This window comes from Lithobates pipiens, unplaced genomic scaffold (assembly GCF_037356315.1).
Source record: "Lithobates pipiens isolate NorthernLeopardFrog02 unplaced genomic scaffold, aLitPip1_a1.2 Scaffold_16, whole genome shotgun sequence".
Lineage (NCBI taxonomy): Eukaryota > Metazoa > Chordata > Amphibia > Anura > Ranidae > Lithobates > Lithobates pipiens.
The window spans coordinates 201,056,243-201,128,331 of NW_027507748.1; positions in this window are offsets into that span (position 1 = coordinate 201,056,243).

Below are 72,089 nucleotides of genomic sequence, written 5' to 3' on the forward strand. Positions count from 1 at the left end.
TCCACGGAGGAGACACTGCGGGGATCCCGGTGGCCTGACGTTTGTTATATGACGCAAGGGGAAACCCGGGGTTCCCCGTGACGTATGGGTGACCCCGCCCCCCTCTGATGTAACACAGGCAGGTTTCCGTTACATCAGAGGGGGGCGGGGTCACCCATACGTCACAGGGAAGCCCGGGTTTCCCCTTGCGTCAGAGGGGGGGCGGGGTCAGGTAACGGGTGGCCCCGCCCTCCGCATTTAACAAACGTCAGGCCACCGGGATCCCCGCAGTGTCTCCTCCGTGGAGACAGAAGATGGATGGATTCGCTGTGCTGGATCAGATTAACCATCGCTGGATAGCAAGAGTGGATAACCACCGCTGGAATATTTTTGTTAATTTTTTTTATTTTTAATAAAGGAATTTTTCAAAAGTGTGTTTGTCTTATTTAACTATTTTTTACACTTTCTTTGTGAAATGGTAGGGGTACTTTTGTACCCTCTTACCATTTCAAACAGGGGGGGGGACCGGGATCTGTTTTTTTTTTTATTTGACGCTGAAGGACCTGGTAATTGAATTTGGGGGACCCCCACGCTTTTTTATTTATTTATTTATTTTATCAATGACTTTCGATGAGTGTTCTCTGTATTACGGAGCCGACAATTCATAATAGCTGCGAGTGATTTTAAAGGACTTTTTTTCCTGCATAAATGACACTTTGTGCAGGGACAGTTCTAAGCACCAGAAACATGCGCCCCTTCACAGGCATACTATAGACAACCCCCCAGCTACGAAATTTAAAGGAATATTACACTTTTATTGTTTCACTTTAATCATTATTAAAATCACTGCTTCCGAAAAAACGTCCGTTTTTTAAACTTTGCATTGATACATGTACCCTGGGGCAGGACCCAGGTCCCCAAACACTTTTTAGAACAATACCTTGCAGAATCTTTTCTCTCTGTCAAATCTTTTTTCTCTGTCGAATATTTTCTCTATAACGTTATCGTTTGTCAAAACGAAAAAGAAAATACCTGAAATTCGGACGAAAAGGCATTCGGACAAAAACGAATGCACATGTCTACTTTCTGGTGCAGGTTCTATTTCATCTATACACATTGGTGATTCTTCACTATCTTCAACCTCCATCACCTTATCTCAAACAGACAAAGATTTTTTAGTTCACAAAATAGAGTAGAGTCCTCCAAACACATAGGCTCACCATGTACGTTCTATTCAGAATTTTCTTCCAATTCTAATACTCAAAACATTGTCAACCTTTCAACTTATTCACTTACTCAAGCTGAGAAGGACCTACTGCATAAAGGCCTCAGCTTTTGTCCAGATACTGGGTTAAATACCTTTGAAACAATAAAATAGCTACATCTTTTTGCTAGAAAACGTTATTACAAAAGCTTCCACTCAAAAGAAAAAGAAAAAAATACTTTTAAAAAGACTCAAAAGTCGGATGAAGCTTTAGATGATTTGTTAACACTGCTTGAGGAACAGGACCCAAGTGATCTCATTGATTCGGTGGACATTGAGGCCCTCTTGGAGGAAAATATTGCAAAAGAACCTCCACCTTTTGTAGCTTCAACTACAGCTGAGATTAATAAAATAAAGTCACAGGTACTTTGTAGCAATCTCACTAAAGACAAACAAATTGCTTTAGAATCCCTTAAAAAAGAGCATTCCTTAACAATCAAACCATCCGATAATTATGACGAATGAGCAATATACAGCAATGTGTGAAAAAGTTGTTAGAAATAAATCATAGTATACACCCATCTCAAAAGGCATCATTGATAAGTTCAATGGTGACTTTTATGATCTGGTTGATGAGGCGTTTTGTAATGGGGCCATTGACAAAGATGTCTGTGAGTACATTAGAACACCATATCCGTGTACTCCCACTTTATATTGTCTTCCAAAAATACACAAGAACCAAAAAATTCTCCCAGGCCGTCCCATTATTTCTGGGAACGGCTCTATAACTTAAAACTTGAGCAAGTTTGTTTACAGTCATCTCAGACCTTTTGTTGCTGGTTTATTTTCATATACCAAAGCTACTGTTCATTTATTACAAAATTTAGAAGAGCTACATATTCTGCTTCATTCTCTTTTAGTCGCCATTGACGTCGAAGCATTATACAGTTCCATTCCCCACAATTTAGGTCTTTTAGCAATAAAACATGTTATATCACAATCTCATAAAGATGATCGAAAATTAAATTCTTTTTTGATAGAGGCATTGGATTTTATTCTAAAGCACAACACTTTTTTCTTTTGATGGATCCCACTACCTCCAGGTACAGGGGATTGCGATCGGGACTTGTTGTGCCCCATCGTATGCCAACCTGTACCTGGGGGAGTGTGAGCAGTCTCTTTTATCTGATGATAGTTTATCATCTTATAACACCCATGTGGTGGCATGGTTCAGGTATATAGATGATATACTGATGGTATGGGACAGTACACCAGAAAATTTGCAAGCTTTCATACAGGCTATGAACAAAAATGTCATTAATCTTTATTTCACAATGATCTTTAATGATACCTCTATCACTTTCCTTGATTTGAACATTATGAAATCAGTAGCCGGTTCACTATCCAACGGTCTCTATCGCAAGGAGACCGTAGGAAACACAATTTTACATGCATCCAGTTCGCATTCTGAGTCCTTGGTTTTGTCCATTCCATATGGGCAATATCTGAGGCTCAGACGTAATTGCTCCATGAACATTGCATTTATTCGTGAAGCAAATCTATTAAGGAAAAGACTGACAGATCAAGGTTTTTCACCCACATGCCTGAAAAAGGCTTTTAAATGGGCATGTGGACAATTAAGACAAGATGTACTTTTCTCCAAAAAAATACTTGATAGTTCAAAACCAATTACCATATTAATAACCACCTATAGCAAAAACATAAAACCATCAAGAGAATTTAACAGAAGCATTGGCATCTGCTGCAAATTGATCCCAATTTAAAACCACATGTATCAACGACACCCTCCATCACCTTCAGACGAGCACGCTCACTAAGAGACCATTTGCTCAAAAGTGAGTATACTGGTACTTTCCGTTCCTACGTTTGTAAAAGACTTGGGACTTTTACTTGTGGTGGGTGTGCATGTTGTCAATACATAAACACACAATCAAAATTTGTATTACCAAATGGCAAAATGTACAGACCCAGGCATTTTGCCAACTGCAAGATGCCTGGTGTCATTTACCTTTTGACATGTCAATATAAATGTTTTTACATTAGTAAAACTAAATTAGAATTCTATAAGAGCAGCATGACATATTACCAGCATGAAACATGTGAACCCAGACCTTCCTTTGGAGAAACATGTGCGAGATTATCATGTGAGAAAAATTCCCCGCGTTCACTCTACCATTCTGGATCGGGTTCACCCGGACAACAGAGGTGGTGACTGGAGCAAGAGCTTGCTCCAGAAGGAGATCCGTTGGATTGCTGAACTCAATGCAACCCTATTCCCAGGGCTTAAAACACAATTTATTTTTATTTTGGTTCATTCCCGCCCAGCGCACAGGTGCCTTTTCTCCCCCCAATTAATTCTCCCTTCAAAGTATTTGGCGGTGGGGAGGAGGGGTGAGGGTGGACTTCCATTTATGTTGCGTGTCTGATCGGCCCCTGGTTCGCCTCGGTTCTTTTATGCAATTGCGACTATATTGCGCCAGTGGATTTTTTCTGCATGACGCTTTTCCACTGGTCTTGGCAGTGCGGTGGCGCTGTGCAGAATCAGCCCTGAAGGTTCCTCATGTGGGCTCCCACATAAACATTGCCATATATTTAGAATTTAGCTTTCTCCTTCCTTTTATTCAAGTGGCATTGGTATCATTATCCTTATTTTCTTCCCTGTATTCAGTGGTTGCCATGGAGATGACTTGGGTTGTGTTTTCCGTTTGTTGTACAATCCGTCGCCTCAATATGCATGCCCTGCTCTGCTGCTTTATTCTTAAATTGCGCTGTAATAACATCATCGTGTTATATGTGATGATGCCACCTTTAGTAATCAACATACAGTGGTGTGAAAAAGTGTTTGCCCCCTTCCTCATTTCCTGCTCCTTTGCATGTTTGTCACACTTAAGTGTTTCGGAACATCAAACCAATTTAAACAATAGTCAAGGACAACACAAGTAAACACAAAATGCAATTTGTAAATGAAGGTGTTTATTATTAAAGGTGAAAAAAAATCCAAACCATCATGGCCCTGTGTGAAAAAGTGATTGCCCCCTAAACCTAATAACTGGTTGGGCCACCCTTAGCAGCAACAACTGCAACCAAGCGTTTGCGATAACGTGCAATGAGGCTTTTACAGCGTCCTGGAGGAATTTTGGCCCACTCATCTTTGCAGAATTGTCCTAATTCAGTTACATTAGAGGGTTTTCGAGCATGAACGGCCTTTTTAAGGTCATACCACAACATCTCAATAGGATTCAGATCAGGACTTTGGCTAGGCCACTCCAAAGTCTTCATTTTGTTTTTCTTCAGCCATTCGGTGGTGGACTTGCTGGTGTGTTTAGGATCATTGTCCTGCTGCAGAACCCAAGTTCGTTTCAGCTTGAGTACACGAACAGATGGTCGGACATTCTCCTTCAGGATCTCTTGGTAGACAGCAGAATTCATAGTTCCTTTTATCACGGCAAGTCTTCCAGGTCCTGAAGCAGCAAAACAGCCCCAGACCATCACACTACCACCACCATATTTTACTGTTGGTATAATGTTCTTTTTATGAAATGCAGTGTTCCTTCTACGCCAGATATACTTGGACACACACCTTCCAAAGAGTTCCACTTTTGTCTCATCGGTCCACAGAATGTTGTCCCAAAAGTCTTGGGGATCATCAAGATGTGTTGTGGAGAAATTGAGACGAGCTTTGATGTTCTTTTTGCTCAGCAGTGGTTTTCTCCTTGGAACTCTGCCATGCAGGCCATTTTTGCCCAGTCTTTTCCTGATGGTGGAGGCATGAACGCTGACCTTAACTGAGGCAAGTGAGGCCTGCAGTTCCTTGGACGTTGTTGTGGGGTCTTTTGTGACCTCTTGGATGAGTCGTCGCTGCGCTCTTGGGGTAATTTTGGGCGGCCGGCCACTCCTGGGAAGGTTCACCACTGTTCCATGTCTTCGCCATTTGTGGATAATGGCTCTCACTGTGGTTCGCTGGATTCCCAAAGCTTTGGAAATGGCTTTATAACCCTTTCCAGACCGATAGATCTCAATTACTTTCTTTCTCAATTGTTCCTGAATTTCTTTGGGTCTCGGCATGATGTGTAGCTTTTAAGGATCTTCTGGTGGACCTTACTGTGTCAAGCAGCTCCTATTTAAGTGATGCCTTGATTGTGAACAGGTGTGGCAATAATCAGGCCTGGGTGTGGCTAGAGAAATTGAACTCAGGTGTGGACAACCACAGTTATAGTATGTTTTAACAAGGGGGGCAATCACTTTTTCACACAGGGCCATGATGGTTTGGATTTTTTTTCCCCTTTAATAATAAACACCTTCATTTACAAATTGCATTTTGTGTTTACTTGTGTTGTCCTTGACTATTGTTTAAATTGGTTTGATGTTCCGAAACACTTAAGTGTGACAAACATGCAAAGGAACAGGAAATGAGGAAGGGGGCAAACACTTTTTCACACCACTGTACCTTGCTGACACCAACAGAATGAGTGGCACTGCGCAGGCGCCGACGGCTTTTTAAGCTCACAGATGGCGTCCTGCGCAGTGCAACTTATGCCTCGTGGAAGGGATAAAGCTCCAGCCACTCGCTACCTTATTTCTAGTAAATTAAGTACGGAATTCAATGGATTTGGACTTTATATTCTATATATTCCCATGGCCACAGTTAAAATACATATAAATAGTAAGAAAGGAGCATTTAAAAATATAAAAATGAAGGCAAACTATCATCATTTATCCACCTCCTGCCTACCCTATAGACAAATGACGGCAGACGGGGTGCACTCTTGTTCTGGGACGACGTCATATGATGTCGCCTCAGTCTCACAGCACTTGCACACCTGTGGGGGCATGCAGCACAGCGATCTTGGGCACAGTGTGTTTCTGGGACATGGTGCAACCTCAATCTCGTTAAAGAGCCGATGACGAGACTCTTTACCCACGTGATCAGCTGTGTCCAATCAAAGCTGATTAGATGTAAACAAGGAAGTGCTGGTTATTGTCTCTCCTCGCCTCACACTGACAGAGTGTGAGGAGAGCCGATCAGTGGCATTTCCCCAGTGAGGAGACCTGTACATATAATCAGGGCACTGATCATCAGTGCCCTGATTATGAGTACAGCCCCAACAGTGCCCAGCAGTGATATCAATCTGTGCCTATCAGTGATGCAAGTCAAAATGTTGAATAGACTCCCTCAAGAACTGGTTCTGGCCAGCTCAGTAGATTGTTTTAAAAAAGGCCTGGATACATTCCTAAATGCACAAAATATAACTGGATTCTAATTTTAGGAGGTAATGGGGACTCAGGAAGGAACATTTTCCCCCCACTGTAATGAATTGTATCGTACTTTAATTTTATTTTTTGCCTTCCTCTGGATCAACTATAGGTATTCGGTGTATATCACTGAATAAAAAAAAAAATGTGAATAGTGTTTGACTCAAGTGCCAAATTCAAGGGTATATATTTAGGACAATATTCTCCTGACATGTCCAAAAAAAACTTCTGGCAGTGCTTTATTCATTTGCCCGCTGCTTCTTCCATTGCTTCTGTGTTAGAGAGGGACAGAAATTTCTTGAGATTTCTTTGGTTCACAGAGCAAAGAAATCAGAAAGCAACAGCCCTTCTCCTCAAATTGCTATCTATAGACTATGATGCACAGCGCAAGAGAGTGAGATGGAGTATAGCTCAGGTGCTAGACAATTCTACCTGACTTATTTGTAGATGACTGTTTACAATCCTTTCCTTCAAATGTGTCTGCAGTCAGCCTTCTCAATGAGTTCAAAGGAAATACTTTCCTGTTCAAATCACAAGCTCTCTCAAGACAACTTCCAATATAGAAGAAGTAATTGAGGCTTTCCCTTCCCAGGACTATATGATTTGCTAAAAGATTTAGCTTTCAGAACAGGCACTTACCTATGCAATACAATTTTGGTCTTCTCTGGGACTTAAAATCTGATTCCTTTACTTTCCATGTAAACAAAGGAGAGAAACCTTTAGCTTGCAGTGATGTCTTGTCTGCAATTGTTAAAGGGGTTGTAAAGCTTTGTTTTTTATTTTCTAAATAGGTTCCTTTAAGCTAGTGCATTGTTTGTTCACTCACCTTTTCTTTCGATTTCCCTTCGAAATTTTTTTTTTTCTTTGTCTGAATTTCTCACTTCCTGTTTCTCCTCAGTAAACTTCACACCATCATCCGAGCGGGGTTTAGTCAGCCAAAACAGCTTACTGAACAGCTTACCGAGGAGGAACAGAAAGTGAGAAATTCAGACAAAGAAAACAAAGAAAAAAACATTTAGAAGGGAAAAGGTAAGTAAACCAACAATGCACTAGCTTAAAGGAACCTATTTAGAAAATAAAAAACAAACCTTTACAAACCCTTTAACTTGTATGGACCTTTAGGTTTTGCATCTCCTGTCAGAATTCAAGTTAATGCTCTACTTAGCAACTTAATGCATAAAAAATCTAAATGTGATGCACCTCTACCCTCAGTGGGAAAAAAAATCTTGGGTAGAGTGAATAAATAATTATTAAGAGTTTTATCGCATATTCTCTGATGCTTTTGCCAAAGCATTTGCTACTGTTGCCTACTTGAAAACTGAATATCAAACTCACACCACATAGGATTTGTTATTGGCAAAACAAAAACTAGCTCCACAACCTAGGGAAACTGTACCCTACTTAAACACTTTGAATATCAAATCAATGCCACACAGGATTTGTTGTTGGCAAAACAAAAACTAGTTCCACAACCTTAGGACACTGCAATTATTTAAATTAAATAAAGTTTTATTGAAAAAACATACAAATAAACAATATGAACACAGCAGTTGCAGAACAGCCTCTCTAATACCTTAAACATCCTTGACCCCAGACTAGAACTTTTTCCGGCACCGTTAGCTGTTAGGCTAGCTTAATTTATTAGTTTACAAACAGACATTGAGTTTGCGGATGCTAAATTCTTCACTGACAGCAAAGTAAATTTAGGTTTAATTTAATAAGTGTAGAAATATTTATGTTAACAATGTAGTGCTAAGGATTAGTAGATCTACTTGACCAACACAATAGCATTACATTTCTGCCAATCACAATCCTGCACAGCATGCTACTTGAGTTGTTGCTTCAAGTCACCTTGAAACCACAACATGGTCTACAGGGCCTGCATTCTAGTACATGCCAGAAAAGACTGTCCCCGAGAGTGACACATTTGAGTTAGTAGATACAGACTCAAATGCTGAGATTCATCCTGAGATCTATACACTTCGGGTCCGTTCACACAGGGGCAACTCAGATCCGACTTCAAGTCGCCCCTAGTCGGACAACATTTAAAAATCAATGTAAGTGAATGAGAGCCGTCTTAATGCACACTACTGAAGTCACTTCGACTTCAGAAAAGGTTCCTGTACTACTTCAATCCAACTTGTAGGCGACCGGTACCCATTGATTTCAATGGAGGTCACCTCCAAGTCGGATCTCCGTCTATACGGAGGCGACTCTGACAGAATCATAAGCTCTCAAGAGGGAACTCCACGTTAAATTTATGAAAAAAAATTTGGCGTGGGTTCCCCCTCCGAGAGCATACCAGGCCCTTAGGTCTGGTATGGATATTAAATTTGGCGTGGGTCCCCCCCGATCCATACCAGACCCTTATCCGAGCACGCTACCCGGCCGGCCAGGAAAGGAGGTGGAGACGAGTGTGCAGCCCCCCTCCTGAGCCGTACCAGGCCACGTAACCTCAACATGGGGGTTGCCTTGGGGAAGGGGGGCCGCGCGCCCCCCCACCCCAAAGCACCTTGTCCCCATGTTTGATGAGGACAAGGGCCTCTTACCGACAACCCTAGCCATTGGTTGTCGGGGTCTGCGGGCAGGGGGCTTATCGGAATCTGGCAGCCCCCTTTAATAAGGGGGCCCCCGGATCCCGGCCACCCACCCTATGTGAATGAGTATGGGGTACAACGTACCCATTCACCTGTGAAAAAAATGTAAAAAAAACACAACACAGGGTTAAAATAGTTTATTGCACAGCTCCGGGGGTCTTCCGTCTTCGGGGGTCTTCTCACCGGACTCCTCCGCTATCTTCTGCTAGCTCTTTTGCTAGCGGAGGAGCCCGGCTTTCTTCTTCGTCGCCGCCCTCTTCTTCCGACTTCGGGGGTCTTGTCCCCCTCTTCGGTTCTTCTTGCCGGACCACCGCTTCTTCTTTCAGCTCTTTTACTAGCAGTGGCCCGGTCTTCTGTCGCCGCCGTCGCTGCCGCCGCCTTCCGTTCTTCTTCTTCTCCTGGAGATGTTGACTCGACGCTCTCTCCGGCCGCAATGCCAGGGACGCGGTGCGCGGGGACTTATATGGGGACAAGGGGCGGGGTCGCCGGTTGATGTCACATGGTGACCCCGCCCCCTTACGATGTCACAGTCCCAGCATCCTCCGGGACTGTGACATCGTGACACCATATGACATCAACCGGCGACCCCGCCCCTTGTCCCTATATAAGTCGCCGCGCACCGCGTCCTTGGCATTGCGGCCGGAGAGAGCGTCGAGTCAACATCTCCAGGAGAAGAAGAAGAATGGAAGGCGGCGACGGCGGCGACAGAAGACCGGGCCACCGCTAGTAAAAGAGCTGAAAGAAGAAGCGGTGGTCCAGCAAGAAGAACCGAAGATGGGGACAAGACCCCCGAAGTCGGAAGAAGAGGATGGCGATGAAGAAGAAAGCCGGGCTCCTCCGCTAGCAAAAGAGCTAGCAGAAGATAGCGGCAGAGTCCGGTGAGAAGACCCCCAGAGCTGTGCAATAAACTATTTTAACCCTGTGTTGTGTTTTTTTTTACATTTTTTTCACAGGTGAATGGGTAGGGGTAAGTTGTACCCCATACTCATTCACATAGGGTGGGGGGCTGGGATCTGGGGGCCCCCTTATTAAAGGGGGCTCCCGGATTCCGATAAGCCCCCTGCCCGCAGCCCCCGACAACCAACAGCTAGGGTTGTCGGGAAGAGGCCCTTGTCCTCATCAACATGGGGACAAGGTGCTTTGGGGTGGGGGTACCCCCCATGTTGAGGGCACGCGGTCTGGTACGGCTCAGGGGGGGGGGCTGCACGCTCGTCCCCACCCCCTTTCCTGGCCGGCCGGGTAGCATGCTCAGATAAGGGTCTGGTATGGATCTGGGGGGACCCCCACGCCGTTTTTTCGGCATAGGGGGTTCCCCTTAATATCCATACCAGACCTAAGGGCCTGGTATGCTCTCAGAGGGGGAACCCACGCCAATTTTTTTTCATAAATTTGGCGTGGAGTTCCCTCTTAAGAGCTCATTCTCTGATTGACCGTGGCAAAAGTCGCCTGGCCTGGGGCGACTTAAAGTCGTGTTGTAAGTCGCCCCAAGTCGCGTTCAGGTCGTGTCCAAGTTGCCTCCAAAAGTGGTGTTGAAAGTCGTGCCTCTGTGTGAACGGACCCTTCAGCTAGTGACCTCAACCTAAATTCCACAGATTCAAAAGGTTCTCAACCTGGAAGCCACTTGTTTAAGTTATTACCACACATAGTTCAGTTCTTTAGAGCCACCACATTTATAAGTGAGTGTAACTGTAAAGACTATCATGTTTGGGTGGAAGGCAGCACTGGACTAGTGGAGGCTGGCTAGCCACAGATTACTGTGGTGATAATATAAAGGGAATTCCTTCCAATAGGTTATATCTCAATTGTAGATTGTAAGTGACTCCGTTGGGGTCTAGGACATATACCTTTCTGATAACGACAATGGGGGTGTTATCCACAAGTCCTAAAAATCCCACTTGATGACTTTTATAGTTTAGAGAAAATAAAAGTATACAAGTAGAGCCAACGTGTTTCGGGGAATTGTATTCCCCTTATTCAGGGCTGTATTTTTTAGAGTATGGTTAGACTCTGATAGGGTTAAATATATTCGAACAGGGGCTCTGCAGTATGCAGGGGCTGTGAAGCAAAGACAGGAAGAGGGCAGTGTTGGCGCCTAGAATTTCAAAGCTAATCCCCAAACGTATCCTCAAGACCATGCCCCCTGTCAGAATCCCCAAGACCACACCCAGTGTCAGAATCCTCAAGACCATATCCCCTGTCAAAGTTTGGCGCCAACGTTTCCTTCTAGCTGTCTCTGCTTCACAAACCTGGCGTACTGCAGAGCTGCTGATCCAATATATTTAACCCTCTCAGAGTCTAACCATTTCCAAGAAATACAGCCCTGAAGAAGGGGGATGCAATTCCCTTGAAACATGTTGGCGCTACTTGTATACTTTTATCTTCCATAAACTGTAAAAATTATCAAGTGCAGCCTTTTTTTTACCTCTCCAATCACCCAAGTGTTAATTGTAATGGTTGGTATCATTGCTAAAAAGTAATTTTACTGATAGTTCTTTAAGAATATAAGAATGTGATCATCTGCACTGTGCAGCACAAAACCAATGGCAGGTAGATTGGTTGTATTGGAGACACAGTACATACCCCTGTAAACAGGGCACTGGGAATGCTCAGTCCAATCAAGGGGACCTACTGAGAGTCAGCAACCACTTTAAAGAAACCAAGCTGTTTTCCAAACCCATTTGTGAAGTGGTTTTATTGTCACCAGAGGACCCAAATAGTGGTATCAGTGGATACCAGGCCTGGGACCTTTTTTTAATAATGTTTTGTTGTTTTCCTGTTAACTTTATCTTAAATGCCACTCCACTATCTCAGATTAGTGCATGGACTGTTTTAGCAGTGTTTAATCCCTATAGGGTCTCCATACTTTCCATGAGTCCTCTCTACAGGAAGATTTCTGGGAAGCACAAACTCCAATTTGAGGAGTGAGTGTGAAGGATAAACATTTGCAGGAGCCATATGCCATCTTTGGAATAAGTTTAATGGAAAACTTTATCTTTGTTTCAAGTAGTAGCATTGCTGGTAAGGATTGGACTGTACTTGTTTCCCACCACTGTGTTCTTTACAATAAAACTTCAATATTTATATATGCAATCTGGTTTATTGGAAGATAGAAGGGATTACCTGCATGTCAAGCTGCATACACTCCAAAAGGAGACAAACAGTAATTAAAATGGACATGTGGACATTTACACTTTTTTAAGCAATGAAAGAACTTTGAAATGAGCCCTCATTGACCCCTGTAGCTGCAAGCATTGTGATAAAATTAATATTCAAATGTCACAACAGAGGCTCTGAAATCAGCCTTTCTCTGCTTACTTTCTGTGGCAGCCTTACAGCTTTTAATTGTAAACACACACCAGGTGCTGTGAGCTGTGATTCACTCCACCGTACCCGTAGCTACAGAGTTTTTTTAGGGCATATTTTACAGCTGAACTCCAAGAAGACAGCTAGATCCTTTGCTACTGCAACACAGGTGCTATCTGGAGGTGCACTTGAGTACCATTTAAAACAAATGGGGCTGCAATGCACCAATACACATAGCATGCGTTACTAGTAACATGCAGGGTAGCATGTGGTTTCATGACAGCCCTTTATCAGCTCTGCCACACACAGGGCCGGTCCTACCACTAGGCAAACTAGGCAGCCGCCTAGGGCGCACTGCTGCCTAGGGCGCCTGGCCACTGGTTTTCCTACTCTTGTCTCTCTGCAGCAAGTAACTAAGTCTCAGAATCAGCAGGCAGCCACTGCTCCATTCACACATAGTATCAGAGGCACAGTGGCGGCAGAGGACTGTGTGTTCCAACTCCTGAATGAATGGAAGCAAGCAAACGTTCATTGATGGGCACTGGGAGGTTGCATTGATGGGCGCTGGTGAGGTTGCATTTGATGGGCGCTGGTGAAGCTGCATTGATGGGTGCTGGTAGGCTACATTGATGGGTGTTGGTGAGGCTGCATTTGATGGGCGCTTCATTAAAAAGGTGGGGTATACATGGGCAGGACAAAGGGGATGGAGTCAGGGGTGGAGTTAAGGGCAGGGCGGAAAAATTAGGTTTTGCCTAGGGTGTCAAAAATCCTTGCACAAGCCCTGGCTACACAGCACAACTTATTGGCTGTAAATGGACTGTGAAAAATGAAGCAGATTTCTCTGTCACTCTGCTCTCTCCATCTATCATCTTGCTTCATAAATACTTCAATGTTTATAGTCTTAGTATAGGTGCATTTTAAAGGTCTATTGCAGCTTAAAAGCACCCCCTGGAGCCTACCTTCCCCGGCATTTAAAAAAATGGCTACATAATAACTTATTTTTTTTTTGCAGGGATCTTCAATCCAGTCAAATAACGTCATGGATCCTTTTATATTCTTCTTCCCCTGGTGGTGGGTAGTTCTGAATGCTGCAGAGAATAGCCCCACATAATTATGTGGTGCTGCTTCCTCCAGCATTTTCATGTGAGCCCAGAATGATTTGATAACATACTCCCAGGGGCGGGTGCTTGGGTTGAATGATGCTGGGCATGAGTCTGTGAGGGACACCATTGGGGAGAAGTTGAGTTTTGCATTGAGAGCTTTGTTTTTTATTTTCTGAATTGCAGGGCAATAGAAAAAAAAAAGATGGAATAGGGAATTAACCATACATACAAGTATATAGACTGCACTAAAGCAATTAACTGTGCTAAGTTGTAAAAAGTAATTCCATTTATTTTCCCACCAAATGATAAATAGCTAGACTAGGAAGTTAAGGAATGCTTGCAAGCAACTAGATTACACTTTTAGTGATCCTCTTTCTTTTCCAAGATGGAGGAATATTAAATTTTTTTCCATGAAGCAAATCTTACATCTCTTCTCTGTTAAAGAGAAAAAAGATCAAAGGTGTGAACATCTAGAATAATCACAGCGCACCAACCCCTTGGACTGAAACTGCCCCCATACACAGATGCACAGGTCATAAATCGGTGCCCTGAGGAACTAGATCTAAGTTCATGGTGTGGAGCAATGTAAAACAATGTGAAACAATATAACAGATCTAGCACCGGCTCCTGACGAGCATGTGCTATATGTTTTTGAAAATGAATATTCCTAAAACCACAGTTGAGTTTTAGGGCTAATTTTGCTAAATTATGGTTTCAGTACCAGTCTAGCTGGATTGCACTGGGTTCTTCTTGGCCGCAGGTGTCGCTGTCACCGCCAGCAAGTATGAGAACGCAGGTTGGCTGGGCGTGTTGAGTGCCATTCTTTTCTCTGAACCAGCCCAGTCTGAGTGTTTTCCTGCTGTGCATTTTGGGAGGTGGTATTTAAGGTACTGCGATCACATATTTCAGGGTTCCGGTCCAGAAGATTTTTCTGTCTGTTTGGTCCTGGCCCTCCTGACCAGCCCCCATGGCCCTCCTGGCCTGGGGTGCAGATCTATGTAGTTCCAAGCCTTGGGGCTGGATAGCCTGAGGCGAAGCAACTGCAGGGACAGGCCTGAATGATACGAGGCCTAACGATCCAAAGGTGGTCCGGTGCCGTCTCATCTAAGGAGAGGCTCAGCAACTGGAGAAGCATCCAGGGGAGAACTATTCGGGAGAGGGCCATGCACAAGGCTGGTTTCTCTGAAGGAGCCTGGAAGCTCAGTTGAAGGACACTTTATGGACTTACAATCTTTTGGTATCGCCAGACCGGCTGAGAGATACTGGTACTGTATGATAGTTCTCTAAATTTGTCTATGTCCCTCAGTTATGCCCAAGTCTGTGGCAGAGACTTTTCTCAAGTGTTCTATACCCAAGTCTGTGGCAGAGACTTTTCTCAAGTCTGTGGCAGAGACTTTACTTTACTTAGCACTCTGCTGGCTGCTATGCCTAGTGAGAGGAGGTCTATCCTGAGAATCCAGCTGTGAAACGTTTATTCTCTGGATTTCTTCTATAAGAGACTTTCTATTTTTGCAGTTCCAAAAAGTACCCGAACTTCCTCCTAATCCTCTACCCTCCATTAAGAGACTGTGTTATCTTCTAAATAAATAACCCAAAAGAAGATTCAGTGTCAGTTTCTGCATTTCTTTGGGCCATCTACCACGGGAACCCCTAGACGGAGGCGAGGTCAAGAAGGTAACGGTAAGCCCAATAAAACCAGCAGCTCCTTCGGGGGTCAGTGCTACACAGATGAAGCTTATGTAAGCTAGGTGCTGCAGGTAGCCCAGACTGCTATACAACACACTACTAATCTAACTCTGGAAGTGCTGCTTCGTTCCAGCATGGGTGTGCTGTGTGGTTGTAGGGGAAAAACAGAGGAGGGGGTGAGAGAAACGCAACAACCAGAGTGTAGCATGTAAAGTGTAACTTTGATAGAATATATAAAAAAGCACTCACAAAGATAAAATAGATCTCAGCATCACAGTCAGGTAGCCTTTGGGCCACAGATCAGACAGGCAACCATGATGCCTTGCCTTGGCCAACGATAAGGGAGTGGAGATGGAATGGAATCCATCCATGGCTTTTGTTCTCCAGTGACAGTGGTGCCCTGTTTCCATTCCATCTCCGCTACTTTTGTCAGTGGCCGAGGCCAGCCACCCTGGTCCCAGAGGCTACTCGACTGTCATGCTGAACTCTATTTTATCTTTGTGAGTGATTTTTTATGTTTTCTTTTAAAATTACACTTTATTGGGGTTTTATGTGATAGAGTAACACAAAGTGGCACATAATTGTGAAGTGGAAGGAAAATGATAAATGGTTTTCAAAATGTTTTAAAAATAAATATGTGAAAAGTGTGGCATGCATTTGTATTCAGACCCGGAGTCAATAATTTGTAGAACCACCAGTCCCTGCAATTACAGTTGGAAGTCTTTTTGGGAATGTCTCTACCAGTTTTGCAAATCTAGAGAGTGATATTTTTGCCCATTCTTCTTTGCAAAATAGCTCAAGCTCTGTCAGATTGGATGGAGAGCGCCTGTGAACAGCAATTAAGCCTTGCCACAGATTCTCAATGTATTTAGGTCTAGACTTTGACTGGGCCATTCTAACACACAAATATACTTTGTTCTAAACCATTCCATCGTAGCTCTGGTTGTATGTTTAGGGTCGTTGTCCTGCTGGAAGGCGACCCTCCACCCCTGTCTCAAGTCTTTTGTAGACTCTAACAGGTTTTCTTCTAACATTGCCCTGTATTTGGCTCCATCCATCTTCCCATCAACTCTGACCAGTTTCACTGTCCCAGCTGAAGAAAAGCATCCGCACAACATGATGCTGCCACCACCATGTTTCACAGTGGGGATGGAGTGTTCAGGGTGATGTGCAGTGTTAGTTTTCAGCCACACATGGCATTTTGTTTTAGGCCAAAAAGTTAAAATTTGGTCTCTTCTGAGCAGAGCACCTGCTTGCACATGTTTTCTGTGTCCCCCACATGGCTTTTCACAGACTGCAAACAAGACTTCTTACGGCTTTCTTTCCACAATGGCTTTCTTATTGCCACTCTTTCATAAAGGCCAGATTTGTGGAGTGCATGACTAATAGTTGTCCTGTGGACAGATTCTCCCACCTGAGCTGTGGATCTCTGCAGCTCCTCCAGAGTATCCATGGGCCTCTTGGCTGCTTCTCTGATTACGGCTATCCTTGCCCGACCTGTCAGTTTGACAGCCATGTCTTGGCAGGTTTGCAGTTGTGCCATATGCTTTCCATTTTCAGATGATGGATTGAACAGTGCTTCATGAGATGTTCAAAGCTTGTGATATTTATTTATAACCTAACCCTTCTCCACAGCTTTATCCCTGACCTGCCTGGTGTGTTAATTGCCCTTCATGATGTTGTTTGTTCACTAAGGTTCTCTAACAAACCTATAAGGGCTTCACAGAACAGCTGTATACTGAAATTAAATTACACATAGGTGGACTCAGATATTTATTTGTAAAAAAATAAATAAATAAAAATTTGCATTTTTCTTCTACTTCACAATTATGTGCCTGTAGTATGCAAGGCCAAGTCACAGCGAACAAAGCTAGCAAAATCATGTCATGTATTAAAAAGGTAATACATTCTAGAGATAAAGCAATAATTCTACCCCTTTACAAAAGATTGGTTTGGCCTTATCTTGAATATGCAGTTCAGTTTTGGTCACCAGTCCTCAGAAAAAATGTTGTTGAATTAGAAAGAGCTCAGCAAAAGGAAAAAAATTATCAAGGGGATGGAAGACCTAAGCTACACTATATTACCAAAAATATTGGAGAGCCTGCCTTTACATGCACATGAAATTTAATGGCATCACAGTCTTAGTCCGTAGGGTTCAATATTGAGTTGGCCCATCCTTAGCAGCTATAACAGCTTCAACTCTTCTGGGAAGGCTGTCCACAAGGTTTAAGAGTGTGGCTATAGGAATGTTTGACCATTCTTCGAGAAGCGCATTTGTGAGGTTAGGCACTGATGTGGACGAGAAGGCCTGGCTTGCAGTCTCTGCTCTAATTCATCCCAAAACTGAATTTTCCACCACTGATTCTCCCAGAAAAGCCCTCCTAATGTGTAATTTGTATGTGTATTCTTGGCACCCAAGCATATAACTTTACATTTCTCTATATTGAATCTCATCTGCAATGTAGCTGTCCAACCACCCATTATATCAAGGCTTTTCTGTAATGATTCTATATCCTGTGCCACATTTATTTCCCCATTTGTCTTAAAATATATTTTAGGAAATGTGTGTCATGCTGTCACACATAAACCACTAATAATTTCTCAATTAGAAAAATAAAGCAAAGACCTAGAGTTGTTGCCAACAGCAACAAATCATCAATACAGTGTATTTATTTTTTAACTTGTAGAATAGGATTGAATGCAAAAAGCAGGGGATATACACCACCAGACAGTTAGGAGGGGCCCTTTGGAGGGTGAAATCAGCTCTATCACCATACCATTTGTGTCCACTGATCAGATGGTATTATGCGAAAGAGATCTATTTGAGCTGGTGACCCCCTGCAATAGGTCAACCCATTTACATCTTTGATTGGCTGAATCAATTGGGGCTACAAAGATATTGAAGTATTTCTGCCCTTGATCTTTTGGCTTGCCTCTTCAATTGCCCCCCTGAGGATTGCCGTTATCTGCTAACTATCCTCAGCCATTTCCTACATCTTGAAGGCTATGTCTAGACTACTCCCCCTTACATCTAAGAATACAAGGTCCTGAGGAAGAAAACAAAGTGAAACGCGCCAACCTCTGATCTCTTGGATAACCTTTTAGGCTAATATAGTAATTGAGAATTATATATGTTTTTTTTTGTGGGATCCTGATTATGGAACCTTCTTTTAATATGTGATTTTAACTGTAATGTAAGTTTTTTTTTCACCAACTTGTTCATCCTATTTGTACCAGTAAAGTCAAATTATAATTTTTGGGTTTGTAGAAGAATCTGTGCAGACTTCAAATGAGGTGAATATAGGCATATAGGAACATGAAGTTATCCTAAAGAAATGTATAAGAATTTAGAGTAGAGTTTAAAACCTATGGCAAATCACTCTGTGGTTGAATGGGCATGAACGTTTGGTGATTGATCATCCACTAATTTAAAAAATGTCCCTATTGTTTCATTCTCCATGAGAAAAATCACGATTGGTCAATAACAGCAAAAAACATTTGTTTCCATTTCCACTTTTAACTTAATTTTAATTCACAATGAGCTGAGATTATATTTTCTTGAACACAATGTGATGAAAGCAGCCTAAAGCTTAGGAGAAACTATTACTATAACAGTTTACAGGAAACTTTCTACCAATAAACAGTGGTTTATTTAGTAAGAAAATTCCCTTATAAAAGATGTATTTGAAATATAACCTGAATACTTGGAGGCCCGCAACCTGTAAATTAACATTCTTGATCACGGTTCCCCATGTCGAGAGAATATTACCGTAATCTATGTTTCACTTTAAAGTTAGAAAATCGTTAAAGTGTTACTAAACTCACAACAATAAAATCAGTCTGTACAGTATATGCTGTCATGCTTGATTCACACTAATGCATTTTTTGATGCATTTTGCAGAAATGCAGGGAAATTTTTTAACATGGGTTCTTATGGAACATGTTCACATCAATGCATTTTAGTGCCTCTGCATTTTTGGAAAGGGTTGGGGACTTTTTTCCCACAAAATGCAGCATTTTGCATGTAATAGAATTCAATGAACCCACATCCAAAACCCAAGAAACGCGTTTTTACCACGATTTTGCCACAATTTGCTTTTTTTATTTCTTTTTTTTACACTGTATATAACTGCTTGCTAAGGAGAGGGAAGCTGGCTGCCGCGTCCTTAGCAACTGAGGAGTCATCAGCTGTCAGCTGACTTCCCGCTGAATGTAAAAAAAAAATGCTGGGTAAAAAGAAAAAAAAAATCGAGAAAAAAAATAGCCCCCCTCCTGAACCATACCAGGCCATACCGTGGCCCCTTGTGACATCACCGACCGGGGCATGATGGGTCCGTGACATCACAAGGGGGCGTGGCCTCAAGGTGACGTAATCCAATTGCCATGCCTCCTCGTTATTTAAGGAATGCATGACATTGGTGCCGATAGATCAGCAGGACACATCATCGGAGGAGGGTCACCGGCGGGAGCAGTGGCAGCGGCGGTGGCAGAGGAAGAAAAAATCCCGGACAAAGAAGACAGAAGAGCGGAAGAAGGAGAAGACCGGAGGATGAAGATGCGGGAGAAGATGGAGGAAGAAGCGGCGAAGAAGATTTTTAATAAAAGATTTGTCAAAAACTGTCTACTGTATTTTTTAACACTACACTACTTTTTTTCCAGGTGAATGGGTAGGGGTACCCTCGTACTCGTTCACATAGAGGGGAAGGCCGGGATGTGGGGGCTCCCTTGTTTTTGGTAAAAAAAAATCGCAATAATCGATTATTGATTGGTTTGTGCAAAATTTGTAGCGTTTACAAAATAGGGGATAGTTTATGGCATTTTTATTAATATTTTTTTTACTAGTAATGGTGGCGATCGTTTTTTTGTGACTGCGACATTATGGCAGACACATCAGACATTTTTGACACATTTTTGGGACCATTGTTATTTATACAGCAATCAGTGCTATACAAATGCACTGATTCCTGTGTAAACGACGCAGTGAAGGGGTTAACCAGGGGGTGGCAGTGTAGGGGTTAAGTGTGTTCTGGGGGCGTGTTACTAACTGTGAGGGGTTGGGCTGAGTGTTAGTGAACATTGATATCTGCTCCAATCACAGGGAGCAGACATCAGTGTCACTTGTTGCTAGGCAGAATGGGGAGATGCTGTTTACTTCAGCATCTCCCCGTTCAGCCTCCCCGTGAGACGATCGCTGATATCCCCACGGCGATAGAGTCCGCGGGACCCGCGACCGGACTCACGGGGGTCCCGACCGGCATGAGCGCGCACCTCCAGCGGCACACACGTGATGGCAGGGCACCAATTTCAACTGGACGTACCTGTACGCCAGTTTGCCTGCCCGTGCCATTCTGCCGACGTACATCGTCGTGCGCTGGATCTGGTTAATTACATCAGAGATATTTGTGGTGGGCGCATTTTTACAGGATTGGAGTACCAGTGACCTGGCTGCGAGAAGAATGTGGGTTATGACCGACCTCATTGGAACTCGTCTATCCCCACATGTAGTAATGCCAGTGCCGGGTTGGCTTGGGTATGTTTACCTATGATTAAGCGGAATACTTGGTTACAAAAGCTAGTTAGGTTTGGGCATTCCCAGAACATATGCATGAGGTGGCCCTTGTGTCCGCAGTTAGGCCAACAGAGGAGAGAGGTGTTTGGGAACATTTTTGCTAGTCTGCATGGTGTGTATTGCCATCTGTTCGATATTTTAATCATCATTTGCCAATGCCCTACACAGTGTGTTGATAGTTTGAAAAGCACATTTCCATTGGTCATCTGTAAATGTGGTGCCTAGGTCCCCTTCCCATTTCTTAAGTGCTTCTGTTTTCCTAAACCTTAGCTTGTCTTGGAGAATATTATAGTATAGTGAGATGCCTTTACAACTATTATTTTGAAGGGTGAGGTGGTTCCATACCTTGGACGGTATTTGAGTGTTGAGAATGGGATGTGAACCAAGGAAGTGAGTGATTCTCATGCATGTGAAACACGTATGGCTTGGTAGATCGTATTCTGTCATTATACTCTCTACTGATTTGGGCAAGTTGTGTCTTGTTAGATCTTGTACGGTTTAAATCCTGTTACTGAGAAGGTGTTTCAAGGATAGTACTGGGATTTGAGCTTCCAGTATGGTCAAAGGGAAAGGGTAGTTTGCTGCTCGACTGTCTCTGTGATGTTGGTTGAGAAGAAATCTCTAGGCTTGTAGCAAAGCTTGTATAGTTGGAGGAAATTTGCAATGAACCCAAGCATCTCTCATAAGGAGTGCCGTGAGATTGGGGATCGGGGCTAGTTGTTGTTCTATTTCTACCCAGCGTGGTGTATCCGATTTGGCGAACCAATGTTTGAGTTGGTCCAATTTAGTTGCCCACATATAGTCATAAATGTCCACTAGACCCGCCCCTCCTGCCTGCTTGTGTGGGATTAGCTTGTTCCACAAGCACCTGGCTTTCTTAGCCCCCCCAGAGATGTTTCCATAGGAGGTTGGATAGGGACTTGAGGTGGTGGTTTGGGATGTTTATTGGCAGTAATCTCAGAATATATAGGATTTGTGGTAGTATTGACCTTTTAAACGCCGCTAATCTCCCTAGCCAGGACAGTTCATGTTTCGCTATGTTCTGCGTCTGTGTCTCTAGTTTGGATATCAGGGGTTTAAAGTTAGATTCCACTATTTTCTTTGTGGAATTAGTTAGAGTAATGCCTAAATACGGTATACCCTTTGTACTCCAGCTGTATGGGAATGTGCGCTGCAATGTGTCTTTTTTAGGCATTCCAAGGTTTAAGATTAGTGATTTAGTGAAGTTTACCTTGTAGTACAAGATCTCTCAAAATTTTTGCAATAAATTATGTGCTGTAGGTAGTGTATGTGGTTGTGTTAAGAGTAAAATGACATTGTCAGCAAACAGATTTACTACATGGGAGTCTTTTCCAAATGTGAACCTAGATATTGAGGGGTGGGTCCTGATTAGTGATGGACGAACTTCCGACGGGACGTTTCGCGAACGCGAAACGCGAACGGGCACAAACGTTCGCGAAAACGACCGTTCGCCGCGGGCTCCATTGACTTCAATGGGAGGCGAATTTCGCAAACCTTTAGGTCGAATTTGCGGCCACGGGGTAATTATTAGGGGGTAGCACGTAGTCCCACCACCTGGACAATAGCATAATACATGTATGAGGTGAATTTGGGATCGATAACTACAAGCATTTTTTTTTTATTTGGGAAATTGTTCTGACAATTCAGGACTATGGAGCTAATGAAGGCAATGGAGGAGAGGGAAGGTCAGGGACCAGGGTAGGCAAACAAGAGGGTGCAGGAGATACAGAGCACTGACAGCAGCACCGTAATACAGAGCACTGACATCAGCACCGTGACATACAGCGCTGACAGCAGCTCCGTGACATACAGCGCTGACAGCAGCTCCGTGACATACAGCGCTGACAGCAGCTCCGTGACATACAGCGCTGACAGCAGCTCCGTGACATACAGCGCTGACAGCAGCTCCGTGACATACAGCGCTGACAGCAGCACCGTGACATACAGCGCTGACAGCAGCTCCGTGACATACAGCGCTGACAGCAGCTCCGTGACATACAGCGCTGACAGCAGCTCCGTGACATACAGCACTGACAGCAGCTCCGTGACATACAGCGCTGACAGCAGCTCCGTGACATACAGCGCTGACAGCAGCACCGTGACATACAGCGCTGACAGCAGCTCCGTGACATACAGCGCTGACAGCAGCTCCGTGACATACAGCGCTGACAGCAGCTCCGTGACATACAGCACTGACAGCAGCTCCGTGACATACAGCGCTGACAGCAGCTCCGTGACATACAGCGCTGACAGCAGCACCGTGACATACAGCGCTGACAGCAGCTCCGTGACATACAGCGCTGACAGCAGCACCGTGACATACAGCGCTGACAGCAGCTCCGTGACATACAGCGCTGACAGCAGCTCCGTGACATACAGCGCTGACAGCAGCACCGTGACATACAGCGCTGACAGCAGCTCCGTGACATACAGCGCTGACAGCAGCTCCGTGACATACAGCGCTGACAGCAGCTCCGTGACATACAGCGCTGACAGCAGCTCCGTGACATACAGCGCTGACAGCAGCTCCGTGACATACAGCGCTGACAGCAGCACCGTGACATACAGCGCTGACAGCAGCTCCGTGACATACAGCGCTGACAGCAGCTCCGTGACATACAGCGCTGACAGCAGCTCCGTGACATACAGCGCTGACAGCAGCTCCGTGACATACAGCGCTGACAGCAGCTCCGTGACATACAGCGCTGACAGCAGCTCCGTGACATACAGCGCTGACAGCAGCTCCGTGACATACAGCGCTGACAGCAGCACCGTAAGCAGCCCCAGGAGGAAGTCAGCACAGCACAGGGATGGTGTGATCCCCTCATAATAAGAACCCCCAGGAGGAAGTCAGCACAGCACAGGGATGGTGTGATCCCCTCATAATAAGAACCCCCAGGAGGAAGTCAGCACAGCACAGGGATGGTGTGATCCCCTCATAATAAGAACCCCCAGGAGGAAGTCAGCACAGCACAGGGATGGTGGGAGCCCCTCATAATAAGAACACCCAGGAGGAAGTCAGCACAGCACAGGGATGGTGGGAACCCCTCATAATAAGCAGCCCCAGTAGAAATATGACACCGCTCAACCTCTTCAAAGAGGAGGGTAGGGGCATATAGTACGGTGTGCTTTTTTGGGTCAGGGAAGTGAGCCAAATGAATTAAGAAGGTCTGTGTGCTTGATTCCAAAAATTGTTTATAGACATATACATGGTCTACTGATCACATGTGTTGAATTCCTCCGAGATCCATGCCTCATTCATTTTTAGAAATGTGAGGTAGTTAACACTGTGGTGAGCTAGGCGAGTACGCTTATCGGTCACAATCCCCCCTGCTGCGCTGAACGTCCTTTCGGACAGGACACTGGATGAGGGGCAAGCCAACAGTTCGATTGCAAATTGGGCAAGCTCTGGCCAGAGGTCAAGCCTGCCCACCCAGTAGTCTAGGGGTTCATCACTCCTCAGAGCGTCCACATCGGCCGTTAACCCAATGTAGTCGGACACCTGACGGTCTAGGCGTTCCCTGATGCTGGATCCGGATGACACCTGTCGATGGGTCGGCTGAAAGAATGACCTCATATCCGAAGTCACCAACACATCTTCAAACCGGCCTCTTCTTGCAGGCGCTGTTGGATTGGTACCCGCAAATCCTTCTCTGGGAGTGGGAATTGCTCCTCTGCCAGCGCACGCAAAAGCAGAATGCAGCATTTCTCGAAGCAAGGCCTGGAAGTGCTGCATTCTGACAGCCCTCTGCGACGGCGGTAACATTTCCGCCATTTTGTGTTTGTACCGGGGGTCTAAGTACGTTGCCACCCAGTACTGGTCCTTGACCCTCATGCTTTTTATACGGGGGTCCCTATTAAAACACTGGAGCATGAAGGCCCCCATTTGCACTAAAGTGGAAGCGGTGTGGTGGCCTGGCTCCTGCTCATCATCCAGGATAATGTCGTCCTCTTCATTCTCCTCTCCCCATCCTCGCACAACAGGGATCCCAGAAAGGTTTAAAGCATGCTCTTCTTGCTCCTGCTCATCCGCCCCGGCACCATCCTCCTCTGACTCCTCATCAGACTCCTGTTGTTGACTTGTCTCAGATAGAGTAGCCCCCCCTGGGAATTCATCCAGCATTGCGACTTCCTCATCTTCCCGCTCCTGCTCCTCCACAGCCTGATCAATGACACGACGCAATGCACGCTCCAGAAAGAAGGCATAAGGTACCATGTCACTGATGGCGCCATGGCTGCGACTGACCAGTTTGGTGATCTCCTCAAATGGCCGCAGAAGTCTGCATGTGTCGCGCATGAGCAGCCACTGGCGCGGTGAAAAAAAACCCAGCTCCCCAGAACCGTTTCTTTCGCAGAGTTCATACAGGTAGACGTTAACTGCACGTTTCTGCTGGAGCAGCCTATCAAGCATATAGAAGGTTGAGTTCCATCGCGTCGGGCAATCGCAAATAAGACGTCTGACCGGCAGATGGTGTCGCCGCTGAATGTCAGCAAGGCGAGCCATGGCCGTGTAAGATCTTCTGAAATGGGCCGAGATTTTCCTTGCCTGCCGCAAGATGTCCTGGACCCCAGGGTATTTGACAAGGAATCGCTGCACGACCAAGTTTAAGACGTGTGCCATGCACGGCACGTGCGTGATTTTGCCCTGTTTCAATGCGCTAAGCAGATTGGCACCGTTGTCACACACCACTTTACCAACTGTCAAATTGAGCGGTGTTAGCCACTCATCTGCCTGTGAACGCAAAGCTGAAAGGAGTGCCGGGCCAGTGTGGCTCTTTGCTTCCAGGCACAACAGACGCAGCACGGCATGGCAACGTCTCACCTGGCATGTGGAATAGGTTCTGGGGAGCTTGGGCGGTGCAGTGGAAGAGACGCTAGCAGCGGAAAAGGAGGAGGCAGCTGAGGAGGAGAGGGAGGAGGATGGAGTAGGAGGAGGAGAAGAAGAGTCAGGCCTGCATGCAATCCGTGGCGGTAAAACCAAATCTACACGGGTGCCACGGGTTACATGCTTGACGGCCGTCAGAAGGTTCACCCAGTGGGCAGTAAAACTGATATACCTTCCCTGCCCGTGTTTGCTAGACCACGTGTCTGTGGTCAGATGTATCTTGGCACCGACACTGTGTGCCAGAGATACATTCACTTGCCGCTGAACATGGCCATATAGCTCTGGGATGCCCTTCTCTGAGAAATACTTCCTTCCTGGGACCTTCCATTGTGGTGTTCCAATGGCCACAAATTTGCGAAAGGCCTCCGAGTCCACCAGTTTATATGGCAGTAGTTGGCGGGCTATGAGTTCTGACAAGCCAGCCGCCAACCGTTGGGCAAGAGGGTTATCCGGCGTCATCATTTTTTTACGCTCAAACATTAGGCCCACGGAAGCCTGCCTTTTTGCAGAAAAATGTGAGCTTGGCGTGATGGAAGGTGGAGTGGAGGACAATTGTGAGGAGAGAGGAGAAGGAGAAGTAGAAGACGAGGCTGGACGGTGAGAGCCTGCAGTGTGGCTTTGTGTGTTCCGTTGCTCCCACTGGGCTCGGTGATGGCTGCTCATGTGCCTTCTTAAGGCGGTCGTCCCTAGGTGAGTATTGGGCTTACCGCGACTAACGCGTTGACTGCAAAGATTGCAGATGGCAACGCTATTGTCAGCAGCGGACACGTTAAAAAAAGCCCACACTGCGGAGCCATGTGCCGGTGTCCTGGGAGCGCCAGATGTGACCGTACATGGTCGATGACTCGCTCCTGATACATTTGCAGTCTGCTTTGTCCCTGCTGTGCAATGTAAGTCATTGCTGCTTCTCCTCCCTATCTGCTGGTCCATATCTCCCTCTGAACTCCCCTCCTCTTCCTCTCTTGTGGGCACCCACGTGACATCACTAGACACGTCATCATCAACGTCACCTTCCCCACCGCTATAAGTAGAGTAGGCAGCAACACCGGGGACCAACCTCCTCCTTGGGCTGATCTGGGTACTGGCGTCAGACTGCTGAGTAGCGCTTGTTGCTACCTCCTCTTCCTGATCCAATACCAAGAGTGGCTGCGCATCAGAAATGTCCTCTTGATATGGATCGGAAAATAATTCCAGTGACTCAAGCGGAAGGTATGTGGTGGTGGTGGTGGTGGTCGTGTTGTTGGTGGTAGTGTCTTTGGGGGTGCACATAGCAGAGAGTGAAGAAGAGGGTGCAGATCGAGAGGATGAGGAGGGTGCAGAAGAATAAGGCTGAGTGAGCCACTCAACCAAGTCTGGTGCGTCCTTTAAAGTAATTGAACGCACCTTCTGCAACTTCCCACTTTGGCTCAAGGCTGTTGCTCCTGCCCTACCCCTACCACCCCTGCGGAAGGGCCTGCCTCTTCCTCTGCCTGTCATTTTTTAAATCACCCTGTGACAAAACTCTTAGTCCCTATACCGCTGAAGGACTGCTGCAGTATAGGGCAGCGGTCAGCAGTAGTGCACGTCAACCCTATGTATTGTGGACCGATAGCGGTCCTTACAGAACAGCAGACTGTACTGCACTCAGGCCTATGTACCGTAGCACCCTATACCAAGTTACCAGTCCTTATAAAAACTTTTGTGGACCAAGCAGGTTGTGTGTTAGTGATTAGCAGACTGTACGTCAGTCCCTATACCAATGAAGGACTGCTGCAGTATAGGGCAGCGGTCAGCAGTAGTGCACGGCAACCCTATGTATTGTGGACCGATAGCGGTCCTTACAGAACAGCAGACTGTACTGCACTCAGGCCTATGTACCGTAGCACCCTATACCAAGTTACCAGTCCTTATAAAAACTTTTGTGGACCAAGCAGGTTGTGTGTTAGTGATTAGCAGACTGTACGTCAGTCCCTATACCAATGAAGGACTGCTGCAGTATAGGGCAGCGGTCAGCAGTAGTGCACGGCAACCCTATGTATTGTGGACCGATAGCGGTCCTTACAGAACAGCAGACTGTACTGCACTCAGGCCTATGTACCGTAGCACCCTATACCAAGTTACCAGTCCTTATAAGAACTTTTGTGGACCAAGCAGGTTGTGTGTTAGTGTTTAGCAGACTGTGCGTCAGTCCCTATACCGCTGAAGGACTGCTGCAGTATAGGGCAGCGGTCAGCAGTAGTGCACGGCAACCCTATGTATTGTGGACCGATAGCGGTCCTTACAGAACAGCAGACTGTACTGCACTCAGGCCTATGTACCGTAGCACCCTATACCAAGTTACCAGTCCTTATAAGAACTTTTGTGGACCAAGCAGGTTGTGTGTTAGTGTTTAGCAGACTGTGCGTCAGTCCCTATACCGCTGAAGGACTGCTGCAGTATAGGGCAGCGGTCAGCAGTAGTGCACGGCAACCCTATGTATTGTGGACCGATAGCGGTCCTTACAGAACAGCAGACTGTACTGCACTCAGGCCTATGTACCGTAGCACCCTATACCAAGTTACCAGTCCTTATAAGAACTTTTGTGGACCAAGCAGGTTGTGTGTTAGTGTTTAGCAGACTGTGCGTCAGTCCCTATACCGCTGAAGGACTGCTGCAGTATAGGGCAGCGGTCAGCAGTAGTGCACGTCAACCCTATGTATTGTGGACCGATAGCGGTCCTTACAGAACAGCAGACTGTACTGCACTCAGGCCTATGTACCGTAGCACCCTATACCAAGTTACCAGTCCTTATAAGAACTTTTGTGGACCAAGCAGGTTGTGTGTTAGTGATTAGCAGACTGTACGTCAGTCCCTATACCAATGAAGGACTGCTGCAGTATAGGGCAGCGGTCAGCAGTAGTGCACGGCAACCCTATGTATTGTGGACCGATAGCGGTCCTTACAGAACAGCAGACTGTAACGCACTCAGGCCTATGTACCGTAGCACCCTATACCAAGTTACCAGTCCTTATAAGAACTTTTGTGGACCAAGCAGGTTGTGTGTTAGTGATTAGCAGACTGTACGTCAGTCCCTATACCAATGAAGGACTGCTGCAGTATAGGGCAGCGGTCAGCAGTAGTGCACGGCAACCCTATGTATTGTGGACCGATAGCGGTCCTTACAGAACAGCAGACTGTACTGCACTCAGGCCTATGTACCGTAGCACCCTATACCAAGTTACCAGTCCTTATAAGAACTTTTGTGGACCAAGCAGGTTGTGTGTTAGTGTTTAGCAGACTGTGCGTCAGTCCCTATACCGCTGAAGGACTGCTGCAGTATAGGGCAGCGGTCAGCAGTAGTGCACGGCAACCCTATGTATTGTGGACCGATAGCGGTCCTTACAGAACAGCAGACTGTACTGCACTCAGGCCTATGTACCGTAGCACCCTATACCAAGTTACCAGTCCTTATAAGAACTTTTGTGGACCAAGCAGGTTGTGTGTTAGTGATTAGCAGACTGTACGTCAGTCCCTATACCAATGAAGGACTGCTGCAGTATAGGGCAGCGGTCAGCAGTAGTGCACGGCAACCCTATGTATTGTGGACCGATAGCGGTCCTTACAGAACAGCAGACTGTACTGCACTCAGGCCTATGTACCGTAGCACCCTATACCAAGTTACCAGTCCTTATAAGAACTTTTGTGGACCAAGCAGGTTGTGTGTTAGTGTTTAGCAGACTGTGCGTCAGTCCCTATACCGCTGAAGGACTGCTGCAGTATAGGGCAGCGGTCAGCAGTAGTGCACGGCAACCCTATGTATTGTGGACCGATAGCGGTCCTTACAGAACAGCAGACTGTACTGCACTCAGGCCTATGTACCGTAGCACCCTATACCAAGTTACCAGTCCTTATAAGAACTTTTGTGGACCAAGCAGGTTGTGTGTTAGTGTTTAGCAGACTGTGCGTCAGTCCCTATACCGCTGAAGGACTGCTGCAGTATAGGGCAGCGGTCAGCAGTAGTGCACGGCAACCCTATGTATTGTGGACCGATAGCGGTCCTTACAGAACAGCAGACTGTAACGCACTCAGGCCTATGTACCGTAGCACCCTATACCAAGTTACCAGTCCTTATAAGAACTTTTGTGGACCAAGCAGGTTGTGTGTTAGTGATTAGCAGACTGTACGTCAGTCCCTATACCAATGAAGGACTGCTGCAGTATAGGGCAGCGGTCAGCAGTAGTGCACGGCAACCCTATGTATTGTGGACCGATAGCGGTCCTTACAGAACAGCAGACTGTAACGCACTCAGGCCTATGTACCGTAGCACCCTATACCAAGTTACCAGTCCTTATAAGAACTTTTGTGGACCAAGCAGGTTGTGTGTTAGTGATTAGCAGACTGTACGTCAGTCCCTATACCAATGAAGGACTGCTGCAGTATAGGGCAGCGGTCAGCAGTAGTGCACGGCAACCCTATGTATTGTGGACCGATAGCGGTCCTTACAGAACAGCAGACTGTACTGCACTCAGGCCTATGTACCGTAGCACCCTATACCAAGTTACCAGTCCTTATAAGAACTTTTGTGGACCAAGCAGGTTGTGTGTTAGTGTTTAGCAGACTGTGCGTCAGTCCCTATACCGCTGAAGGACTGCTGCAGTATAGGGCAGCGGTCAGCAGTAGTGCACGGCAACCCTATGTATTGTGGACCGATAGCGGTCCTTACAGAACAGCAGACTGTACTGCACTCAGGCCTATGTACCGTAGCACCCTATACCAAGTTACCAGTCCTTATAAGAACTTTTGTGGACCAAGCAGGTTGTGTGTTAGTGTTTAGCAGACTGTGCGTCAGTCCCTATACCGCTGAAGGACTGCTGCAGTATAGGGCAGCGGTCAGCAGTAGTGCACGGCAACCCTATGTATTGTGGACCGATAGCGGTCCTTACAGAACAGCAGACTGTACTGCACTCAGGCCTATGTACCGTAGCACCCTATACCAAGTTACCAGTCCTTATAAGAACTTTTGTGGACCAAGCAGGTTGTGTGTTAGTGATTAGCAGACTGTACGTCAGTCCCTATACCAATGAAGGACTGCTGCAGTATAGGGCAGCGGTCAGCAGTAGTGCACGGCAACCCTATGTATTGTGGACCGATAGCGGTCCTTACAGAACAGCAGACTGTAACGCACTCAGGCCTATGTACCGTAGCACCCTATACCAAGTTACCAGTCCTTATAAGAACTTTTGTGGACCAAGCAGGTTGTGTGTTAGTGATTAGCAGACTGTACGTCAGTCCCTATACCAATGAAGGACTGCTGCAGTATAGGGCAGCGGTCAGCAGTAGTGCACGGCAACCCTATGTATTGTGGACCGATAGCGGTCCTTACAGAACAGCAGACTGTAACGCACTCAGGCCTATGTACCGTAGCACCCTATACCAAGTTACCAGTCCTTATAAGAACTTTTGTGGACCAAGCAGGTTGTGTGTTAGTGATTAGCAGACTGTACGTCAGTCCCTATACCAATGAAGGACTGCTGCAGTATAGGGCAGCGGTCAGCAGTAGTGCACGGCAACCCTATGTATTGTGGACCGATAGCGGTCCTTACAGAACAGCAGACTGTACTGCACTCAGGCCTATGTACCGTAGCACCCTATACCAAGTTACCAGTCCTTATAAGAACTTTTGTGGACCAAGCAGGTTGTGTGTTAGTGTTTAGCAGACTGTGCGTCAGTCCCTATACCGCTGAAGGACTGCTGCAGTATAGGGCAGCGGTCAGCAGTAGTGCACGTCAACCCTATGTATTGTGGACCGATAGCGGTCCTTACAGAACAGCAGACTGTACTGCACTCAGGCCTATGTACCGTAGCACCCTATACCAAGTTACCAGTCCTTATAAGAACTTTTGTGGACCAAGCAGGTTGTGTGTTAGTGTTTAGCAGACTGTGCGTCAGTCCCTATACCGCTGAAGGACTGCTGCAGTATAGGGCAGCGGTCAGCAGTAGTGCACGGCAACCCTATGTATTGTGGACCGATAGCGGTCCTTACAGAACAGCAGACTGTACTGCACTCAGGCCTATGTACCGTAGCACCCTATACCAAGTTACCAGTCCTTATAAGAACTTTTGTGGACCAAGCAGGTTGTGTGTTAGTGATTAGCAGACTGTACGTCAGTCCCTATACCAATGAAGGACTGCTGCAGTATAGGGCAGCGGTCAGCAGTAGTGCACGGCAACCCTATGTATTGTGGACCGATAGCGGTCCTTACAGAACAGCAGACTGTACCGCACCCAAGCCTATGTACCGTAGCACCCTAGACAGACCAAGTTACCAGTCCTGATAAAGAGCTTTGTGGAACAAGTGAGTTGTGAATGATTAGCAGACTGCAGCAGAAGGGCAGCAGTCAAGTATAATATTCTTTCTATATTTGGAAGAAAGAATATTATACGTGTACAAGCCTATTACCGTACCACTGATACCAGTCCTGAAAAGAACCTTTGTGGAACTAATAGTAACAGCAAGTCTTTAAAATTATCCTCACTGCCTGACAACACTGCTTCCTGCCTGTCCCTATACAAATTGGCAAAAAAGAGTAGGCTGGAACGATTAGCTGGAACAGCTCTTTTGTGGACCTGATAGTAACAGCTAATGATGATGATGATGATGATGATGAAGAAAGACTAATCTGGCTGAGCTGTCCCTAAAATAGCAGCATACAGCGCTCTGTCCCTTTATCTAAACTGACAAAAGAAACTCAGGCTGCTGACCTAACACCTATACCAGTCCTGAAAAGAACTTTTGTGTACCAAATAGCTAGCGTTTTCTCTGTCCCTACTCCACACAGGATCCTTTCCCTACAGTGACAGAAGAAAGAATGTAAAATGGCCACCGGATCGGGTGTATTTATAGGTTAGGGGGAATGTCCAAGTGTCCATGAGCTGTCATGTCTCAATTGGTTGTCCTGTAACACATGATAAACGTGTCACGAAAGGTTAAAGTTCTTGTATACATTAAACACGTAAGTCCGCCGGGGCGAACGACGGAAAAAGGCGTTCGAACCCGCGGACGGCGAAAGTCGGAAATTCGCCGCGAAACGACCGCCGGGCGAACCGTTCGGCCATCACTAGTCCTGATGGCCTCCGCCAGAGGTTCGATCATTAAGTTGAAGATTGTTGGGGCCAGTGGACACCCCTGGCGGGTACCATTTTTTATGTAGAAAGGGGTAGACAACATGCTGGATGTATATACCTGAGCCAAGGGACATGAGTACAGGGCTAGAACCGCGTTTAGAATGTGTCCACTGAAACCAAACTTTGCGAGTGTCATTGACATGTATTTCCAATGAACTCTATATCAAACGCCTTCTCTGTGTCTATAGAGAGCATCAGAGAAGGTGTTTGAGTTTTTTCAGCATGGTGTAAAATATTAATAATTCTACACGTGGCGTCTGAGGTCTGTCTCCCCTTCACAAAGCCCATCTGATCACGTTTGATAAGGGATGGCATAAAATCTACTAACCGTTTGGCTAATAATTTGGCATAGATTTTAATATCCGTATTTAAGAGGGATATAGGTTGGAAATTAGAACATGTGTTGGGTTCCTTCCTGGGTTTAGGTAACTATATATGCCTTCAGCATTTCTTGGGGAAATGTTGCTGTAGTTGCAGCTTTAGTGAAGACTGGCTGCATATGTGGTGCTAATATGTTACTGAATAATTTGAAATATTCATTTGAGAACCCATCCGGCCCTGGTGATTTGCCATTGGGCAGAGTAGCAATGATCTTTTGGATTTCACGAATGGTGAAGGGGGAGTTTAGGGATTGTAGTTGTGCCTCTGATAGAGCGGGCAAGTTCAAGGATTGTAAGAATTGCTTTATGTTAGTTGTCGTGGGTTGGATAACGGATGTGTCCTCATGTATGTTGTATAGCGCACTGTAGTAGTTGGCAAACTGGTCTGTGATGTCCTGTGAGTTGGTAATTTTATGGTTGAGGGTGTGATGGATTAGGTGTGCTATTCTTATCCTGGGGGATATGGCCTTGATTGGCTAGGTATTTGCCTGCCCTATTGGCATTGGTGTATGAGCTTAATTTTAGTCTCCGAAGATGAATATCATGGTTCTGTAATAATAGCTCTCTTAGTTTCTCTCCGTCGGTCGCCTGCCAGGGCACGGCTGGGGGAGCATGGGTGGGGTTGGGGGTGGATTTGTTTTGTGTCTCTAGGGTATGTATGGCAGTTAGGATCTCATTGAGTTTAGAAGTGTGTAATTTCCTTTCCCTTGCACCTAATTGAATTAATATGCCTCTCATGTAAGCCTTGAGGGTGTTCCACAAACTGAATGGATCTTCTACTGAGTGCGCATTATCCTGAAAAAAGTTTTGGATGTGCCGTGAGATTTCATTGGATATTAAAGGTTCTTGCATTATTCTAGTGTTACTATGCCAAATGGGTGGTGAGAAGGAGACAGCCTGATCATTAATTGACAACATGATAGCAGCGTGATCTGACCATGTAATATCATTAATTGGGTGTGCACGGCTTTTTGCAACAACCACTTGTCAACTAAGAATAAATCAATACGTGAGTACGAGCAATGCCTGTGGGAGAAAAAAGTATAATCCCTTTCAGTAACATGATGACATTGCCATACATCAAATAAATCTGCCTTTCGTATAATGGAGTTCAAGCAATTCAATGGAGTTCAAGCATTGGAGTCTATCTGTGAGATTAAAGTCCCCGCAGATAATGAGGTTACCATATATTTGGGTCTGGATTTTCTTGAGCAGTCTGTTTAAGAAATGTGTCTGATGTGAGTTAGGAGCATATAGTATCACCAACGTGTAGGGTTTAAAGTTAATATCTTCCTTGACTATGATGTAATGGCTGTTATCATTCACAATGGTTTCTTTAAGTTGAAAAGCCAAAGTATTTCTGATTGCCAGTAACACTCCACCTTTCTTATGGCCCGGTGTATAGGATTTTTTGACAGCTGGAAGTGAGTCTCTAGTACACACAAAAAAGTCCACTCTGTGTTTTTTAGATTCCGCCCACATGGATCGCCTTTTCATTGGGTGATTTAGACCTCTGCCATTTATAGATACACAGTTAAAGACCATGGGGGGATGTTGTTGAGTTGTGAGTTACTGTGTGTAGTATGTACTCACTGTGACCATAAATGTTCTTCTCGGAGGTTGACCTCTTGATAAGTAGAGCCCCGGGGAATGTATATCTGCAGAGTATATCCCGTGGTGTGTTCAGGGTGTTGAGCTTTAAGCATTGTGCATAAAAAAAGTGATAATAAAAAATATACAGGGTTAAAGAAAAGAGAGAACATTGAAATTTAAGAACAAGATCTTTAAACTGATCCATTTGCAGGCATAACTGCTGCTAAGTGACCTGAGGGGGTAGAACAGGGATACTAACTTTGCACCCCCGTAGCCAGAGAAAAATGTGTAGTTAGTTATTTATTTTGTTCATGAGTTGCCACCGGTATTCTTCTTATAGGATCTCTTTCTCGAGACCACCTGTCATTCTTCCTGAAGTGTGGGTGGTTGTAGCTGAGGCGAATTGTGCACTGTCTGTTCGGGAAGTATTCCTCATTGGCGTAGGGCCACAATGCCCTCCTCCAGAGTGGAAATAAGGATGGAAACCCCATTGTGGGTAATGTACAGTTTTGCGGGGTATTTCCATTCATGAAGTATCTTGTGGTTCCGTAATGCCTTTGTGATTGTTGCCAAGTTACAGCGCAGTTGCAGGGTGTGTCTAGACAGGTCTGGGAGTAACTGGAGATCCGCATATGGTGGATGTTTATTTTCAGCCTTACGGGAAGCCATTAAGAGTTTTTCTTTCAGATGGTAATAGTGCACCCTTAGAAGAACATCTCTGGGGGGTGTGATCTGGAAGGAAGGAGGGTTTAGGGACCCTATGTACTCGATCCACTATGAGGTCCTGTGGTGACAAGGCCGGTATTATAGAAAATAACGCTTGGGCATACTGTAGTAGCTGGGTGGTGGGGACATCTTCTGGTACCCCTCCTATTTTGAGGTTGTTTCGTCTAGATCTATCTTCTAAATCTGCCACCTTATTTTTGAGCCATGTTATCTCCTCATTTTGGACGTTGTGTGCGTCTACCAAGGTGTTAAAGGATACTGAATATTCTTCAAGGTTATGCTCTATGTGACTGACCCTTCCACTTATGACCTGTACTTCCCTCTGGCAGTTCCTTACTTCAGCTGTCATGTAAGTTTTCAGAGATGAATTAATGATAGCAGCATCTCCTTTAAAACCATATCTGAGACTGGTTTGCCCGCTGTTGGGAAGGATACTATAGGGTCCTGCTGGGGCTGTGCAGTTGAGCTACCCTGGTCAGAGGGCCCGCTTACCTCCATTTCATAATCCACCAGTGGCCTTGCAGGTGAGGTGATGTCAGGATCTGGACTTGAATCTGGGACCTCAGCTGTGTCTGGCAATGAATCTTCTCCCTGAGCTACCTGAGATGCTGGACAGTGCCTTCTCAGATCCTTTAGACAACCCTGCCTTGTACCTTGATTTCAGCTGAACCTTGAACTCTTTGCTCCTCTCATAAACTTCCTGATATAAGCCATGTCTCTGCACTTCCTCCTTGCCAGAATATTGTGCTATCTCCAGCCTGTATTTCACTCCTGTCTTCTCTGCTGCCGTTTATACTTGCTACTGCTCATTATCGACCCTTGGCTTGTTCCACGACTACGCTTCTGCCTGATCCCAACCTGCAACAACTCATTACCGACCTTTTGGCTTGCTTACTGACCACGCTTCTGTTTGATCCTTACCTGCTCATCCGCTACTGAACCCCGGCTTGCTTACCTCCTGGTGGGGTGATCCTGAGGACCGCGACCTGGTACTAACACGTGGCTAAATCTATCTCCACCATCAGGAGCTCTGGTGAAAACCAGTTAGTACTTAGACTCCGCACCTCAAGTGAGCCTGTGTCATCTGCCAGGGTTACTGCCTGTGTACCTATCCTGCTGGTTAGTGGTAGTCCTGCAACTGCTATAGCAATTGGTCTTCGAGCCTGACCCCTGATCGTGACAAGTGATCCTCTACTTTTGTTTGGCTGGGCTTCTGGTTGTGGGACTAGAAGTCCCAGAGGAGGATTCGCTGTGCGCTGCTAGCTTGCTAGCTAGTGGGGGTTGCCCCGTTTTGCTGTTCCTGGATGGTGCTGTGACTGTGTGCATCTGTTTCTTCGTAGGTGGTCCGCTGGCATTTTGCTGTAGGCTTCGGGTGGAGAAGAAACTCCATCTTCTGAGGCTGGTCCATGTTCTTGCGTTGCCTCAACATGCCCCGTGTATGCCGTGGGGTCTGGAGGGACAGTGCCGGCTAGCAGTTTGCGGAATTACCTGGAGGTTTGGAGGAATAGTGTGTTTTTCTCCGGCAGCTGAGCGGAGCTCTCAGCTCAAGTGTCCATGCTGGTGCTCGGTCGTCACGCTCCGGGACACAGGGGCGGATCCAGAGTCTAGTCTCGGGAGGGGCACTTCTATAAAATATGTTTTTTGGGGGGCAATTTATATGGGAAATGGCTGGTATTGGCGCTTCAATCATTACGGCACCATGGTTGTTATGGTGTCAGGATGATTGAAGCGCATTATTTCTATTAATACATTGTAATATAAAATTAAATGGTTCAACTCACCATATTGCAGAATCAGTGGGAGCCCTGAGGATGTCACTTGCCATGTCGCCTGCCATCAAATGTGGATTGTCACTTGTCACCAAATGCGGATTGTTACTTGCCACGTCACCTGCCACACATTGCGGATTGTCACTTGCCACGTAACCTGCCACACATTGCGGATTGTGACTTGCCACGTCACCTGCCACACATTGCGGATTGTCACTTGCCACGTCGCCTGCCACCAGATGCGGATTGCCACGTAGCCTGCCACACATTGCGGATTGCCACTTGCCACGTCACCTGCCACACATTGCGGATTGCCACTTGCCACGTCACCTGCCACACATTGCGGATTGTCACTTGCCACGTTGCCTGACCCACATTGTGGACTGCCACTTGCCACGTCACCTGCCACACATTGGGGATTGTCACTTGCCACGTTGCCTGCCACACATTGCGGATTGCCACTTGCCACGTCACCTGCCACACATTGCGGATTGTCACTTGCCACGTTGCCTGCCACACATTGCGGATTGCCACTTGCCACGTAGCCTGCCACACATTGCGGATTGTCACTTGCCACGTCACCTGCCACACATTGCGGATTGCCACTTGCCACTTGCCACGTAGTCTGCCACACATTGCGGATTGTCACTTGCCACGTCACCTGCCACACATTGCGGATTGTCACTTGCCACGTTGCCTGCCACACATTGCGGATTGCCACTTGCCAGGTAGCCTGCCACACACTGCGGATTGTCACCTACTGGTGGTCTTTTGTTGGGTCCCAGAGTGAAGATAGGCAGCAGAGAGATGATGCAATCTCTCTGCTGCACACAGCTTCCTACACAGTGAGGGTGGAACTGGAGGGATGCAGGGCAGTGAGAGATGATGTCATCTCCCTGCTCCCCTGCCTGCTGGCTTCCTGATTGGCCAGCAGCCCTCCTAAGCCACCCAGCTGCCCCCCCCTCACCCGTCCACTCAGCGCGGGTACCCGCGGAACCGGCCGCGCGGGTACCCGCGGAACCGACCGCGATTGGACCCGCGGAACCGGCCGCGGGTACCCTCGGAACCGGCCGCGATTGGACCCGCGGAACCGGCCCGCGGGTACCCGCGGAACCGTCCGCGATTGGACCCGCGGAACCGGCCCGCGGGTACCCGCGGAACCGGCCGCGATTGGACCCGCGGAACCAGCCGCGATTGGACCCACGGAACTGGCCCACGGGTACCCGCGGAACCGGCCGCGATTGGACCCGCGGAACCGGCCGTGCTGTCATTAGCTGGCGGTATTCTCGGAGGGGGCAATTGACCCGTTGCCCCCCCCCTGGATCCGCCCCTGCCGGGACACTGACAGAATTTACAAGACTGCTATATACTGCTGATGAGAAAGGGTATTTATCAGTTTATATTTAGTAAAATAATTGCATTTCTATGTTCTGTGTACTGTGGGGGACCAGATATAGTGAATTTTGAGCCCTGGGTTTAGTTACACTTTATGGCACGTTTCATACTGGTGCGATGCCGGAAACCCTGCAAATACAGTGTGGGTTCCCACATTGCACCTGAATCGCCGGTGGTTCACACTACCCTCTGCGAACCGTTGTAGGTGTCAATACAAAGTAAATTAACCCCCAGATCGATTTGCAGATCCCAGTGTTCACACCCATACGATCCGATTGTGGTGCGGCCAAAAAAAAAAGGGTCCTGCATGTGTTTGGTCTGAATGCGATACAAATTCAGCCATACAGTTTGTATGACTGAATTTGCATCGCACAGATATCGCCTCTGATCTGCACAGCAATGCGGTGGGAATCACGTGATGTCTGGCATCACAGCAGTGTGAACCGGCCCTAAGTGTTTAAAATTCTGAGGTTCTGGCACTGACAGCTGCTGGTCTCAGAGTAACGACCGGGAACTGTATGGTCACTATGACAGCCAATCATGGTGCTTACTGAGGTTTGTTTACAAACAAATCTGTCCTTTCTCTTTGTGTACTCTATGTGGTTTGCAGTTTGAAAAAAAAAAGAATTTACAGGAAAAGTAAAATGTTTAAAACATTTAGGAAAAAAGTAAGCTTAAAAAAATCAAAATGCCAAAATGCCTTTTTTACCCATTTTTATCCATTTGTAAGCTTATAAATAAATCACGGATAGCCTTATATGTTGTTAAAAACCAGTGTAAAAATGATTTAGGTAAGTTAGTCAAAGGGTTATTGTCAGGTTAACTGATTCATACTGTCACTGCTAAATTTAGTTGGCTTTGAAGTGTTTTAAAATGTTTCTATCACTGTTGAGGACTAAAATTCAGTTTCCCTTGGCCTAATGTCAGGAAAGCACAGCTACACACATAAAGCAATTACTGCATTAACTAGGCTCATTTTGTGAGTAAAATGTTTTATGCTGGTTACAGAAAATATTAAAGCGGTTCTTCACCCTAAAGGGGAAGTTCCGCTAGTATTATCCCTCCCCCCCTCCGGTGCCACAATCGGCACCTTTCGGGGGGGAGGGGGGTGCAGTTACCTGGATAATCCAGGTAACTGCACCCACTTCCGGCCAGACCGCCGCAGACCCCCGCATCGCTCCGCCCCCCCCGTTGTGTTCTGGGAAACACACAGTTCCCAGAGACACAACGGGGAACCAGCGCAGCGTGACTCGCGCATGCGCAGTAGGGAACCGGGCAGTGAAGCCCTCATGCTTCACTTCCCGATTCCCTGACAGAGGATGGCGGCGGTGGCTGCAGCAAGACGAGCGATCGCTCGTCATCTGCCGCCGACATCGCTGGAATCTGGGACAGGTAAGTCTGATATTATTAAAAGTCAGCAGCTGCAATATTAGTAGCTGCTGGCTTTTAATATTTTTTTTTTAGGTGCAGCTCCTCTTTAAGTATGCTTCAAAAGCTCTAGTAGTTACATATCATAGACAAGGATTAAAGTGGTTGTAAAGGCTAAGCATTTTTTTTTTACCTTAATCCATTCCCAGCCTTTAGGTAAAAAAAATGTCCCCAGTATTTGTATTGCCCCCTTACTCCCCTGTATACTTACTTGAGTCTTATCTCAATCAAGTGCTGTACCCGTCTACAGCAGCTCTCTCCTCTTTCTTTGCTCACAGAGGAAGCCAATGGCTCCCACTGCTGTCAATCAAATCCTGAGAGTGGGGGGGGGGGGCAGAGCTGAGCCACACTGTGTGTCAATATTCACACACAGCCTAGCTCAGGATCAAGCCTGTGGTCGTGCCCCCATAGGAAGCGGCTTGCTTTGGGGAACACAAAAAAGAGGAGGAGCCAAGAGCACCATTACACAGAGCTGGTAAGTAGGGTTGCCGCCTGTCAAGGATTCACCTGGACAGTCAGGGTTTTAAATAATGTGTCCAGTTTTCAGACAGACTGAAACCCACACACATTATTTAAACCGGGCTGTGGCTTCCCAAATAACTGAGCTAGTTACACACAAATCTGTTGCCGTCCGGGAGCTGTGGGTGGCTGTCTGGGGGCAGGTTCGGCATCACGGGGGGGGGGGGGAGGGGACAGGACAATGACATGAGCAAGAGCAATTTGGTCACACTCACTGTTCACTGCAGCACGCTATGTGCACCGCATTAGCACTTTCCTTGGGGCACCCAAAGGTGTCCCAGGCCACTATAGTGTTCGGGTTTGGCTTAAAGAAAAGGTGGCAACCCTACAGGTAAGTATAACATGTTTGTTACTTTAGAAAAAAAAAGAAAAACCTTTATAACCACTTTAATCTCCATAAGCAACTCTGTGAAAAGCCTCATAAATCAGGCTGCAGTGGATTACATATATTTCAGAATTTCACGTTGTCCTAGACTTCTCCAAATATGTGCAATTAATTGCTATTCCATACTATTTGTGTAGCTTACACCACAGGGAGCCATTTGTTATATCTGAGTTGTGATTAATTGCTACTGATTTTGTCAGCATGGTTGAGATAACGGAAAATTTATATCAAATACTTACCATAATTTTCCTTTCCTGATGGACTCCATGGCAGCCTAGGTATAGGTTAATCCTGCCTCTCATACCTCATAAGACCCCACTCCCATAAATCTTTGCATCTAGACAGAGACCGTGTTCCATAATTTAGCCTACTCCAGCAAGATGGGAGGGTACTCCTGCTGCCATGGAGTCAATCAGGAAAGGAAAATTACGGTAAGTATTTGATATAAATTTTCAGTTTTCCTGACAGACTCCATGGCAGCCTACTTATGGGAAATAACTAGCCATACATGCCCGGGTGGGAAATTGCTGGTTTAAATAAAAAAGGTTTAATTGTCACCGTCAACAGATAAGACATTCAAAGCAAAATTAACTGAAGATAAAGCAGCTGACTCTACACAATAGTGCGTCATAAATGTGTTTATCGATGACCATGAGGCTGCTTTACAAATCACCTCCGGGGACACCTGATGGGAGGCTGCCCACAAAGTAGAAACACTCCTGGTAGAGTGAGCAGTCACTGCCTCCAGAGGAGCCAGACCCTTAGCCTTATACGCTCCTTGTATGGCCTGAACAATCCAAGCTTTGATGGTTCTGGAGGAAGCACGCAATCCTCTGTTTTTTCCATGAAAGTAAATGAATAGATGATCCGACTGCTAAAAAGGAGCTGTGCCTTCCAGATAATGCCTTAAAACTTCTCCAACATCAAAAGGTTGAATACTAGAAGCATCAGTTGACTGAAAATTTGGAAGAACAGTTTCTTGATTCTCGTGGAATACAGATGTCACTTTAGGATTTGATCCTAACATGGCAATCAAGACTACACAATCATGATTAAAGTAAGAAATGTGTCACGTACCTTCTAGTAGCGAGCCCGGATTGCGGAAAGAGGCCTCCCTTACAACTCCCACTACCGGTTTCCTGGCAATGTAACAGGGAACACAGGAGTAAGGAGGGGTACAGGTGCCTGGCAGGATCAACAGATGAGAAGGATAGATAGGTGAAGTTCAGTGGAGCAGGTAATCACAGCGAATGGATCAGCAGGTAATTTATAGCAGATAACACGGTTCAATGGAGCAGGTAACTTGCAGCATATGAAAAGCAGTGCAAGGAAGTAGGCAACTTGTAACAGATGAACAGTGCAATATACACAGGTACTTGCAGCAGATGAACAGTTCAATATGAGCAGGCTACTTGCAGCAGATGACACAGTTCAATATAAGCAGGTACTTGCAGCAGGTGAACAGTTCAATAAGACAAGTAACTTGTAGCAGACGAACAGTGCAATATAAGCAGGTACTTGCAGCAGGTGAACAGTTCAATACAAGCAGGTTACTTGCAGCAGATGACACAGTTCAACGTAAGCAGGTTCACCTTTAGCAGACGGATGGTCAAAGCAAGCCGGGTCAGATATCAGACTGGAAGCGAAGTACAAGGGAACAGGCAGAAGAATCGTCAAAACAAGCCGGGGTCGGGTGCAGGCAGATAGCAGATGGGTCACAGGCAGGCCGGGTCAAACAGGAACGAATGCTATGGATCAGGTCTCACAGGTATAACGCTGTAGAGCAGACAGCAGAGACCATTAGCAAGAGGCTAGTTTAAATAGGCCATTTGGCGCCAACACGGACGCACGCACGCACGCACGCGACCGTGCACATGCCCGTGCACGCGCATCCGCATACGAACGCATGCGCGTACATACGATCGTGCTTACCCGCGACAAAGCCCGCGATCGTAAACCAGAAGACCTGGAGGTCAGTCTCTTCATGCGATTTTCATGACATTGCCCCCTCCCAAAGGGCAGCCTACGGATGCCCTTTCGGGCAAATTTTTATGGATGGGCCCTTTTAAAGGATTGAATCAAGTTTTTTGCATGAATGTTGTCCTCGGGCTCCCAGGAGTTCTCTTCGGGACCATATCCTTTCCATTTGATTAAGAACTGGTTCTGGTTTCCTGTCCTTCTGAAATTTAGGATGGCTTCTATTTCAAATTCTTCTTCACCATCAACCAAGATCGGATCAGGAGGAGTGGTATTTCGGTTAGGAAATGGATTGGGAGTGAAAGGTTTCAATAAGGACACATGGAATACCGGATGGACCTTTAGTGAGTCTGGAAGTTCTAGTTCGAAAGCAACTTCGTTAATCTTCCTTTTGACTGAAAAAGGTCCTAAAAATTTGGGACCTAGTTTCCTTGAAGGGCATGCCATCTTCAAGTTTACCGTGGATAGCCACACCAAATCACCGGGTACCAGTACTAACGCTCCTCGTCTCTTCTTGTCAAAGGTTGCCATTGTTTCTTGCAGAAGTTTGTTGTTGGTTGAGAAAAAGTTCATCTTTTCCTGGACTGCTGGTACTGAGCATTCAGGAAGGGAGTTGGGTAGAAATGAAGGGTGGAAGCCGTAATTGGTGAAAAAGGTGTCTGGTGGCGGAATGGAGAGAATTAGTATACGCAAACTCAGCTACTGGAAGCAGGGAGATCCAATCATCTTGTGCAAAAGAGGAAAAACAGCGTAAATATTGTTCGAGAGTTTGGTTCATCCTCTCAGTCTGCCCATTGGACTGAGGATGATAGGCGGATGAGAAAGACAGTTCAATATTCAAGGCCTTGCAGAGGGACTTCCAGAATCGAGAGGTGAACTGTACCCCTCGATCCGAAACTATATTGGCTGGTACCCCATGGAGCCTAATGATTTCCTTGATGAACACTTGTTCAGTTTCAGAGGCTGAGGGGGTACCCTTCATGGGAATAAAATGTGCCATCTTTGACAGACGATCAACCACCACAAAGATAGTGGTATGATCATCTGCCGGAGGCAATTCAACAATCAAGTCTAGAGACAGCATTTTACATGGCCTGTCCGGAACAGACAACGGTTTAAGGAGGCCCCAGGCCTTAGTTTTACAGTTCTTACTTCTAATGCACGTAGTGCAGGTGTTCACGTATTTCTTGCAATCCTCCCGTAACTGAGGCCACCAAAAAGTACGCTGTACCAAATCAATGGTTCTAGTGATACCAAAATGGCTGACGAGTGCGTGGTCGTGACACAGCTCTAGAATAGATACCCGCAGAGTTTCGGGGATGTAGATTTTGTCTTTATACCACAGTTACCCACCTCTGGTTTGTAGTTCTGGTTCTGAAAAAGGTCTTTGTCCCATGGAGGCTTGTCTAAGCCGGGAGAGAACATCTTCCTGAAGAAGAAGGAAATTCCCAGGAGCGAGAATGGTATCTGGAGGAGAAAGTTCCTGGGACTTGTAGAACATCCGTGACAAAGCATCTGGTTTTATATTCTTAGACCCTGGGCAATAAGTCACATGAAAAGAGAACCGGAAAAAAAGAGTACCCACCTGGCTTGTCTTGGTTTTAGTATTTTTGCAGATCTTAAGTACTCGCGGTTTTTGTGATCGGTAAATATTAAAATTGGATGAGAAGCTCCTTCTAACAAATAGCGCCATTCTTCTAATGCAGATTTAATCGCTAACAGCTCCCGGTCTCCAACATTGTAATTTTTCTCGGCGGCTGATAGTTTACGCGAAAAGAAAGCCACAGGATGGAGCAGGGCCCTAGTTCCTTGTCTTTGGGATAATATAGCTCCTACGGCGATTTCAGATGCATCCACTTCTAAAACAAATGGCAGGGAGGAATCTGGATGTCTTAAAATAGGAGCGGAGGTGAAAAGTCCCTTGAGAGTCTCGAATGCTTCTTGAGCTTCAGAGGTCCAATGAAAACGGGTTCCTTGTCTAGTTAGTTGTGTGATGGGTGCGACAATAGCCGAGAAACCCTTAATAAATTTGCGATAGAAGTTGGCGAATCCAATAAAACGTTGGATTCCTTTCCTGTCTACAGGAGTTGGCCAGTCCAAAATCGCAGCGATCTTCTGGGGGTCCATTTTTATAACCTTACTAGAAATGATTAGCCCCAAGAATGGTATACTTTCCTGTTCGAACAAACACTTGTCTGCTTTTGCATATAGTCCGTGTTGGCGGAGCCGACCCAACACGCTTTTGACGTGCTTGCGATGAGCTTCAAGGGAGGAAGAAAAAATTAAAATATCATCTAAGTAAACGACAGAGAATAAGTCCAGAAAGTCCCGGAGCACATCATTGATAAAGTATTGAAAGGTGGCAGGGGCATTACACAAACCGAAGGGCATCACCAAATACTCAAAGTGTCCGAATCAGGTACGGAAAGCGGTCTTCCACTCATCTCCGGCCTATATACGGATCAAGTTGTAAGCCCCGCGGAGATCGAGTTTAGTGAAAACAGTAGCAGTTCCCAGTCTTTGGAATAACTCTGGAAATAGAGGGAGAGGGTACCGGTTCTTTATAGTGATGTTGTTTAATTCACGGTAGTCCACGCAGGGTCGGAGAGTGTGGTCCTTCTTCTCAACAAAAAAAATACCCACACCTGCTGGGGACGTAGACGGGTGAATGAACCCCTTCTTTAAATTTTCTTCGAGGTATTCTTAGAGTTTCTCCTGCTCTACCTCTGTTAAGGGAAATACCCTTCCAAACGGAATTTTGGCTCCAGAAAGTAACTCAATGGGGCAGTCATAAGCTCAGTGGGGCAGGAGCACCTCTGCCTTTTGTTTACTGAATACGTCTAGGAATTCATGGTAAACTTCGGGAATGGCCTGACGTAAATCGATCTCTGAGTCAATAGATAATAAGGTTGCTGGTCTCAGGAAACCGGAGGAACCACAGAACTTCTAGCAATAAGGTAAAGAAAAAGTATTTTCTCCTGTAGCCCAATTTATGGTTGGATTGTGGGCCTGTAGCCAGGGCATCCCAAGTATTACAGGAAAAAGTGGAGAGGTGATAATGTCCATCCGGAGAAGTTCTCGATGCGAACCAGAGATAACAGTAGATAGAGGTGCCGTTTCTTGAGTTACAGGACCAGATTTAATAGCGGAGCCATCGTCCAAATGGATAGAGAGTCCACGGGTCTTAGGTAGGAGAGGAATCTGATGTTGGGCAGCAAAGGATGAACCCATAAAACAGCTGCATGCCCCGGAATCAATAATGGCGGGCGTCTGTAAAGTCTTTCCTGGGAACTGAAAGGAGACAGAAATGATAAGGTGGGATGAAAACTTTATTGAAGAGTGTGGGAGATCAGGAGGCATAGATGGACACTTACAGAGCTTAATAGGACAGTTCCTGACGTAATGTCCAGATTCCCCGCAATAGAGACATAGATTGTTATTCCCCCGACGTTAATGTTCTTCGGGGGTAAGAGATGGTCGCAAGACCCCAAATTGCATAGGCTCAGGCGTGTCAGACGTGGCCCCGGGTCGGGCGGCAGGTGCTGGATGTAAATGGCTTGGGGCCTTTGGAAGCATCCAGGTTGGGCGAGAGAAACCTGTGGCCCTCTCGGACGACGATCGATCTGTATCGCCAAGTCAATTAGTGCTTTTAAGGTCTGTGGAACACCAACTTTAGCAAGCTCATCTTTAAAGGAATCAGAGAGTCCCATGCGGAACTGATGATGAAGGGCAGCATCATTCCAGTTCGTATCCGCGCCCCATCGCCTGAACTCGGCCACATAATCTTCCACCGCCCTTCGTCCCTGCTGGAGGGTCGGCAAGGCGGTTTCTGCAGTCGCTGAAAGTTGGAGATCTTCGTATAATTGAGCCATTGCATCAAAAAAGGCAGTAAGATTAGCCAACGCTGCGTCCTTCTGTTCTAACAGGCGGTGGGCCCAGGTCTGGGGGTCTCCAGAGAGTAAAGATACCACAAAACCCACCTTGGTAGCCTCCAGAGAAAAGGTCCGTGGTTGGAGGGCAAAATATAATTCACAGGAGTTGCGGAAGGCCCTGAAGCCACTGCGATTCCCAGAAAATTGCTCGGGTGTTAGCACTTTAGGTTCTGGTGGTAACATCACAACTGTAGGTGCTGGTCCAGCTTCAGCTGAAGAAACTGATGGTTGAGGGGCCCCCAAGGATCCAGAGGGGTTGGAAAGAGCAATCACCCGTTCTTCCAGCCGAGTGTAGCCTTGCTGGAGGCCCTTAACTGCCTCAGAAAGTCCTGCCAGGTGTTGACAAAGTTCTTCCATGGCGGAGGCTCCCCGCTCGGGCTCAGACATTGGCTGTCTGCTACTGTCACGTACCTTCTAGTAGCGAGCCCGGATTGCGGAAAGAGGCCTCCCTTACAACTCCCACTACCAGTTTCCTGGCAATGTAACAGGGAACACAGGAGTAAGGAGGGGTACAGGTGCCTGGCAGGATCAACAGATGAGAAGGATGGATAGGTGAAGTTCAGTGGAGCAGGTAATCACAGTGAATGGATCAGCAGGTAATTTATAGCAGATAACACGGTTCAATGGAGCAGGTAACTTGCAGCAGATGAAAAGCAGTGCAAGGAAGTAGGCAACTTGTAACAGATGAACAGTGCAATATACACAGGTACTTGCAGCAGATGAACAGTTCAATATGAGCAGGCTACTTGTAGCAGATGACACAGTTCAATATAAGCAGGTACTTGCAGCAGGTGAACAGTTCAATAAGACAAGTAACTTGTAGCAGACGAACAGTGCAATATAAGCAGGTACTTGCAGCAGGTGAACAGTTCAATACAAGCAGGTTACTTGCAGCAGATGACACAGTTCAATGTAAGCAGGTTCACCTTTAGCAGACGGATGGTCAAAGCAAGCCGGGTCAGATATCAGACTGGAAGCGAAGTACAAGGGAACAGGCAGAAAAATCGTCACAACAAGCCGGGGTCGGGTGCAGGCAGATAGCAGATGGGTCACAGGCAGGCCGGGTCAAACAGAAATGAATGCTATGGATCAGGTCTCACAGGTATAACGCTGTAGAGCAGACAGCAGAGACCATTAGCAAGAGGCTAGTTTAAATAGGCCATTTGGCGCCAACACGGACGCACGCACGCGACCGTGCACGTGCCCGTGCACGCGCACCCGCATACGAACGCATGCGCGTACGTACGATCGTGCTTACCCGCGACAAAGCCCGCGATCGTAAACCAGAAGACCTGAAGGTCAGTCTCTTCATGCGATTTTCATGACATTGCCCCCTCCCAAAGGGCAGCCTACGGATGCCCTTTCGGGCAAATTTTTACGGATGGGCCCTTTTAAAGGATTGAATCAAGTTTTTTGCATGAATGTTGTCCTCGGGCTCCCAGGAGTTCTCTTCGGGACCATATCCTTTCCATTTGATTAAGAACTGGTTCTGGTTTCCTGTTCTTCTGAAATTTAGGATGGCTTCTATTTCAAATTCTTCTTCACCATCAACCAAGATCGGATCAGGAGGAGTGGTATTTCGGTTAGGAAATGGATTGGGAGTGAAAGGTTTCAATAAGGACACATGGAATACCGGATGGACCTTTAGTGAGTCTGGAAGTTCTAGTTCGAAAGCAACTTCGTTAATCTTCCTTTTGACTGAAAAAGGTCCTAAAAATTTGGGACCTAGTTTCCTTGAAGGACATGCCATCTTCAAGTTTACCGTGGATAGCCACACCAAATCACCGGGTACCAGTACTAACGCTCCTCGTCTCTTCTTGTCAAAGGTTACAATTGTTTCTTGCAGAAGTTCAATGGAGCAGGTAACTTGCAGCAGATGAAAAGCAGTGCAAGGAAGTAGGCATCTTGTAACAGATGAACAGTGCAATATACACAGGTACTTGCAGCAGATGAACAGTTCAATATGAGCAGGCTACTTGTAGCAGATGACACAGTTCAATATAAGCAGGTACTTGCAGCAGGTGAACAGTTCAATAAGACAAGTAACTTGTAGCAGACGAACAGTGCAATATAAGCAGGTACTTGCAGCAGGTGAACAGTTCAATACAAGCAGGTTACTTGCAGCAGATGACACAGTTCAATGTAAGCAGGTTCACCTTTAGCAGACGGATGGTCAAAGCAAGCCGGGTCAGATATCAGACTGGAAGCGAAGTACAAGGGAACAGGCAGAAGAATCGTCACAACAAGCCGGGGTCGGGTGCAGGCAGATAGCAGATGGGTCACAGGCAGGCCGGGCCAAACAGGAACGAATACTACGGATCAGGTCTCACAGGTATAACGCTGTAGAGCAGACAGCAGAGACCATTAGCAAGAGGCTAGTTTAAATAGGCCGTTTGGCGCCAAAACGGACGCAGGCACGGGACCGTGCACGTGCCCGCGCACGTACACCCGCGTACGAACGCATGCGCTTACGTACGATCGTGCACACCCGCGACGAAGCCTGCGATCGTAAACCAGAAGACCTGGAGGTCAGTCTCTTCATGCGATTTTCATGACAAAATGTCTCATTGAATTCTAGAGAGCTGACCTCGGAGACTCTTTTAGCCGATGCTATGGCTACCAGGAAAACAGTTTTAAGAGAAAGGTCTTTCATAGAAAATTTATTCAGATGTTGAAAATCTTCACTTGAAAAGAAATCTAGGACAAGGGGAAGATCCCACTTGGAAAATGTCAGCTTTCTTTGAGGTCTAAGCCTCATTGCTCCTTTGAAAAACTGTCTAGTAAGAGGGTGTCTTGCCCAGGATACACCTGTGAAGGCAGAGATTGCGGAAACCTGAACCCGTAAAGAACTCACAGATAAGGACAGATCCAGGCCTGTTTGTAGAAAGCCCAAAATATCCTTTATCTTTGGATCATTACAGGAACCACCAGTAGAGGAGACATAATCTACAAACTTCGACCAAATTCTTTGGTAAACTCTATTGGTGCCCGCTCTTCTGGCATTTAGCAAGGTAGTAATTGCTGTACTTGGACATCCTAGCACTTCCAGCCTTCCCTTCTCAACCACCAAGCCATCAGATGGAAATGAGATGGGCATGGGTGAAGAGACGTTCCCTGCAGCAGGAGATTTGGTCTGGAAGGGAGAGGAACTGAGTCCCGGTAACTGAGCAGGAGGGGAAACCATGGCCTGTTGGACCAATACGGAATGATTGCCACTACTTCAGCTTCTTCTCACCTGAGCCTCGATAGAAACCGAAGAATGACCGGTACTGGGGGAAAGGCATAAGCCTTGTGGAATGTCCACTGGCACGTCAGGGCATCCACTACTAAGGCCTGGGGACAACGACATTTCGTGTAGTATTTCTTCAGTTTGGAGTTGCAAGGAGATGCAAACAGATCTACCTCCAGTGTCATTCCCAGAGACAGGATCCAGTTGAAAACATCTGTGTGGAGAGACCATTCGTTCTTGTCCAGGGAGACCCTTGAAAGGAAGTCTGCCTGGACATTTTGAATTCCGGGAAGATAAACAGCTGTCAGATTTGACAAGTTCGCCTGGGCCCAGGAGATGATCGGCCTCACTTCCTTCAGTAAGGAGAGACTGCGGGTGCCCTGTCTCTTGATATATGACACTGTGGTCGTATTGTCTAGCCATAAGAGAACTGAGGCTCCTGATGTCAAGTGGAGAAATGCTTGAAGGGCATGGAAGGCAGCTTGGAGTTCCAGCATGTTCGAGACTACACCCTGGGATGAGAAATCCCATTTGCCTTGGGCTACCTCCGACAGACAGAGAGCGCTCCAACCTCTGTTGCTGGCATCCGTTGTCACTGGGATCCAGGAGACAGGTGCTTTGGAATGGCAATTGAGGAGATTTTCCCACTGCAGCCACTAGGGTGGGCTCTCCCGCATGGAAGGAGTTATCCGGACAAGATGTGCTCGAGACTCCAGATCCCACTTTTGGAGAGCCCTTCTGAATGGGCCATATCTTCCATTGTGCCCATTACTCTGAGACATTGTGAAGATCTGAGAAGGAATGATGACATTGCAAGGCGAATTCTGTCCCGGATTACCAGATTCTTCTCTAGAGGTAAGGAGATGGTGGTCTTCACCGTGTCGTATTGTGCCCCGAGGAATATCAGGAACTGTGTCGGGTCCAGGTGACTTTCTTCCCTGTTCAACAGCCAGCCAAACTCTGTCAGGGTAGAGATGACCTCATCTCTATGTGACAACAGTTGCTCCTTGTCTTGTGAAAGCAGGAGTAAATTGTCTAAATAGTGGTGCAACCGGATACCTCTGACCCTGATCAATGCCACAACCGCCAGTAAGAGCTTCAAAAATACCAGAGGCGATGTTGTAAGCCTGAACGGGAGACATGTGAATTGAAGATGTCTTTGGTCTACTGCAAATCTGAGATACTTCTGGAATTCTCTTGCAATTGGTCCATGAAAGTAGGCATCTTTCAGATCTACTGAGAGAAGCCAGTCACCTGGTTGTATTGTCTGACATATTGTTAGCAGAGTTTCCATCTTTAATTTTTCCTTCTTGATGAAGGAGTTCAGGTATGTCAAATCGATGACTGGCCTCCATGAACCATTCTTTTTGAGGACCATAAAAAGGGGGGAGTAAACCCCTTGAATTTTTTTCTCGACCGGAATGTCGGCGCCTTGAGCCATAAGGGAGTCTGTATTAGACAAAATAACTTGTTTCATCTTTTCTAAGTGTGGTAGGTTTGTGGGAACAAAACAGTGTGTGGGTGGACTGCTGAATACCCAGTCCATTGTCTTGACAGTCCAGTAATCCTGAATCAATCCTGCCCAGACGTGCTAAAAACAGAGTAAACGAGCCGCTACCTGCTCCGCCTGGACAGGCTCTACATCAAAAGCTTCTGGCCAGACGGCTTGTTTCTCCTCCAGTTTTCCTGAATTTGCGACCAGGCCTGTAGCGACGTGCATCCTTAGCACGCTCTGGATCTTGTCTGGGTTATGCTCTACTCTAACTCAAAAGACGGCGGTCCTGGGGTAAGAATCCCGATTTGCCCCCAGTAGCATGGATAATAGCTAAGTCAAGCTTATTCCGAAAGAGGGAAGAACCCTCAAAAGGAATCCTACACCATGCCTGCTTAGAGGCAGGATCCGCCACCCATGGGCGTAGCCATAAGGTGTGTTTGGCTGTGACAGAAGAAAGCATGACACGTGTTACTACGTGAATAATATAATATCCAGGGATGCCTCACCCAGGAAAGCCAATGCCATCTTTAGTTCATGTACCGGTGAGTTCTTGACCACCTCTTCAGAAATGCTTCCTAAAGTTGCACCCACATCATCCGTCCAGGACTCCATAGCTTTGGACAATGCCGCAAGAGCCAGGGCCGGTTTACAGGCCATACCTGCAGTGATATAGATGCGTTTAAGATCAGTATCGATCTTCCTTTCTAGGCCACCCTTGAAAGAAACTGGGTTTTCTAGAGGGAGCGTAACATGTCTCACCAACCTCATCAGAGCCGCATCAATGAGGGGAGCTGACTCCAGATGCTTTACTTCCTCACCCTTGAATAGGTAGATTTTTGCAACTTTGGAGATTTCCTTTTTTTTTTTTTCCTCTCGACCTTACCCCATTCATCTGAAATAATTTCACCAAGTTCACCCAGGAAGTGGAAGTTCGGCCATTCTTTCTTGAGATGCTTGAAGAGGGTGCCTCCACTGGCTCTTCCCATCTCAGCGCCTCCTTAACTGCTCTGACCAGTTGTGGAACCAGGGAAAAATCAAACCCTGCACTGGAATCACCCCCCTCTGCTTCGCTGTCCGAAGATCCACTTAAAGAAAGACTACTTTGAGAGGGACCCGGAACTTCAGGGTTAACCATATCAGCAGCTAGGGCTAGTATAGAAGGAGGATTGAATGTACGGTCTGAATCTGTTTTATTCACAGATTCTTGAATCACTTTTCTAACCAGAGCTTCCACCTGCTGGTCCCCAGTACCTCTTTCCTTTACAGCCTGGGACCCCAAAATCAGAGATAGTTGGGAGCTATGTAACATAATGGAAATACAAAAGATGCTTTTCAGCTTCTCCTGTGCTGTTGACTTCCATGGCACCTTGCATCCCCATGCACGCAGTCCCTTTGCTGTCATAAGTACATCTGTGTGGGTGCACTGCCCCAAACACGTCATGTGTCTGTTCAGCCACTGTGTTCCAACTAACAGCAATCAGACTACCTGCACGGGGATGAATATTCATTTTTTTTGTTTTTATTTTACACATGCTTTAAGATTGCTTTTAAGGCTTTGAATGGCCCCTGGGTGTGTTTATTTATGTTCTGAATGTACTTATGTTTGTTTTACATGCATAATTGTAAATTGAAGTGTTTTAACTACTTCAGCTCCAGAAGGTTTTACCCCCTTCATGACCAGGGCATTTTTTGCTATTTAGCACTGTGCTAATTTAACTAGTAATTGCGTGATCCAACGATGCACCCAAATTAAATGCATAGAATTTTTTCCCCACAAATAGAGCTTTCTTTTGGTGGTATTTGATCACCACTGGGTAATCAATGAAAAAACACTGAACATTTTGAAAATAAAACAATATTTTTTACTTTCTGTTACAAAATATAGCCAATAAAAAAAATAGAAAAAATATATTTCTTCATAAATTTTGGTCACACTGTATTCTACTATGTGTCTTTGATAAAAGAAAGTCCCAATAAGTATATGTTGATTGGTTTGTGTAAATGTTATAGCACCTACAAACTATGGTATATTTATGGAATTTTTATTTATTTTTATACTACTATTGGCGGTGATCAGCGACTTATAATGGCACTGCAATAGCGCGGCGAGCAATCTAAAACAATATCAATATATCACCACACTGTGTACAAATAAACTAGCATAAAATACAAAACAACAATAACAGCAATAACCACTTGCCGACTGGGCCATAGCTGAATGATGGCTACAGCGCGTTAGGCTAATTCTGGGAGGGTGGTGTTCAATGACGTCCTCCCAGGCTCGAGCTTCCCACGCATCCCCTGCAGCATCACGGATCGCGGTAAAGCACCAATGACAGACCCTTTACCACGTGATCGCTCCGTGCAATGATGGAGCGATCACTTGTCAACAAACCAGCGCATGTCTTGTTCAGCTCTCTCCTCGCATGCTGTACATACTGAACGGTACAGCGTGTGATATGAGGAGGGAGACTGCAGCAACACTCACCCCTGCCTCATCCATGCCTCATTCTAGCCCATATGTGCCTCATTAATGCCTAATTTTTGCCTCATTTGTGCCTCATTCATGCCCATACAGTATCTCACAAAAGTGAGTAACATTTTTGTAAATAGTTTTTTATATCTTTTCATGTGACAACACTGAAGAAATTACACTTTGGTAAAATAGTGAGTGTACAGCTTGTATAACAGTGTAAATTTCAGAACATGCCTTGCCATTGTTGCTGCAGAGTTTGAAGGGGTGTGGGTCAGCCTGTCAGTACTCAGACCATACTTCGCACACTGCATCAAATTGGTCTGCATGGCTGTCATCCCAGAAAGAAGCCTCTTCTAAAGATGGTGCACAAGAAAGTCTGCAAACAGTTTGCTTAAGACAAGCAGACTAAGGACATGGATTACTGGAACCATCTCTTGTGGTCTGATGAAACCAAGATAAACTTATTTGATTCAGATGGTGTCAAGCGTGTGTGGCAGCAACCAGGTGAGGAATACAAAGACAAGCGTGTCTTGCCTACAGTCAAGAATGGTCGTGGGAGTGTCATGGTCTAGGGCTGCATGAGTTCTGCTGGTACTGGAGAGCTACAGTTCATTGAGGGAACCATGAATGACAATTTGTACTGTGACATACTGAAGCAGAGCATGATCCCCTCCCTTCGAAGACTGGGCCGCAGGGCAGTATTCCAACATGATAACAACCCCAAACACACCTCCAAGATGACCACTGCCTAGCTAAAGAAGCTGAGGGTAAAGGTAATGGTCTGGCACAGATGGGCATGAATGAGGTACATACAGTATCTCACAAAAATGAGTATCCACATTTTTGTGAATATTTTATTATATTTTTTCATGTGATAACACTGAAGAAATTACACTTTGTTACAATGGTATAACAGTGTAAATTTGCTCTTCCCTTAAAATAACTCAACACACAGCCCTTAATGTCTAAACAACTGGCAACTAAAGTGAGTACACCCCTAAGTCCAAAATGTCAAAATTGGGGCCAAAGTGTCAATATCTTGTGTGGCCACCATTATTTTCCAGCACTGCATTAACCCTCTTGATCATGGAGTTCACCAGAGCTTCACAGGTTGCCACTGGAGTTCTCTTCCACTCCTCCATGATGACATCACGAAGCTGGTGGATGTTAGAGACCTTACGCTCCTCCACCTTCCAGTCCTATAAATATATTGAAGGTATAGAAATTTGTGGCAACTAGGACTTTCATGATAGGGTACAGACTTACACTGCTGAAAACAGTTTTATATAAAAAGTATACATTTATTGAACAAACAAATTATTTAAAAGACATTGGCAGACACAATGCATACAAAAAGATACTGAATATCCCATAAAGGGAAACACCCTTAAATCAAGTTTCACTGAAAAAAAAATGGAAAAATAAATATATGTGTTGATTTCTAGTAATAATCCAATAAGTCTAAAAAGTCCATAAATTTAAGAGGCGCTGGATAACTCAATGTCTTTGCAATTATAGGTGTCAAATAGTCTCAACACAGTGTTAAGAAGTATAACAGTAGGTAAAGTTAGTTTGAAGGAAAACTAAACATGTAGCTCTCAGGCTTCAAAGGCCAGATGTCAAACGGTGATGTTTGAAGCCTGAGATCTGCACGCATGGTTGCAGGTTGGGGTTGATTTTCTTAAACTGGAGAGTGCAAAATCTGGTGCAGCTTTGCATGATAGCCAACCAGCTTCTAACTTCAGCTTGTTCAATTAAGCTTTAACAAAAAACCTGGAAACTGATTGGTTTCTATGCAGCGCTACACCAGATTTTGCACTCTCCTGTTTATGTAATCAACCCCATTGTGTTAGCCAGTGTTAAATCTATGGACTTTTTAAATGATGGTGGTGGGGAGGGACTGACTAACTGCCACTGACATCACCAGTGAAACGAATACAGTGATCAGTGGCAATACTATACACTGTACTAATGACACTGGCTGGGAAAGGGTTAACATCTAGGGTGATCAGGGGGGTTAAATGTGTGCCTAATAATGTGTAATCCGATTTGCTTTTTACTACAGATCTCTTTGTTTCTTATTCAAGCTTTGAAAAGATAAGACAGAGAGGTTGCTCCCTCTATACAGAGCCCTGTGTTGATTGAGCTCTGGGCTGTGGTTGCACACAGCCGATCAGCAGTTTCCTGACATAAATCATTGTCCGGGATCTGCTTACAGACTGGTGCTGTGTACAATCACAGTAGTTGTCAGTGTGTGTGTGTGTGTGTGTGTGTGTGTGTCGTGTGCATTTACCTTAAACCTAGAAACAAGCAGCGACATATGGGTACGTCACTTTGCCTGTGCGGGTTGGTTAAACAATGTTAACCACTTGACCACTGGGCACTTAAACCCCCTTCCTAACTAGACCAATTTTCAGCTTTCGGTGCTATCACATTTTGAATGACAATTACTCAGTCAGGCAACACTGTACCTATATGTTTTTTTTTGTCCTTTTTTTCACACAAATAGAGCTTTCTTTTGGTGGTATTTATTCACCGCTGGGTTTTTTATTTTTTGCGCTATAAAAGATAAAAGACCGAAAATTCTGTAAAAAACAAAATGAATTTTTCTTAGTTTCTGTTATAAAATTTGGCAAATTAGTAATTTTCTTCATACATTTTGGCCAAAATGTATACTAATACAAATCTTTGGTAAAAAATAAGTACAAATCGGTGTATATTATTTGGCCTTTGTGAAAGTTATAGAGTCCACAAGCTATGGTGACAATATCTGAAAATTGATCACACCTGAAGTACTGATGGCCTATCTCAATTCTTGAGACCCTAACATGCCAGAAAAGTACAAAGACCCCCCCAAATGACCCCTTTTTGGAAAGAAGACATTCCAAGGTATTTAGTAAGAAGCATGGTGAGTTTTTTGAAGTTGTAATTTTTTCCCACAATTCTTTGCAAAATCAAGATTTTTTTTCTTTTTTTTTTCACAAAATTGTCATATTAACAGGTTATTTCTCAGACACAGCATATGCATACCACAAATTACACCCCAAAACACATTCTGCTATTACTCCCGAGTATGGCGATACCACAACTTTTTATCTCGTACGGTATTTGCGCAGCAATTTTTCGAACGCATTTTTTTGTAAAACAAAACAGTTTTGTGCATTAAAAAACAAAACAAAAAAACAGTAAAGTTAGCGCATTGTTTTTGCGTAATGTGAAAGATGAAGTTACGCCGAGTAAATATATACCTAATATGTCACCCTTCAAAATTGCATAGGCTCGTGGAAAAACTTCAAACTGCCAAACTTCGCTACTTAAAAATCCCCATAGGTGATGCTTTCAAATTTTTTACTGGTTACATGTTTTGAGTTACAGAGGAGGCCTAGAGCCAATATTATTGCTCTCACTCTAACATTCGCAGCGATACCTCACATGTGTGGTTTGAACACTGGTTTTCGTATGTGGGCGGGACTTACGTATGCGTTCGCTTCTGCATGCGAGCACACGGGGACAGGGGCACTTTAAATATTTTTTTTTTATTTCAATAGATTTTTATTGAATTTAAACATAATACATAAAACAAATGCAATGCACTGGTAAAAGTATCTTACATCGGTATTGACATATATAAACCATCATAAGTTCTGTTGTGGTAAATACACTGTGCATTCCTTGGTGGAGGCGACCTTCTATTGCAACCCTGTGTGGACCCCCTTGGGCACTGGTACATGAGATAGCTGCCGAAGTGGGAGAAGGAACCGTCTTCCCAACCAGACACCCCGTGCGGGATCAATACTGTGTGTGGAAGGTGAGCCAGTCCCCTGGTAGGTAAAGTGCGAGCTCACTATTGGTTTAAGACAATCAATTATTATACCATTTTACGAGGGTATCGGTAGCACAACATATTTACATACAAGTATTGGAAGGGTTAACTCTCTGACATGACGGCTAGATTCAGAAAGAAGTAAGGGGACATATTCGTCTAGTGGTAGTAGGTTGGTTTCTTTGATCCAAGTTGACCATGGGCTCCACATTTTGGATAGCATGGCTTCTCTTGCTGTTGCTAAGTGCAATCATTTGTTCATATATGTAGTATAAATGGGTTGTTCTCACTACTTCACCCAGGGTTGATGGGATGGGGTTATTAAACCATCTAGTTATGCACAGTCTGGCGGCCAGCAGAATGTGGAGTATGGTATGTCTCAGTGGTTTTGGACAGTGGTCCAATTCCAGGATAGTAGTGCCAGGCCAGGGTGTGGAGTCATTTTAGTGTGGGATACTGCATATAATAGATGAAAAGTTGATTCCCAGAAGGGTGTCAAGTTAGGGCAGCTCCAGAAGGTGTGGAGCATGTCCCCTTTTTTACCACATTGTCTCCAGAATTGAGAGTCTAGTTTTCCAGAGAATTTTGATATCCTTTCTGGGGTCAAGTACCACCTTTGAAATATTTTAATGGCCAATACCCATAGGTTAGAGCAGTTAGTGGCTTTGTAGGTGGCGTTAATTGCATTGGTCCATTGTTCAGATGTATACAGGGGAGGGCTGGGGGGCAGGGATGCAATTGCCCCCTGGGCTGCTCTGATATGCTGTGGCAAAGGCTGCTGTGCCATCAGCTCAAGAGCACACATGCACAGATCTTGAGCTGGCCGAGTCCAGAACTGTGATCCAGCGATGTCTTCATTTCAGGGCTGACAGTCTGTGTTACACAGCACAGCCCCGCCCAGCCCCGCCCAGCCCCTCCCTCCTCCACACCATTGGCTGGCAGAGGCAGGACCTGCTTCTTTCCCCGCCCACACTCCGGGGCAGCCAGTGTGCTGTCTGTGAGGAGGATGTGTGGGCGGGAAAGTTCAATCTGAGCAGTCGGCTGGAATCCAGTGAGGCTCCTGGGAGGCTGAGACCATCCTAGTAAGTGAACTCCTCCTCCCCCCCCCCTCCACTTTGCAGCCAAAGAGTTTTTGTTTTTTTTCTACCAGTACCTTCTAGGTGGTATGATGTGGGCTCACACTGGAATGCTGTGGTTTGGCTGCAGTGCTGGTGTCCTGGCAGTCTTCCTGCATGTTGTCCCTGGTCCCATAGAGGTTGCACATTTTTACTGCATGTTCTGAAAGTGCACAAAACGTCCTGCATGCTGCATCTTTGGTGCAATTCCAGAAAATGCAGCAAAAATGTGCAACCTAAAAGAAGTCTGGGGGACTGTGAAAGCCGCCAGTACACTCGCACTGCAGTACACTAAAGGCTTGTATTCACTTGCAGCATCCACTCCTCTAAAAAGTGATCCATGCTCAGGTCACTTTTCAGAGGCATTTGACAGGCAGTGAGGAGTTGATATTACATTTCATCCCTGCCTGTTTTAACCCTCTAAATGCCAATCCCTGCAGGTAATTATACGGTTCACTTTGAACTCCACCTCATTTCCATTACTCTCTGTATGTATTAGATGTGCTCTCACCTTATTGTTTGCACATCTAATATCCAAGGGTACTTTCACACTGGGGCGGTGTGGGCAGTAGTGGTAAAGCATTGCTCGTTTTAGCAGCGCTAGCGGAGCACTTTTAAAACCCACTAGCAGCTCAAGAAAGAGTTAAAACTGCCTGTGTTGCTCATTTCAGTGGGCAGGGCACCTCTCCCAAAGCGCCCCAATAATGCTGCTTGCAGGACTTTTCAGAATGTCCTACAAGTGCACCGCCCCATTGTGAGGGCACTCGGGGGGCTTTCACACTGGGGTGGCATGAGAGGCAGTTTACAGGCACTATTTTTAGCACTAAAACGCCTGTAAAGCGCCTTCAGTGTGAAAGGACCCTAAAAAGAGTTCTGGAAATAAGGTGGAGTTCAAAGTGAATTTCTACACCTAAGTGGAGCGCTCCTTTCAGAAGATTTGAGGATATTATTAAACAGAGACTGGTGGACTTAGGCCACCATAGACAGATTGAAATTCTGCCTGTTCAGCAGAAATTTCAATCAATCTATGTGCAGACTGGCTGCACAGAATTCGATCTATCAACTGACAATACAACCAGCTTGTCTTTATTTCTTTTTTTTGTGATCACTGCTGGCTGCTAAGCTGCCGGCAGCGATCACTGTATTCTGATGGCTTGAAAACTTTCACCTCAGAGCACACACCCACACACGGGTCTTATGGATGCTTAGTAAATCAAGTGCCAGGCTTCACTAGCATTACACCTGTGTGACTGCGACCAAGTCTGGGCACAAGCTAGCACAGGCTCCTGGAAACATGGGCAGGGTGGCCAGTAAGAGGAGAGCTGGGAAATTACATTACTTGCCTCATATTTCTGCCACTCCTAAACCTGCTCCACTGCAGCACCAGGCCCACAATGCCCTTAATCTGGCTGGTGCCCCAGGGTGTGCACCTGAATGTGCTTTTCTCACTACCTGCAATTGACACAGGAGGAGCCTGCACCCTGGTGAATATGGTGGTCATGCCAGGGAGAAAGCAGGACTTGCATGTTTAGCTTGCTGAACTCGCTGTGACTCTCGGCTACTCTGCTGGATTGGCTTGCCCAGTGGTGTGGTGCTCACTCACCAGAGAAGCTCCAGACTCCACAGGGAGCACTTAGTGTGGCGGCAGTGACAGAACAGTCTTTAGTCTTCACCTTCCTGCAGTCTTATTGGTCTTTGTACTGGGTGTGGGGAAGGGGCAAGCTCTTTTTCTCAGTCTCTCTGGGGCAATCATACAGTCATTCTCTGGGAGACTGCTCCAAAATGGTTGCCCCCACAGGGAGTGACTGCTCCACACTGCCTGCACAGAGAGTGACCGCTTCACACTGCCTGCACAGAGAGTGACCGCTTCACACTGCCTGCACAGAGAGAGTGACCGCTTCACACTGCCTGCACAGAGAGAGTGACCGCTTCACACTGCCTGCACAAAGAGAGTGACTTTAAATGAGCAATGCTTTACCACTACTGCCCACACCGCCCCAGTGTGAAAGTATCCTTGGATATTAGATGTGCAAACAATAAGGTGAGAGCACATCTAATACCTACAGAGAGTAATGGAAATGAGGTGGAGTTCAAAGTGAACTGTATAATTACCTGCAGGGATTGGCATTTAGAGGGTTAAAACAGGCAGGGATGAAATGTAATATCAACTCCTCACTGCCTGTCAAATGCCTCTGAAAAGTGACCTGAGCATGGATCACTTTTTAGAGGAGTGGCTGCTGCAAGTGAATACAAGCCTTTAGTGTGCTGCAGTACGAGTGTACTGGCGGCTTTTACAGTCCCCCAGACTTCTTTTAGGTTGCACATTTTTGCTGCATTTTCTGGAATTGCACCAAAGATGCAGCATGCAGGACGTTTTGTGCACTTTCAGAACATGCAGTAAAAATGTGCAACCTCTATGGGACCAGGGACAACATGCAGGAAGACTGCCAGGACACCAGCACTGCAGCCAAACCACAGCATTCCAGTGTGAGCCCACATCATACCACCTAGAAAGTACTGGTAGAAAAAAAAAAACTCTTTGGCTGCAAAGTGGGGGGGGGGGGGGGAGGAGGAGTTCACTTACTAGGATGGTCTCAGCCTCCCAGGAGCCTCACTGGATTCCAGCCGACTGCTCAGATTGAACTTTCCCGCCCACACATCCTCCTCACAGACAGCACACTGGCTGCCCCGGAGTGTGGGCGGGGAAAGTAGCAGGTCCTGCCTCTGCCAGCCAATGGTGTGGAGGAGGGAGGGGCTGGGCGGGGCTGTGCTGTGTAACACAGACTGTCAGCCCTGAAATGAAGACATCGCTGGATCACAGTTCTGGACTCGGCCATCTCAAGATCTGCGCATGTGTGCTCTTGAGCTGATGGCACAGCAGCCTTTGCCACAGCATATCAGAGCAGCCCAGGAGGCAATTGCATCCCTGCCCCCCAGCCCAGCCCTCCCCTGTATAAGTGGGTCCTAGTTCCGCTTCCCATTTAATCATAGGAGCCGTTTTGGTAAATATGTTTTTCTGTTGTAGCAAGTTATAAAAAAGGGATATGCCCTTGTGTTTGCATGATGGGTTTGTAAGAAACATCCAAGTGGGTTGAGGGAGTTTGCATGACCAGGGAGGTGAAGAGTGTAGGTAATGTTTGGTCCGAAGGTATAAGTAGAGGTCTGAATCGGGTAGGCAAAATTCCTTTTGTAATTCAGGGAAGGGTTTGAGGTGGTTATTAGCGAAGAGGTCATCAATATGTAATATACCCCTTTCACGCCATTTTTTTGAAGGATTCTAGATCCATTTTATTCTGTAGAACTGGCAGTGTGGTTTTTAGTGTGGCTCTGTTGGAATAATTTTGACTGAGGCGTAGGAATCTGTTCCAGACCCGGGCTGTGGCAGTCATCGTAGGCGGGAGATGTGAGGCTGTTGTGGAAGGGCGTGAGTTAGAAAGTAGCCAGACAGATAAGTTTTTCCCAGGAGTAAGCGATGCTTCCAACTGTCCCCATAAAGTGTGTTGAGAGGGGGCAATCCATTCCCTTGTCTATGTGAGTATTGAGGCCATTTAATAGTCCTGAAAATCAACATAGCCTGTTCCGCCAGCTAAGCAGAGTTTCATTAGATGTTTATGTGCGCGTCTAGTTTTTTTGCCTTGCCAAGTGAAAGAGGAAAGGATAGTTTGTAAAGACCTGAAATAGATGTTAGGTGTGGTGATTGGTAAAGTCCTAAAAAGGTAGAGTACCTGGGGGAGGTGAAGCATTTTGAAAGCTGCTAGGCGGCCCATCCATGACAGCTCAAAAGACGCCAGTCTGCGGAGATCTTCTTGTACCTAATTGCGAAAGGGGATGTAATTATGATAGAATAGGTCAGCGGTAGTTTTAGTTAATTGTACTCCCAGATAAGTGATGCTCTTGTCTGCCCACGCATATGGGATCGGTTTTGCAGGAGTAAGCTGGTGGGGGAGTCAAGACCCAGGTTCAAGATATAAGATTTAGGAATCATTAACTTTGTAGTATGAGACTCCACTAAACCAGGCTAGCATCCTCTGAACTGCCGGGAGGGAGGTGGTGGGATTAGAGATCATGAGTATTACGTCATCTGCGAATAGACTTATTTTATGTTCTTGCTCTCCTATGGATATGCCTGTGATTTGTTCATTTGTACGGATGGACTGTGCGAGGGGTTCCATTATGAGGTTGAATATTAAGGGGGATAGGGGGCATCCCTGTCTGGTGCCATTGGAGATACCAAACTGGGATGAGAGTGAATCTGCCGATTACACTCAGGCGGAGGGAGAGGAGTATAATGCCATGATGGCACTGTAAATGGGCCCTGCAAATCCGAATTTTTCCAAAACTGATGAGAGGTACCCCCAGTGTACCCTATTGAATGCTTTTTCAGCATTTAAAGCGGAGGTCCACCCTAAAATGGACCTCCGCTCATCGGAATCCCCCCCCCTCCGGCGCCACAATCGGCACCTTTCAGGGGGGAGGGGGGTGCAGTTACCTGGATAATCCAGGTAACTGCACCCACTTCCGGGCTAGCTCTCTGCGGAATGAGCGTAGGTTACGCCCCCGTTCCGCAAGCGCCCGCCCCCTTCAGCAAGTGCCTCGCTGCCTGCTGGGAAACACACAGCTCCCAGAGGCAGCGGGGACCGTCCGGATTGCGCCGCGCGGCTCACGCATGCGCAGTAGGGAACCGGGAAATGAAGCCGAAAGGCTCCATTTCCTGATTCCCATACCCAAGATGGCGGCGGGACCCGGCAGCCGAGCGAGCGATCGGCTTCGGGTGCCGACATCGCGGGCGCGCTGGACAGGTAAGTGTCACTATTTAAAAGTCAGCAGCTGCAGTATTTGTAGCTGCTGGCTTTTAAAAAAAAAAAAAAAAACGCGGAGTCCCGGTGGACTCCCGCTTTAAGGACAGGAGTACAGAGGGGGTACCGTGTTATTTGCATGATGGATTATATATATCATTCGTCTGGTGGCATCGGAGGCTTTGCGGCCTTTCGTGAACCCTGATTGGTCCTTATGGATGAGGTCTGAGAGAATGTCTATTAGTTTGTTGGCGATCAGTATTGCATAGATTTTAATGTCAACGTTAAGTAGGGATATGGGGCGGAAGTTTTTGGGTGAATTTGGTTTTTTGCCGGGTTTTGGGAGTGTTATTACTATTGCACTGAGCATTTCTGGGGAGAAAGTGGAGGAGGTTGTGGCTGAGTTGTATACTTTGCAAAGTGTAGGAGCTAAGATTTGATGGAATTTTTTATAGTATTCCCCATTGAAGCCGTCCGGGCCAGGGGATTTAGCATTCGGGAGTTTGTTGATTATGTATGCTATTTCAGGGACTGTAAAGGGGTCATTGAGGCTGGCTAGTTGCTTGGGCGTTATTATGGGAAGATCAAGTTGTGCTAAGAATTTAGTTATTTCTTCTTGGGAGGGTTGGATGGTGTTTTTATCTTCCTTTATGTTATAAAGATCGCTGTAGTATGCACTAAATGCATCTGCTATCTCGTTGGGTTTTAGCACTTTCTCTTTAGTGTGAGGGTGATATACGTAGGAGATTTTGGATTTGGTTTTGTGACCTTTTAATCTCAAAGCCATCAGTCTACCCGCTTTATCACCTGTGGAATAAGTAGTTGCTTTTAGCTTGGTGTACATTTTTTCAAATGATTCCAGTAATAGGGGCCGCAACTCGTGTCGTAGTTTAAATATTTTTGTTTGGGTGACGGGGGGGGGGGGGGGGGGGTTGAATTTGTTGAGGGACTCAGCATCCGCTAATTCGGGCGTGAGTTGGTCTAGTTTCTGTGCTCTCTTTTTCCTTTCTCTGGCTCCCACCTGAATAAAGATACCCCTGATAACAGCCTTGTGGGCGCTCCATACCACCCCCGGGTCAGACACTGAGTGGGAATTGATGGAGAAGAATTCTTCCAGGTGTTGTTTAATAAATTTGGCAGTGGATGGATTATGGAGGAGGTAGCTATTAATTCTCCATAGATGTGAATTGGGTCGGTGTGAGCTGGCATTAATAGTGATAGTGATAGGGGCGTGGTCTGACCAGGTGGTAGTATGAATCATGAGGCTGAAATTTTTTGGAGCAAACATTTGTCAGTTAAAAATAAGTCAATACGTGAGTAGGTATTGTGACGCGGTGATAAGTATGTGTAGTCGCGTTCACTTGCATGACAACACCTCCACACGTCAAACAAGTCATTGGAACAGAGAAAACCATTCAGTGGCGATGTATGTCTTTTGCACCCCGCTGTAGAGTCCATGTGGGAGTCTGGGACAAGATTTAAGTCTCCACACCAAAGAACATGACCTTGTTGGAGGGACTTAACTTTTTCAGTAGGTTTTTGAGGAAGGACATCTGCCATTGGTTTGGAGCATACAGGCACACCAAAGTATATAATCTGTTGTTGATCTTGCAGAGTAAGATGATGTAACGACCTTCAGTGTCTGTGATGCACTGCTGGAGCTGGAAGTCAACTGTATTACGTATCACAATTAAGACCCCTCTTTGCTTCTTTGTATAGGATGATTTGAACAGATGGGGAAATAGGTTATGTTGGCACAAGGGGGGAGAGTCTTGGCTAAAGTGTGTTTCTTGGACACATAGTACATCGCTTTGAGTGATAAGGCCGTTTCCACAGGGATGAGCGTTTAGCTGGATGGTTTAAGCCTTTTGCATTCAGGGACAATACGGTGACTGACATGGTAGTGTTTGTCGGTGAGTAGGGTGTGTTGTTGCACTTACAGAAGTAGTGACCAATATCCACTAGAGTCTGTTGTACTGTGCTTGTAGAAGTATCTGCGGAGGGATTGTAGTAGTGAGGCTCGATGCGGGTTTGTCAAAATCTTGGAGGTCCGATGCAGGCAGGTTTGAAGGTTCGCCGGTAAATTGTGCCGCGGCGGGTACCAAGGGAAATAAAAAAATTATAAACTGGAAAGAAAACAAATAAAGTCACAGCAAACAGTGGCTGAGGGTAAACAGTATGCAACAGGTCAGCAGTTATCAACCTTGGGTGGAAGCTGACTAAACTGAGGGGGGGGGAGTTCAGGCTTGAAATGAAGGAAGCATGCGGCCGGACCGGATTATGCATGGTAGCTCAGAATGAGTACGGGCAAGAGCTCTTATTTTGCCTTAGGCTGGTAGGTCCCCCGGTGGTATCCTTGAGGTGAGGAGGTGAATCTACCTGAGGTGGATGAGTTATTATGCAGCGGGTCTTGTAGTATGCCCCAGGATTTAACAGCTTCATTCCCCCTTTCAATGTGGATATTGTGTGCAGGATTCTGTTGTGTGTGTGACCATTATGGTGTCCGGATGACGCCATCTGTAAATCAATTTATGATTCGTGAGGGCTTTAGTGACCGATTTCAGATGTCTCCTCATTTGCAGCATGTATTGCGATAGGTCGGCAAACAGTTGGATATCTGTATAGGGTGCAGGTAGTGTGACGAGTGCCCTAGATTTTGAAAGGATTTGCTCCTTTGCTTGATGAAAATGAATCCTTAAGCCCCATACACACTATCAGATTTTCTGCTGATTTTTTTCTTCAGATTTACCAAAACAATGTAGTAGAAGGGCCTGCCTGATTACATACACATTGGAACTCCTAAGGTTTGACCTCATATTATATGGTTTTGGTAAATCTGATGGAAGAAATCAGCAGAAAATCTGATAGTGTGTATGAGACTTTAGGAGCACATCCCTGGGGACCGAATCCGCTAAGTGGTTTGGTTTGGGGATCCTGTTTATGCAGTCTATAGTCAGCTCAATAGGAGTTAGCTCAGGCAGCATGGCAGCAAACAGGGTGCTGGCATACTTGTGAAGGTCTGCGGGAGGCACCGTTTCCAGTATGCCGCAAATTTTAATGTTGTTGCGGCAGGGAATGGTCCTCGAAGTCTGCTATTTCTGATTTGATCCATTCCGTATCGTCTTTTTGGGCCATACATGTATCAACTAGATACACGGGATGAGCTTCGTGTTCGAGTCGAACATATGTTCGACTTGAACATCAGCTGTTCACCCGTTCGGCGAATTCCGAACGTTATGGGCCGTTCGCGCCAAATTCGTGTGGTGCTCGCGGCCCACAATGCACTGCGATGACGCAGTGAATTGCTGGCTCATGATTGGCCAAGCATGCACTGTGACCCCGCATGCTTGGCCAATCACAGCGCCGGCAGCGAGGAGAGCCATGATTGGCCACAGGCAGGATGCCTGTGGCCAATCATAGCTCAGGCTGTGTAGTACACACCCCACACTATATAAGGCCGCCAGCGTGGCGGCCTTGTGTAGTGTGTTGGCGTCTGAAGCAGTTAGTGGGTGTTCTGTGTACCTTCAACACAGTATACACCGATCGTTATCGGCCAATTTTTCATTCTTGCTCTTCTGTAGTGGTTGTTGTCTGCGTGCCCTGACCGCAGTATACACCAATATATTCACCTATATAGCTAGCGATATATCTATCTTTTATAATAGAGCTTGTAGTCAGTGTTAGGAGTTTGTGCGTGCTGTCTGCGTGCTCTGAACCCAGTATACACGGCTATATCCACCTATATAGCAAACTATCTTGCTCGTTTTAAATAGAGCTTGCAGTCCGCAGTAGGAGCTTGTGTGTGCTGTCTGCATGCTCTGAACCCAGTATACACCGCTATATCCACCTATTTAGCAAACAATCTTGCTCGTTTTAAATAGAGCTTGCAGTCAGCGGTAGGAGCTTGTGCGTGCTGTCTGCGTGCTCTGAACCCAGTATACACCGCTATATCCACCTATATAGCAAACTATCTTGCTAGTTTTAAATAGAGCTTGCAGTCAGCGGTAGGAGCTTGTGCGTGCTGTCTGCGTGCTCTGAACCCAGTATACACCGCTATATCCACCTATATAGCAAACAATCTTGCTCGTTTTAAATAGAGCTTGCAGTCAGCGGTAGGAGCTTGTGCGTGCTGTCTGCGTGCTCTGAACCCACTATACACTGCTATATCCACCTATATAGCAAACTATCTTGCTCGTTTTAAATAGAGCTTGCAGTCAGCGGTAGGAGCTTGTGCGTGCTGTCTGCGTGCTCTGAACCCAGTATACACCGCTATATCCACCTACATAGCTCTTCTCTATTTGAGCCACCTGCCATCTGCAGGAGTTAGTGGAAGTTGTGTGTGCCTCCAGCACAATATACACTACCCAATTGCTGTTTTTCCCAACTCCCTTCAGGCCATTACCATGTCTGGAAGGCCAGCAAGGAGAGGCAGACAGGCGCGAGCCGATAAAAGAGGGCAAGCAGGCTCTGTGTCTAGAGACAACAGTGCTGGTCATGGACGCGGTGCATCGTCATCATCAGCCCGTGGCCATGGGACACGCTTGTCCTTCTTTTCGGCCGCTGGACATGTTGAGCCGCAACATGCCAACGACTTGGTAGAGTGGATGACCAAGCCCTCTTCATCCTCCTCATCCTCTCTCACCCAGTCTCAAGGTACTAGCAAAGCAGCTGCCAACGCATCGTCTTCCCTCCTCTCAATGTCATCATCAGTGACTCCTTCCCTAGACCCACCACGTCCTCCTGAGGAGTCTCCAGAACTCTTTGAGCACAGTGTTGGGTACATGCTCCAGGAGGATGCCCAGTGTTTTGTAGGCTCTGATGATGATACTCAGCTAGAGGAAGGCAGTAGCGTGAATGCAGAGAGAGGGGATGATCAAGAAGGACAGCAATCTGGCAGTCATGTTCCACAAGCTGCAGCATACTGCCAGGTTTGCTCCAGCGATGAAGAGGGAGGGGATGATGAGGGCACTGACTCCACGTGGGTGCCTGGTAGGAGAGAGGAGGAGGAGGAGGAGGCACATATCCAACAAGGCAGGATGCCCTCCGGGGGCCAGCTTAGGGGCAGCACACCGACTGAATCACACCGCAGAGCTCCGCCTGTGCGGGGCGCTGCCTCTGCGCGTTATTCTAAAAGTTCTTTGGTGTGGGCCTTTTTTGAGACGAGTGCATCAGATCGCACCGCTGCTATTTGCAACATATGTCTCAAGCGTATCTCGCGTGGCCAAAACATCAGCCGCTTGAGCACCACATGCTTGACCAGACATATGTTGACCTGCCATGCAGCTCGTTGGCAAGCGTACCTCAAAGACCCACACCAAAGAACAAAGCAGACCTCTCCTTGCTCCTCAACAGCTGGGATCTCCAACCCCACTAGACCTTCAGTCCTCTCTGAAACCTGCTCTGAGAGGAATGAAACGCCACTTTTTCTCACGGAAGGCGATTCCGGCTCTCTGTGGAAGGCAATGTCCTTGCCTCGCTGGACAGGGCGGTCAGCGGTAAGGTGCATATTACTGCTGACTCATGGTCCAGCAGGCATGGACAGGGACGTTACCTGTCTTTCACGGCCCATTGGGTCACTCTTCTGGCAGCTGGGAAGGATGCAGGACAAGGTGCAGTAGTGTTGGAGGTTGTTCCACCACCACGCCTCCAAAATGCTACTATTGGTTGTGACACACCTCTCTCCTCCACCCCCTCCTCTTCTTCTTCCTCCGTGGCCTCTTCCAGTGCTCTGTCCTCAGAACCAGCGGTGCTCCATAGGCGTTCCAGGGGCTATGCAAGTACGCAGGCAAAACAATGCCATGCCGTGCTTGCGCTGGTTTGTTTGGGGGACAGGAGCCACACTGGGGCGGATGTTTTGTCAGCTCTGCAGGGGCAGGCCAAGAGGTGGTTGACGCCACTCCAGCTTAAGCCAGGAATGGCTTACTGGGTCTTGAGGATGGATCACTGGCCAGAGCTTGCACAGTATGCATTTGAGCTACTGGCATGTCCTGCATCCAGCGTTCTTTCGGAACGCACCTTCAGTGCTGCTGGTGGCTTTGTTACCGATCACAGGGTGCGCCTGTCCACCGAATCAGTTGATCGACTGACCTTCATCAAGATGAATCAGTCTTGGATCACCTACAGCTACCAAGCACCTGAAGCTGATGTAACCGAATAATTTTTTTGAAATATCACATCCCTTCAAGACTGCCTATGCTGATGCTGAGTGACTGTCCTGTTATGTTGATTGTCTATCCTCTTCCTCCTCCGCTAATATGTTGGAAGAACATTTCTGGTTCTGGGTGATGCCATCAGCCCAATTTTTCTGCCCCTGTTTAACAGGGGTGTTTAATTACAATTTTTGATGCATTGCTTTGCAGCAGGGCTAATTCCTGCACTAAAACTAGAGTATATGGGAGAGGTTGCAGTGTCGTGGCACCAGCACCAGCGCCTAAGGCCCAATTTTTCTGCCCCTGTTTAACAGGGACATGTAATTACAATTCTTGATATAATATTTCACAGGAGGGCCCGTTCCTGTGCCCACCCAGAGTAACTGTGAGGACTTATAGTGTTGTGACACCAGCACCACAACCACCAAAGGTCAATTTTTCTACCACTGTTCAACAATGGCATGTAATTACAATTCTTGATATAATCGTTCACAGCAGGGCGCTCCAGCGCCCACCAAGAGTCACTTTGAGGGCTTACAATGTTGTGGCAAAACCAACACCTTGTTCCGCCATTTCTGCAGAGCATATAGGGCAGGCCCCTACTTTCAAACATCCAACTTACAAACATCTCCTACTTGCAAACGGAAGGAGACAACAACAAGTGAGATGAAAAAAGATGTACGACAAAACAAATTATACAGGGGTGATAACCCTTCCCTATTATTTCCAAAAAGCTTAAAAATCATTTTTTTGACTGGAGCTACACTTTAAAAATATACCAGTTGAAAATTACAAACAGATTCAACTTAACACAACAAACCTACACAGTCCCTGTCTTGTTTGCACCGCCTTTATACTGCTGTTCTGAGTATATAGGGCCTGGGGGCCACACGCATTTCCTTTTTTTAATATGGGTACGGGGTTCCCCTTAATATGCGTACAAGACCCAAAGGGGCTGGTAATGGGCAGGGAGGGCTACCCATGCCATTTTTCTCAATGATTTTCAACCATATTGCAGGAACCAGATATAACATTAAAACCGCAAGCAGTTTTAAATGGTGTTATTTCCGTTAAATGTCATTTTGTGCAGGGACTGTTCTAAACACGGGAAACACATGGCACTTCACAGGCATACTACAGACACCCCCACGATATTTAAAGGAATATTTCACTTTTTTTTTTCACTTTAATCGTCATTAAAATCAGTGCTCCCGCCAAAACGGCCATTTTTAAAAACATTTTAGGCATTGACCCATGTCCCCTGGGGCAGGAGCCAGGTCCCCAAACCCTTTTTAGGACAGCATCTTGCATATTAGCCGTTAAAATTAGCACTTTTAATTTCGAACGTTTGAGTCCCATAGACTTCAATGGGGTTCTAAAGTTCGTACGAATTTGGGGTCCGTTCGAAAGTTCTGGTGCGAACTGAACCGGGGGGTGTTCGGCTCATCCCTACTCTTTACATTCCTCCATTTTGTCTTCTATATACTGCACCCTATCTCCCATATGTCTCATATAAGCTGTGAATTTGTGAATCAGGGAAGACAGATTGGTCATGAGGGATGACTGGAGGGACATCACCATATCTTTCATAGTTGTGTCCAGTACAGGCTGCCCTGATGTGGGAAAGGCCGCTATGGAGGACTGCAGGATGGGTTTGGTGTGGGCATTATGCAGGGCAGTACTCACTGTGGTTCCGGCCTGGTAGGCTGCATCCAGGCGCATCTGCACTTTGGCTGGGCTCTGGGAGTTCAGGGTGAGCTCAGGTGAATCTGCCCGGGGTGAGGATGGACACTCTCTCTCCATTTCTCCCGGATCACCGTCTGGAATATCGGGTTCTCGATGGGGCTAAAACTTTCCTGTTTAGCGGTGGATGTCCGGCCTATGTGAGGGAGCTTCAGGCACAAGCTGCCATCTAGATCGCGCGCAAGCTACTCCCCCCTTTAAATATTTTTTTTATTGTTCATTTTACTTTATTGATTTTAGTTTGACACTTTTTTCCCAAAAATATATATTTTTTGATCACTTTTATTCCTATTACAAGGAATGTAAACATCCCTTGTAATAGGAATATGGCATGACGGGTCCTCTTTACAGTGAGATATGGGGTCAATAAGACCTCACATCTCACCTCTAGGCTG